This window comes from Giraffa tippelskirchi, chromosome 5 (genome assembly GCF_054371585.1).
Source record: "Giraffa tippelskirchi isolate mGirTip1 chromosome 5, T2T-mGirTip1v1.2.pri, whole genome shotgun sequence".
Taxonomy (NCBI): Eukaryota; Metazoa; Chordata; class Mammalia; order Artiodactyla; family Giraffidae; genus Giraffa; species Giraffa tippelskirchi.
The window spans coordinates 81,455,941-81,528,029 of NC_137279.1; the positions used below are offsets into that span (position 1 = coordinate 81,455,941).

The following is a 72,089-nucleotide window of genomic DNA, read 5'->3' on the forward strand; positions in this document are numbered from 1 at the left end:
GTTTATTCTTGGTATGGTGTTATGAAATGTTCTAATTTCATATTTTACACATAGCTGTCCAGTGTTTCCAGTACCACTTATTGAAGAGCCTGTCATTTCTCATTGTGTATTCTTCCCTCCTTTGTCATAGATTAGGTGACCATAAGTGAATGGATTTATATATGGGCTTTCTATCCTTTTCTATTGACATATATTTCTGGTTTTGTGCCAGTAACATACTGGCTTGATTACTGTAGCTTTATAGTATTGTCTGAAATCAGAGAGCCTGATTCCTCTAGTTCTACTTTTCTTTCTCAAAATTGCTTTGGCTATTCAGGGTCTTTCATATTTCCATGCAAATAGTAAAATTTTTTGCTCTAGTTCTGTGAAAAATGCCATTGGTAATTTGATAGAGATTGTATTGATTTAATACAACCTCTGAATCTATAGATTGCTTTGGATAGTACAGTCATTTTCACAATATTGATTCTCCCAATCCAATAAGATGATATATTTCTCCATCTATTGTGTCATCTTTGATTTCTTTCACCAGTATCTTATATTTTTCTGAGTACAGGTATTATGCCTTCCTTAGGTAGTTTATTGTTTCTGATGCAATGGTAAATGGGATTGTTTCCTTAATTTCTCTTTCTGATCCTTTGTTGTTAGTGTATAGGAATATGAGAGATTTCTGTGCATTAATTTTGTATCCTGCAACTTTACCAAATTCATTAATTAGTTCTAATAGTTTTCTGGTGGAATCTTGAGGATTTTCCATGTATAGTATCATGTCATCTGCAAACAGTGACAGTTTTACTTCTTTTCCAATTTGGATTCCTTTTATTTATTTATTTATTTTTCTTCTCTTATTGTCATGGCTATAACTTCCAAAATTATATTGAATTACTTGTGAAAGTGGACACACTTGCCTTATTTCTGATCTTAGAGGAAATGCTTTCTGTTTTCAATCATTGAGAATAATGTTTGCCATGGATTTGTCATATATGGCCTTTATTACACTGAGGTAGGTTTCCTCTAGGAGCTTCCCTGGTGGCTCAGATGGTAAAGAATCTGCCTGCAATGAGGGAGACCCGAGTTCAATCCCTGGGTTAGGAAGATCCCCTGGAGAAGGGAATGGCAACCCACTCCACTATTCTTGCCAGGAGAATCCCACAGACAGAGAAGCCTGGTGGACTACTGTCCGTGGGTTCACAAAGAATTGAACATGACTTAATGACTAACACTTTCACTTTTCAAGTTTACTCCGTGCCCACTATCTGGAGGGCTTTTACCATAAACTGGCATTGCATTTTGTCAAAAGCTTTTCCTGCATCTACTGAGATGATAATATGGTTTTTATTCTTTGATCTGTGAATGTGGTGTATCGCATTAATTGACTTGCGCATTTTGAAGAACGCTTGCATCCCTGGGATAAATCCCACTTGATCATGGCAATGACCCTTTCAATGTGTTGTTGGGTTCTGTTTGCTACTAATTTACTGAGGATTTTTGAGTCTATGGTAATCAGTGATATTGGGCTGTAATTTTCTTTTCTTGTGGTATCTTTTTATAGCTTTGGTATCAGGGTGTTGGTGGCCTTGTAGAATGAGCTTGTGTGTGTTCCTCTCTATGTAATTTTTTGGAAGAGTTTGGGAAGAATGGGTGTTAGCTCTTCTCTTCATGTTTGATGGAATTTGCCTCTGAAGCCATCTGTTCCTAGACTTTTGTTCACTGGAAGATTTTAAATCAGTTTCAATTTCTTTATGTGTGATTTGTCTGTTCATATTTTCTGTATCTTCCTGGTTCAGTCTTGGAAGGTTGTACATTTGTAAGAGTTTGTCCATTTCTTCCAGGTTGTACATTTTATTGGCATACAGTTGCTCATAGCAGTCCCTTATGATATTTTGTATTTTTGTGGAGTCATAGCTTCTTTTACATTTCTAATTTTATTGATTTGAATCCTATCCTTTTTTTTTTTTTCTTAATGAGTCTGGCTAGTGGTTCATCAATTTTGTTTATGTTCTCAAAGAACCAGCTTTTAATTTCATTGGTCTTTGCTATTGTTTTCTTCATTTCTATTTCATTTATGTCTTGTTTGATTTTTATGAATTCTTTCATTGTACTAATTTTGGATTTTGCTTATTCTTCTTTCTCTAGTTGCTTTAGGTGTAAGGTTAGGTTGTTTACTTGAGGTTTTTCTTGTTTCTTGATGTAGGATTGTATTGCTACAAACTCTCTTCGAACTGCTTTTGCTGCACCTCACAGGTTTTGGCTCATTGTATTTTCATTGTTATTTGTGCCTAGGTATTTTTAAATTTTTCTTTTTGACTTCTTCAGTGATCTCTTTGTTATTTAGTAGCATATTGTTTAGCCTCCAATTGTTTGTGTGTTTATAGTTTTTTTCCTATGTAATTAATTTCTATTCTCTTAACATTGTGGTCAGAAAAAATGCTTGACATGATTTCAATGTTCTCAAATTCACTTGATTTGTGCCTTAGCATGTAATATATTCTGGAGAACGTTTCATGTGCACTTGAGAAGAAAGTGTACTATGCTGCTTTTGGATGGAATGCCTTAAAAATGTTAATTAAGTCTATCTGGTCTAATGTGTCAGTTGAATCTTGTGTTTCCTTATAATTTTCTGTCTAGATCATCTGTCCACAGGTGTAAGTGAGGTGTTTAAAGTCCCCCACTATAACTGTGTTACTGTCAATTTCCCCTTGTATGGCTATCAGAATTTGTGCTGTGTATTGAGGTGCTCCCATGTTGGGTACATAAAAGTTTGTAATTGTTATATCTTCATCTTTGATTTATCCCTTGTAATAATCTTTATTTTTAAGTCTATTTTGTTTGAAATAAGTACTGCTACTCCAGCTTTCTTTTGATTTCTATTTACATGGAATATATTTTCATCCCTTTACTTTCAGTCTGTGTAGACAGCTTATATACCAGTCTTGTTTTTGTATCCCTTCAGCCAGTCTGTATCTTTTAATACAGCTTATAATCCATTTACATTTAAGGTAATTATCAACATGTATGCTCCTATTACCACTGTCTTGTTTTGGGTTTGTTTTTGTAGGTCTTTTTCTTCTCTCATGTTTCCCACCTAGAGAAGTTACTTTAACATTTGTTGTAAACCTATTTTGGTAGTGCTGAATTTTCTTAGCTTTTGCTTGACTGTAAAGCTTTCGATTTCTCTGTCTAATCTGACTAACATCCTCACTGGATAGAGAAATCTTGGTTGTAGGTTTTCCCTTTCCATCACTTTCAATATATCCTGCCACTCACTTCTAGTCTGCAGATTTTCTGTTGAAAAATCAGCTGATGACCTTATGGTGAGTCCCTTGTATGCTATTTGTTATCTTTCCATTGCTGCTTTTAATATTTTTCTTAGTATTTAATTTTTATTAGTTTAATTAATATGTGTCTTAACATCTTTCTCTTAAGGTTCTTTCTTTATGGGACACTCTGTGCTTCCTGGACATGGGTGGCTATTTCCTTTCTCATGTTAGGGGGGTTTTTGTCTATAACCTCTTTAGATATTTCTCAGATGCTTTCTCTTTCTCTTCTTCTTTTGGAACCCCTATAATTAAAAATTTGGTGCATTTAATGTTGTCCCATAGGTGTCTGATACTGTCCTCATTTTTTTTTTATTCTTTCTTTATTCTGTTTTGTGGCAGTTATTTCCAACATTCTATATTCCAGGTCATTCATCAATTCTTCTCCCTCAGTTATTCTGTTATAAATTTCTTCTAGTGTATTCTTAGTTTCAGGTATTGTGCTGTCCATCACTGTTTGTGGTTTTGTTCTTCTAGGTCCTTGTTATACATTTCGTGTATTTTCTCTATCAGTGCCTCTATTCTATTTCTGAGATTTTGGATCGTTTTTACTATCATTACTCTGAATTCTTTTTTCAGATAGATTGCCTATTTCCTTTCTATTTATTTGGTCTTGTAGGTTTTTAATCTTGCTCCTTCATCTGTAATGCATTTCTCTGTTGTCTCATTTTTATTCATGGATAGGGCTGTGTTCCTGTCTTGGTGGTTGTTTGACCTGAAGCATCCAGCATTGGAACTTGCAGGCATTTGGGTGGAGCCAGGTCTTGGTGTTGAGGTGAGGACCCCCAGGAAATTTCACATCAATTAATATTCACTGGGGGCTGAAATTCTTGGTAGTTCAGTGGCTTGGACTCAGTGTTCCCACCACAGGGGTTCAGGCCTGACCCTAGTTAGGGAGCTAAGACCCAGCAAGCTGCATGGAGTAGTTAAAAAAACAAAACAAATCAGACAAACAAAGCCAAAGGTGAATAATAAAAACAAATCTGAAGAAACATAAACAAACACACAAACAGAAGAGAAACAAACAAATTAAACCCAACTCAATTAAAAGCAAATGCAATCAAACAAATAAACAACAACAACAAAAACAAACCAGTAAGGAAACAACAAAACAAAACAAAAACAACCAGGAAACCAAGAAACAAGAAGACATTCAAAAAAGAGAGTGGCCAAACCAAAAATTACTAGTAAAAAACAAACTAATCTAACCTAAACAGAAAACAAAAAATATAACAACAATAATTTAAAAAAACTAAAAGAAAATCTACAATAACAAAACATAAACACACAAAAATGACAAAAACAATGCAAAAACAAAATAAAAAAGATGATAAAACACAACAAAACAAAATATGAAACAAAAGCCTATAAAAATACCAAAAAAGAAAGAGAACAAAAAAGACAACAAATAAAAAAGAGCAAAATAATATCAAAGAATAAGAAATAAAATAAAATTAGAAAAATAAAAATGTATTCAAAAAATAAATATGAAAAAACACCAAGGAAACAACACAAAGCATCATCAAAAAAAAGAAATAAAATAAAATAAAAAATAAAGATCATAAAATAAATTAAAAAGAGAAAATTTCCCTCTTGCCTCAACTATCAGTGTCCTTGCTTCATGGTGAGCTATATCCAGCCTTTTACTTCCCCGGAGGCCCTCCAAGACCTCTAGGTAGGTCTCTGGACCTGATGTGTCAGCCCCAGCTTGCGTGTATTCTTTTCACCAGGGGCTGCTCCTGAAGCTGTCCCAGAGCACCTGAGTCTGCATAGGGCAGCTGGGGCATAGGCTTCCACAGGCATGTCCTCAGGAGCTAGCACTACTGGAGGAGGTTTTGGAGAAATGGGTGGTGTTTGGCTAGCCTGAACCAGTGTGGCCAGAGGAAGCTTTGTTAGGGGTGGCACACAGGCTGCCAGTACCTGTGCTACCCTTGGAAGATTTGGTAGAAGTAGGGCTCAGGCCTAGGTCCTGCTTGGATGGAAGAGCTTTGTCAGGGCAGCAGGTTGGCTGCTGGGACCCGTGTATCCCATGGAGGCTTTTGGGGGAGCAGTACTTGGGCCTACCAGAACTTGCATGGTTGGAGGGAAATCTGATGGGGAGATGCTCAGCCTCGGGACCACTCAGGCTACAGAGGCTTTGCCAGGGTTGGGGCTCAGGCCTGGGAATTTTGCAGGCTTGGCAGGGCCTGAGAGGGTAAGGGAGACCCTGGCTTGAGTGGTGAGCTAGCCTGCTCAGGCCTGCTCCCCTGCCATTGCCCAAGGAAGGCAGGTTGGCAGGTGGGGAAGGGCATTGCAATGGCAGCCCCACCCTTTGGACGCTACTCAACAATGGCACTGTAAGAGAAGAGCTAAAATCAGACTCCATGTTGGATTTTTTCCTTTGACTTTACCCTTTGCTTTTCATTTCTTTTACTACTACAATCATACATAATGGCCAGTCTTGGAACCCTGCCCCTCTGACTGAATGTTATACTAAAATGCCTTTGTTTAGCTCGTAGGGAGACAATCTGACCATGCTCATCTGTGAATGGCTGTAAGAAAGAAGAGATTAATACATCCCCTCCCTGAGCCTGGCCATTCCAGGAGGTATTTTGCAAGACTGATAGCCTGTTTTTTTCACTTTACTTCCTCACTACCTCTCCCTCTCTATTCTTCCTTTTTTACTTTACTTCTTCGCTGCCTTTCTCTCCCTCTCTTTGTTCTATAAAAGAAACTGGCATTAAGACACTAATAAGATGGTTATTCTGAGATAGTAGTCTGCCATCTTCTTGGTCTGCTAGCTTTCTGAATAAAGTCCTTGCCTCAACATCTTGTCTGTAGACTTGTTGGCCTATTGTGTGGTGAGCTGAGTGAGCTTGCATTTGGTAACAGCACCTTGCTTATATGGTGGCCTGGGATTCCTCCACTAAACTTCCCAGCTGTGGAGCCCTTCCTTCTGCTGCATCCGGCTGTGTCCTCACTGCTGACAGCTCCTTCCTGGTCGACTCTCCAAGCCCCACTCTCTGGTCCCTAGAGTCCACCTCACCAGGACACACATAGATCAGGCAGAGATGTGCGGGGCTACAGCACAGACTATTCCTATAGGTCTTACTCAGTCCTGCCTTCCACAGACCAGCTTCATTGCCTTCCAATCCCCTGATGCCCCAAAGTTCCCTCTCTGTCCCCACTTATCCCCTTGCCATGAGTGGGCCTTTCTGAGTGTGGGAGCCTCTCTTCTCCTTCAGCTCCCCCTCAGGGGTACCAGTCCCTTTCCACTTTCACTTTTCTGCCTGCTTTCCTTCTTTCTTATGTCCTACCTGCAGGAATTTTTCTTATGTCCTATCTGTGGGGATTTTTCTTGTCCTCTTAGATGTCTGAGGTCCTCTGCCAGTGTTCAGTAGGTGCTCTGTGAGAGCTGTTCTGATGTATTCTTGATATACTTGTGAGGAGATGTTAACTTCATATCCTCATATTCCACCATGTTTCAGATCTTTTTCACTGTCTTTCTATATTTAGAAGGTGTTAGTTTCCTATCTCCTCTGTAACAAATCACTGCAGATTTGATTACTTAACTAATACAGAATTTTACTTTGTTAGAAGTCTCACTGGACTAAAACCAATGTGTGGACTGGTCTGTACTCCTTCTCGAGTTTCTGAGAGAATCCTTTCCTTGCTTTTTCCAGCTTCTAGAGGTCACCTAAATTCCTTGACCTGTGGCCTACTTATGTCTTCAAAACTAGCCATTGCATCATGGGCCTCTACTGTCCCATCACCTCCCTCATTCCCTTATCAGGACTTTTGATTATACTGGGACCACCAGGGTGATCTAGGACCTCTATTCATCTCAAGAGCCTTATCTTAATCACACACGCACAGTCCCTTTTTTCCATGGGAGGTAATACATTCACAGGTTCCAAGGATGAGTGTTTTAAAAAGAGATCAGTAATTATGAGGTTAGTCCTAGTAGTGGTGTTCTGAGGTGGTTGTGTATGTACAGTAGGGCAAAACAACTGCATGCTATTTAAGCTACTGTGAAAAATATGGGAAGATATTAAATTTTGCTATCATTGTGATTTAGTTTTGGAAATTCCCTGGTGGTCAGTGGTTAATAATCCCCCTTACAGTGCAGGGGACATGGTTTGATCCCTGATTGGGAAACTAAGATCCCACATGCCATGGCAGCTAGAGAAGCCTGTGCACCACAATGAGGGGCTTGCGTGGTACAACGAAGATGCAGTGCAGCCAAAATTTTAAAAAAATCAGTTTGTATTTAAGAGACTTTAGTAAATATTTATACTGCTTTGTAATGCTTTTAGCATATGCTACTGATGTTCCTTCTTATGACTACAGCCACACAGCTGCTCAATATCCATGCCTCACCCCAGTTAATTTTCATACTCTTATTCCATGGTAGTTTGGATTTTAACAAGCAGACAGGAGAAGTACCTTTTAGCCAAAAAAACAGAGGCTGAGCCTTGTGAGGATTTCACACAGTCAGGAGGAGGAGAAAGTGTTTTGGAGCAGAGAACTCTTCTGGCACCCCCAAAATGACATCAGTGAGGAAGTCGCCTATGTAACACTTGGAGAGGGCTGCTCTGAAGGCTGAGCCAAAGGACCAGGTCAACCAACTAGTAGCTGTATTTGGTACTTAGGTATCAGTATAGCCTTTGTCTTAATATAATACATATAATTATATAATCCTTATATAATTGCTTATTAACTGAAAGTTGAGAGAAATTTGTTAAAACGTATGTAATAAATTGCACTTTTTTTCTTTAGTTGTTTCTTCAAAATAAAAAGATTGTTTGCAAATGTACTCAAAAAACATTTTTAGTTTCTGAGAAACTAAAGCCTAAAATACTTTTCCTTTTGATTTTTACTTCCTATGTGGTAAACATAAAAATTTCAGCTTTCATTATGAATAAGAATGTGATATAATTTACTTGGAAGAAAGAAAAGAATAACATTGAAAATAAAATGATAAAGTAATATTTTATTTATAAATTCCTAAAAGGATAATTGAGCTTTGGGAAACCAATTTGGATATACTTGAGGTTTCAAAGCATTCTTAAGGCTTATATAGAATTCCCTTTAATGATAAGCTTTCCCTAGACATTCATATTACTTCTACAAGCAGAATGTATACCTATTTTTAAGAAATAAATCTATTTGTAAAGCATATCTAGATAATATTTTATATAACTGTTATGGTAATACTAAATAACATTATACATGTGTTACTGGCTTAAACATAATGATCCAAGATGAGTAGAAACTATTACATGCTTTTTCTCCTCAATGTTTACTCATTTATTTCCATTTACGATGATGAATATATCTGAAGTATGCTAAGCCAGCAGTTAGTAGTGCAAAGCTAGCGGGTGCCATATTTATCCAAGAGAGTGGTGAGGATGAATGACTGTCCTGATTAGTAGTCTGAGTCCTCAGGGGCTTGATCATCTGCTCTGTCTGGGTCAGGATGGCTCTCCAGGCCCCAGCCCACTTCCCTGGCCCCTGCAAGCGGTACTGGTATGGTGTGCATGGGCCAAACAAAACCTCCATGGCCAGGTTTGGATCTGAGAGAAACAAGAATAAAAGGTTGGGCTTCACACCCATTAGGGTGGCAGTCTCATCCATGTACTCAATGTGATTCACTTGGATGGTGTGGCGGGGTGTCTTTAAATACCTGAAACAAGTGGGAGGACAGAGCTTTGCAGCATCTGAAAGCTACAGTTTACTTCTATTCACCTTAGATGGGGAAAAAAACAGAACTAGAAAGCTAAGGGACAAACTCTGCTCCCTTCAGCCACTAAATGGCAAAGTGTTCACAGAACCCAAGTTTGCATGCTCTTGTCCATTCATTTTTGACTGTTCTAAGGAGATTGAACTGCAGATTGGTTTTAACAGTGATCCCTACCTTCTAAGAAATTCATTTTGTAAATGAAGGATTGTAATCCAGTTAAGTACTTCCCTGTGTGTTGTGTAGGTGGGATAGAAAACTTAACTTCTAGACCCTGTGTGCATGCAGTCAATTGGGGGGTGGATAGTCAATCATTCACTAAGAACTTGGCCACAGGTGCTTCGTGGCAGCAATGAGGTAGGGATGCAGTGGTTGTAGTCGTTTCAGAGATCAGCACTGTGGGGAAATGGCAGCTGTCTGTATGGCTCTGCCTTGATCCACATGCTTCAACATGATGAATATCCAAGGACTGCAAAACACTAAAGACCGTACTTATATTGTGGGTTTGATTTTCATTATGATAGTTTTATTGACTATGCCAAAGCCTTTGACTGTGTGGATCACAATAAACTGTGGAAAATTCTGAAAGAGATGGGAATACCAGACCACCTGACCTGCCTCTTGAGAAACCTGTATGCAGGTCAGGAGGCAACAGTTAGAACGGGACATGGAACAACAGACTGGTTCCAAATAGGAAAAGGAGTACGTCAAGGCTGTATATTGTCACCCTGCTTATTTAACTTCTATGCAGAGTACATCATGAGGAATGCTGGGCTGGAAGAAACACAAGCTGGAATCAAGATTGCTGGGAGAAATATCAATAACCTCAGATATGCGGATGACACCACCCTTATGGCAGAAAGTGAAGAAGAACTAAAGAGCCTCTTGATGAAGGTGAAAGAGGAGAGTGAAAAAGTTGGCTTAAAGCTCAACATTCAGAAAACTAAGATCATGGCATCTGGTCCCATCACTTCATGGGAAATAGATGGGGAAACAGTGGAAACAGTGTCAGACTTTATTTTTGGGGGCTCCAGAATCACTGCTGATGGTGACTGCAGCCATGACATTAAAAGACGCTTACTCCTTGGAAGGAAGGTTATGGCCAACCTAGATAGCATATTTAGAAGCAGAGACATTACTTTGCCAACAAAAGTCCGTCTAGTCAAGGCTATGGTTTTTCCATTGGTCATGTATGGATGTGAGAGTTGGACGGTGAATAAAGCTGAGCGCTGAAGAATTGATGCTTTTGAACTGTGGTGTTGGAGAAGACTCTTGAGAGTCCCTTGGACTGCAAGGAGATCCAATCAATCCATCCTAAAAGAGATCAATCCTGGGTGTTCATTGGAAGTTCTGATGTTGAAGCTGAAACTCCAATACTTTGGCCACCTCATGCAAAGGGTCGACTCATTGGAAAAGACCCTGATGCTGGGTAGGATTGGGGGCGGGAGGAGAAGGGGACGACAGAAGATGAGATGGTTGGATGGCATCACCGACTCGTTGGACATGGGTTTGGGTAGACTCCGGGAGTTGGTGATGGACAGGGAGGCCTGACGTGCTGCAATTCATGGGGTCGCAAAGAGTAGGACACGGCTGAGCGACTGAACTGAACTGAACTATAGCAATAAAGAGTCTTGAGGAAGGAATGACATTTTCTAATATGCATAAATGTGTTTTATAGAATATCTGTGGTCCTGTGCACACCTGTACAACAGGGGTCAGGGTATGGTGTATTTCCTGATGCAAGAAAACACAAAATGTCATCTTAGAGATGTGTGAGAGCTGACACCTCTTTCGCGTGATCTGAACCTTTGTTCCATGATGTGAGACTTTCACAACAACATGAAGTTTATAGCCTTCACATCTGAAAACAGGATTATTTTAGGTACTGTTACATATGAAGAAACTATAATGTTACCATTTTACATCGCTCTCCATTATAATATTGGAAATGCTTAGCAATGTGCCTGCCATAATATGTGTGAAATAGAGTTTTAATGAATTAACTAGAGACATTTCACTTCTTCTTACAAGTATTGATGAGAATGGTACTTGAATACTTCAACCAATGGTTTTCATTGTGTCACAACTTTTGTAAAACTGAATATAAATTGGAGTGGGTTACTGAGAATGAATTTTGAACACACATATATACATATTACAATTTTTAAAATCCTAAAATGATGTGGTGAGGTAATTAAGATATTAATTTGTATATTTTCTATCTGTATTACTCATCTCCACCGTTATATCAAAGTAGTTGAACCTTTTATAGCTCCTTGTGTCAGACATTTTTTGTTATATGGTCAAAGAAATAGCTTCCTTGTAATTTCTACTTCTAACTTGTTCGCTTAAATTCTAGGCTCAGGAAGAAGATGACATATCTTTGAAGGCAACAAGATGGGAGAGGGAGAGATTTCATGCAGTGTGTGATATAAAAGAGTGGTGTGAAACAGTTTGGGAGCCCGTGGCAAGATTTCAGAGGGAATAAGTGTGTTGAATTCCTGGGAGATTAGACTCTGAACTCATCTCAACTGGAGACCCCATCCTAAGCAAAGATCTCTTCATCCTAATCATGGCAGAAAAGTCAAAAGTTTCCAGATTTTAAGAGTGCACTTTAGATCTAGACAAGGATTCCAGTAAGGACTGTGATATGAAAATCAGAGAATATTCCCATGTTTGGGGGAATTACATAAATTTCTTGGATTCTGGTGAAACCATAGAAGAAACAACCAGTAAAGACTGAGTTAAAGAATGAAATTCAGATTTAATATGATTTAAAGAGAATAAATATGATTAATTGTTGCATAACTCAGTTAGAGGACTAAGAGTCATACCTGGTTTTATACTGCATAATTACTTAGGATATGGAGAAAAAACCCACGTAATTGAGATGAAGCATGGAGTTTGAGCCTGGAGTAGGGATTCCATGATCCCTATGCTGGTTCCAAACTAGTTGTTACTATTTACTTACTGTTTTTCCATTGCCCTTTCCCTCTGGGCAATATCTGCCAACATGTTCTCCACTGAGGGTAGTTGGTTTAGTCCTAGAAGAGACAATTCTGAGTCTGTCAGGATTACAAGTGTTGAAAGGGGATGACTAGTGGCAAGAAGAAACTGAAGATTAATTTTCCCTGAAATATTAGGAATTTATCCAATCTTTATTGACATACCTTTGACACTCATGTAGCCCAGCAAGACTGGAGTTCTGCAATAGGTAGGATGATGCCAAGTGGCTGGATAAAGCTGATGACAGCCAATGTTGACTTCTCCAAGTCATGAGGGAACATGAATTTATACAGGGATACTTTATTATTGGTGACATTGATCAAATTATGAAGGACAGGGAAGGAAAAACTGTATCTTGTAGCAAAGATGATAACATCAATATTCTCCTCTATGGTTCTGTGCACTCCTTCACATTGGGTTTCACTTGCACTCTTCCAGAAATTATATGGTTTGGCAGGTCATCACTGAGTTGGATGCTGACTTAAAAATCTGTATAAAAAAACAAAAATCCCAAGTAATCAAATATATAAAAAGAAAGAAATACATATGAGAAGGGATTGAAATCAGTTTGCATTTCCCCCCCAATCTGTGCTTATCCAATTTTTCCTCTAACAAAAGAGAGGGGTAATTTTGTACTAAGTGCTTTAGTAGTCACTTCAGTGCTACCTTTTTTGTATATATGTTTAATTTTGAAAATGTATGTAATCTTGCATTCAGTGCCATAATAATCTCTTACTGCTAAAAAATATTTTGAACTACTTAGAATTGAGGAAGAAAATGATATATTATTGTGGATCCCAGTTTGAAAAACACAGTCATTAATCATCATTAGCCTTCCTTCCACTTCACTTCCTATCAAATTACTATCATTTGTAGGCAAAACCAATATCCATGTTAGATTTATAATACATTTGCTATAAACACATTTCTTATAAAAAAGGCTCCTGACACAAGTACTCATTCAAATATTTGTTAATGACTAACCTGGTGTCTTAAATAATTTTACCTCCAGGCTTTGAATCCATGCTCAAGAGAGGAGCAAGGAGAAAGGCATAGATTTATATTGGCAGAGTATGAGTCTTTTTCTAAGCAAACATTGGTCCATTCAGTGGTCTTCCCTTTACTATTCTTGGAAAAAATGGGTCACATGACTAAACAATCATCTGTTGCAAGGAAGAAGGAGCAACTTGGTAAATAAACAGGAAGGTCAGATTCAGATGAATCTGAACTGAAAATGAAATAGAAGGAAAGGAGTGAACAAAGATACAGGTATAGAAAAGCCAAGTATATATATAGAAAAATGTGTGGAGTTAAGTTTGGCTTAAGCAACTTGAATGGGAAGAGTGGAGAATAAAAATTCAGGGCCACTGAGTTTGAACTTAATTTGAGGGTAAAGGGAGAGTTCTATAAGTATATAAATGAAATTAGACTCAGATCTTCAGGTACCAGATTAAAAATAAATTCTAAATTAATAAAAGACTTAGGAATAGAGAAAGAAAAAAGTAAGAATCATGCAGGTAAATCTTGGAGAGATCTTTTACAATCCTGGAGCAGAGGAAACCTTCTTAGCCAGCTTTAAAACTCAGAAATTACAACAGCAAAAATGGGCATATACAAGTATAGAAAATTTAATATTCTTGTACTTTTAAAAAGCATCAGCACAGGGAACTCTACACAATCCTCTGTGGTGATTTAAATGGGAGAAGAAATCCCCCAAAGAGGGGATCTATGTATATGTGTGAGCTTCCCTGGTGGCTCAGTGGTAAAGAATCCTGCAATGCAGGAAAGGTGAGTTCCATCACTGGGTCAAAGATCCCCTGGAGAAGGAAATGGCAACCCACTCCAGTATTCTTGCCTGGAAAATTTCATGAACAGAGGAGTCAGGTGGGCTTCAATCCATGGGGCTGCAAAAGTTGGACACAACTTACTGACTAAACAAGCACAACAATGTACATACATAGCTGATTCACTTTGCTGTACAGCAGAAGCTAATACAACATTGTAAAACAACTATATCCCAATAAAAAAGAAAAACCATCATGGGAAAGAGGATTAGAATAATAATAACAAATAATGAAAAATAGATTTATCTTTAAGATAAATATGGAAACATAACAATTAAGAGGAATGTTTGGCCTTTAGTTTTTATTATGATCCGATGGATTAATTTTCTAAAGTGCAGTTTCAGCTGTTTTACTCATCTGCGTTTTCCTTCCTCTTTCCTCGATTTTATTGAGACAGTTTGGCACATTTATTAGGATTTCACATTCTTGCTAAGGACCTTTTTTTATAAAAAAAAAACAAAACACCTTTATTTAGATTTTGGGGACTATATTACATAGTCCTGAATAGTTCATCTTTATCTTGTTGTTCAGTCGCTAATTCATGTATGACTCTTGGCGATCCCATGGACCACAGCATACCAGACTCCCCTGTCTTTCACTATCTCCTGAAGTTTGCTTAGATTCAGGTCCACTGAGTCAGTGATGCTATCTAGCCATCTCATCCTCTGCTGTCCCCTTCTCCTTTGGCCTTCAGTCTTTCCCAGTGACAGGATCTTTTCCAATGGGTAGGCTGTTCGCATGAGGAGGCCAAAGTATTGGAGCTTCAGCTTCAACATCAGTCCTTCCAATGATTGTTTTGGGTTGATTTCTTTTAGGATTGACTGGTTTGATCTCCTTGCAGTCCAAAGGACTCTTGAGAGTCTTTTTCAGCACCACAATTCAAAAGCATCAATTCTTCGGCACTCAGCCTTCTTTATGGTCCAACTCTCACATCTATATATGACTACTAGAAAAACCATATCTTTGACTATACAGACCTTTGTTGGTAAAGTGATATCTTTGCTTTTCAATATGCTATCTAGGTTTTTCATAGCTTTTCTTCCAAGAAGCAAGCATTTTTTAATTTCATGGCTTCAGTCACCATCTGTAGTGATTTTGGAGCCCAAGAAAATAAAATGTGTCACTGTTTCTACTTTTTTTCCATCTACTTGCCATGAAATGATGGGACTAGATGCCATGATCTTAGTTTTTTAATGCTGAGTTGTAAATCAGCTTTTTCACTCTCCTCTTTTACATTCATCAAGAGGCTTTTTTTTGTGGTGGTATCACAATGAATAATTCTCACAAATGCACAGGATTATGAGAGACAGTGCAGGGAGAGTTTGCAGAAGAGACACACTCTAGGAGAAAACACTGAGCACATATTTATTGGTAACTTATCTTGTAAACTTTAACTAAGAGTAGTAAAGCAAGGCAAAGACCAAAACTCTGGGATTAAGAAAGCTACCTCCTTGAGGTCTGGAGGAAACCACATGAGAGTTATAAGGAAAGGTCTTTGAAGATAATGGGGTTTGTTCTTCACGCAGGACAGCATGTTGCTAATGCTGATGTGTCAACCAGAACATCTAACTTAAGGGCAGGGGAAAGAGCAAGCAAGGAAGACAGAATATGAGCAAGATTAAATTCCAGGAGACATTTCTGAGAAAGAAGTAAAACATGGCACCCACACTTCTTACTTCCCCTTTACTTTCTGAAACTAGAGTGGTATCATCTGCCTATCAGGTTGTTGGTATTTTTTCTGGCAATCTTGATTCCAGCTTGTGATTCATCCAACCTGGCATTTCTTGTGACGTACACTGCATATAAGTTAAATAAGCAGGGTGATAATATACAACCTTGACGAACTCCTTTCCAAATTTTGAACCAGTTTGTTGTTCCATGTTCAGTTCTAACTGTTGCTTCTTGACCTTCTTATAGATTTCTCATGAGACAGGTAAGGTGGTCTGGTACTCCCATCTCTTTAAGAATTTTCTACAGTTTGTTGTGATACAAAGAGTCAAAGGCTTTATTATAGCCAATCAAGCAGAAGTAGATGTTTTTCAGGAATTTCCTTGCTTTCCCTATGATCCAACAATTGTTGGCAATTTGATCTCTGGTTCCTCTGCTTTTTCTAAATCCAACTTATAAATCTGGACGTTCTCAGTTAATGTACTGCTGAAGCCTAGCTTGAAGGATTTTGAGCATAACTTTGCTAGCATGGGGAATGAGCACAATTGCATGATAGTTTGAACATTTTTTGGCATTGCCCTTCTTTGGAATTGGAATGAAAACAGACCTTTTCCAGTCCTTTGGCCACTGCTAAGTTTTCCAAATTTGCTGACATATTGAGCGCAGCACTTTAATAGCATCATCTTTTAGAATTTTAAATAGCTTAGCTGGAATTAAATCACCTCCTCTAGCTTTGTTTATAGTAATACTTCCTAAGACCCACTTGACTTAACACTCCAGGATGTCTGGCTCTAGGTGACTAACCATACCATTGTGGTTATCTGAGTCATTAAGTCCTTTTTTGTACAGTTCTTCTGTGTATTCTTGCCACCTCTTCTTAATCTCTTCTGCTTCTGTTAGGTCCTTACCATTTTTGTTCTTTATTGTGGCTATCTTTGCATGAAATGTCCCTTTGATATCTTCAGTTTTCTTGAAGGGATCTCTAGTCTTTCCCATTCTATCTTTCCCCTCTATTTCTTTGCATTGTTCATTTATGAAGGCCTTCTTATTTCTCCTTGGTATTCTCTGGAACTCTGGATTCAGTTGGGTATACCTTTCCCTTTGTCCCTTGCCTGTCACTTCCCTTATTTCCTCAGACAATGCGTTTGCCTTCTTTCATTTTTTTTCTTTTGGGATGGTTTTGGTTACTGCCTCCTGTAAATGTTATGAACCTCCGTCGATAGTTCTTCAGGACTCTGTTTCCCAGATATAATTCCTTAAATCTCCTTGTCATCTCCACTGTATAATCACATGGGATTTGATTTAGGTCATACTTAGGCCTAGTGATTTTCCCTACTTTCTTCAATCTAAATCTGAACTTTGCAATGAGGAGCTCATGATTTGAGCAAGTCAGCTCTAGGACTTGTTTTTACTGACTGTATGAAGTTTCTCCATAATCAGCTGCAAAGAATATAATCAATCTAATTTTGGTATCGACCATCTGGTGATGTCCATGTGTAGAGTCATATCTTGTGTTGTTGGAAGATGGTGTTTGCTATGACCAGTGTGTTTTCTTGACAAAACTCCAGTAGCCATTGCCCTGCTTCATTTTGTACTCCAATGTCAAACTTGTCTGTTACTCCAGGTATCTCTTGACTTTCCACTTTTGCATCCAATCCCCTATGATGAAAAGGACATCTGTTTTTGGTGTTAGTTCTAGAAGCTATTGTAAGTCTTCATAGAACCAGTCAACTTCAGCTTCTTCAGTATTAGTGAGTGGGGCATAGCCTTGGATTACTGTGATGTTGAATGGTTTGCCTTGAAAACAAACAGATCATTTTGTCGTTTCTGAGATTGCACCCAAGTACCACATTTCAGACTTTTCTGTTGACTATGAGGGCTACTCCGTTTATTTTAAAGGATTCTTGCACTCAGTAGTAGATAAAATGGTCATCTGAATTAACTTTTTCCATCCCATCCATTTTAGTTCACTGATTACTAAGATGTCAATGTTCACTCTTGCCATCCTGATCTATTTGGATTTAATTGTAGATAGGTTGCTCACTATCTTTTCCCTCTTTTTGATTTTCTTCCACATTGAAGCATGTTCTCTCATTTATTTGTTGAGGATAATTTTCAAGGAATTTTCTTCCTTATTACAGATGATTCAGATCTTGTCAAGATTTAGGATTCTTAGGTTAAAGACATTTTTCCTCAGAATCTGTAGATTGTATTTCACTGTATTCTACATTCCAGGGTTGCAAACGTAGAATATCATGAAAATCTAATTATTTTTCTTTTGTAGATAACTCTTTCTGGTTGAAAGTATAATCATGCAATTCACCTGATACTGTATATGTGTGTGCTTTCAATAATCCTTCCTGGATTCAGTGGTCATTTTTAAAATATGAAAAATTTCCATTATTTATTTAAATTCTTGTCTCCTCTATCTCACTTCTCTTAAACTATCCAGTTCTATTTTTTGCCTTAATGTATTTGCTGTCATCTTTAGTTCAGAAATGATATTTTTAGGTGTTTTTTTTTATACTATTTTTTTTTTTTTTAGTTGGGGGCTAATTACTTTACAATATTGTAGTGGTTTTTGCCATACATTGACATGAATCAGCCATGGGTTTACATGTGTTCCCCATCCTGAACCCCCATCCCAACTCCCTCCCCATCACATCCCTCTGGGTCATCCCACTGCCCCAGCCCTGAGCATTTGTCTCATGCATCGAAACTGGAATGGTGTTCTGTTTCACATATGATAATATACATGTTTCAAAGCTATTGTCCCAGAACGTCCCACCCTCCCCTTCTCCCTCAGAGTCCATAAGACTGTTCTATACATCTGTGTCTCTTATTCTATCTCGCATATAGGGTTATCGTTACCATCTTTCAAATTCCATATATATGCATTAGTATACTGTATTGGTGTTTATCTTTATGGCTTACTTCACTCTGTATAATGGGCTCCAGGTTCATCCATCTCAATAGAACCGATTCAAATGTATTTTTTTAATGGCTGAGTAATATTCCATTATGTATATGTACCACAGCTTCCTTATCCATTCGTCTGCTGATGGACATCTAGGTTGCTTCCATGTCCTGGCTATTGTAAACAGTGCTGCGATGAAGATTGGGGTACCCGCGTCTCTTTCAATTCTGGTTTCCTCGGTGTGTATGCCCAGCAGTGGGATTGCTGGGTCGTATGGCAGTTCTATTTCCAGTTTTTTTAAGGAATCTCCACACTGTTCTCCATAGTGGCTGTACTAGTTTGCATTCCCACCAACAGTGTAAGAGGGGTCCCTTTTCTCCACACCCTCTCCAGCATTTATTGCTTGTAGATTTTGGATAGCAGCCATTCTGACTGGTGTGAAATGGTACCTCATTGTGGTTTTGATTTGCATTTCTCTAATGATGAGCGATGTTGAGCATCTTTTCATGTGTTTGTTAGCCATCTGTAGGTCTTCTTTGGAGAAATGTCTGTTTAGTTCTTTGGCCCATTTTACGATTGGGTCATTTATTTTTCTGGAATTCAGCTGCAGGAGTTGCTTGTATATTTTTGAGAGTAATTGTTTGTCTGTTGCTTCGTTTGCTATTATGTTCTCCCATTCTGAAGGCTGTCTTTTCACCTTGCTTATAGTTTCCTTTGTTGTGCAAAAGCTTTTAATTTTAATTAGGTCCCATTTGTTTATTTTTGCTTTTATTTCCAATATTCTGGGAGGTGGGTCATGGAGGATCCTGCTGTGATTTATGTCGGAGAGTGTTTTGCCTATGTTTTCCTCTAGGAGTTTTATAGTTTCTGGTCTTATGTTTAGATCTTTAATCCATTTTGAGTTTATTTTTGTGTATGGTGTTTGGAAGTGTTCTAGTTTCATTCTTTTACAAGTGGTTGACCAGTTTTCCCAGCACCACTTGTTAAAGAGATTGTCTTTTCTCCATTGTATATTCTTGCCTCCTTTGTCGAAGATAAGGTGTCCATATGTGCGTGGGTTTATCTCTGGGCTTTCTATTTTGTTCCATTGATCTATATTTCTATCTTTGTGCCAGTACCATACTGTCTTGATGACTGTGGCTTTGTAGTAGAGTCTGAAGTCAGGTACGTTGATTCCTCCAGTTCCATTCTTCTTTCTCAAGATTGCTTTGGCTATTCGAGGTTTTTTGTATTTCCATACAAATTGTGAAATGATTTGTTCTAGTTCTGTGAAAAATACCATTGGTACCTTGATAGGGATTGCATTGAATCTATAGATTGCTTTGGGTAGTATACTCATTTTCACTATATTAATTCTTCCAATCCATGAACACGGTATATTTCTCCATCTGTTTGTGTCCTCTTTGATTTCTTTCATCAGTGTTTTATAGGTTTCTATATATAAGTCTTTTGTTTCTTTAGGTAGATATATTCCTAAGTATTTTATTCTTTTTGTTGCAATGGTGAATGGTATTGTTTCCTTAATTTCTCTTTCTGTTTTCTCATTATTGGAGTATAGGAATGCAAGGGATTTCTGTGTGTTGATTTTATATCCTGCAACTTTACTATATTCACTGATTAGCTCTAGTAATTTTCTGGTAGAATCTTTAGGGTTTTCTATGTAGAGGATCATGTCATCTGCAAACAGTGAGAGTTTTAATTCTTCTTTTCCTATCTGTATTCCTTTTATTTCTTTTTCAGCTCTAATTGCTGTAGCCAAAACTTCCAAAACTATGTTAAATAGTAGTGGTGAGAGTGGGCACCCTTGTCTTGTTCCTGACTTTAGGGGAAATGCTTTCAATTTTTCACCATTGAGGATAATGTTTGCTGTGGGTTTGTCATATATAGCTTTTATTATGTTGAGGTATGTTCCTTCTATTCCTGCTTTCTGGAGAGTTTTTACCATAAATGGATGTTGAATTTTGTCAAAGGCTTTTTCTGCATCTATTGAGATAATCATATGGTTTTTATCTTTCAATTTGTTAATGTGGTGTGTTACGTTGATTGATTTGCGGATGTTAAGGAAACCTTGCATTCCTGGGATAAAGCCCACTTGGTCATGATGTATGAGCTTTTTAATATGATGTTGGATTCTGTTTGCTAGAATTTTATTAAGGATTTTTGCATCTATGTTCATCAGTGATATTGGCCTGTAGTTTTCTTTTTTTGTGACATCTTTGTCTGGTTTTGGAATTAGGGTGATGGTGGCCTCATAGAATGAGTTTGGCAGTTTACCTTCCTCTGCAATTTTCTGGAGGAGTTTGAGTAGGATAGGTGTTAGCTCTTCTCTAAATTTTTGGTAGCATTCATCTGTGAAGCCCTCTGGTCCTGGGCTTTTGTTTGCTGGAAGATTTCTGATTACAGTTTCGATTTCCGTGTTTGTGATGGGTCTGTTAAGGTCTTCTGTTTTTTCCTGGTTCAGTTTTGGAAAGGTATACTTTTCTAAGAATTTGTCCATTTCTTCCAAGTTGTGCATTTTATTGGCATATAGTTGTGGTAGTAGTCTCTTATGATCCTTTGTATTTCTGTGTAGGCTGTTGTGATCTCTCCATTTACATTTCTAATTTTGTTGATCTGATTCTTCTCCCTTTGTTTCTTGATGAGTCTGGCTAATGGTTTGTCAATTTTGTTTATCTTCTTGAAAAACCAGCTTTTAGTTTTGTTGATTTTTGCTATGGTCTCTTTTGTCTCTTTTGCATTTATTTCTGCCCTAATTTTTTAACATTTCTTTCCTTCTACTAACCCTGGGGTTCTTCGTTTCTTCCTTCTCTAGTTGCTTTAGGTGTACAGTTAGTTTATTTATTTGATTTTTTTTCTTTTTCTTGAGGTATGCCTGTATTGCTATGAACCTTCCCCTTAGCATTGCTTTTTCAGTGTTCCATAGGTTTTAGATTGTTGTGTTTTCATTTTCATTCGTTTCTGTGCATATTTTGATTTCTTTTTTGATTACTTCTATGATTTGTTGGTTATTCAGAAGCGTGTTGTTTAGCCTCCATATGTTGGAATTTTTAATAGTTTTTTTCCTGTAACTGAGGTCTAATCTTACTGCATTGTGGTCAGAGAAGATGGCTGGGAGATTTCAATATTTTTGAATTTACCAAGGCTAAATTAATGGCCCAGGATGTGATCTATCCTGGAGAAAGTTTCGTGTGCACTTGAGAAAAAGGTGAAATTGATTTTTTTGGGGTGGGAAGTCCTGTAAATATCAATTAAATCTAACTTGTCTATTGTATCCTTTAAAGTTTGTGTTTCCTTGTTAATTTTCTGTTTAGTCGATCTATCCTTATGTGTGAGTGGAGTATTAAAGTCTCCCACTATTATTGTGTTATTGTTAATTTCCCCTTTCATACTTGTTAGTATTTGCCTTATATATTGTGGTGCTCCTATGTTGGGTGCATATATATTTATAGCTTTCAGTCTGTATGTGTCCCTTGTTTTGAGGTGGGTCTCTTGTAGACAGCATATATAGGGGTCTTGTTTTTGTATCCATTCAGCCAGCCTTTGTCTTTTGGTTGGGGCATTCAACCCATTTACATTTAAGGTAATTATTGATAAGTATGGTCCCGTTGCCGTTTACTTTGTTGTTTTGAGTTCGTGTTGAAACATCCTTTCTGTGTTTCCTGTTTAGAGAAGATCCTTTAGCATTTGTTGGAGAGCTAGTTTGGTGGTGCTGAATTCCCTCAGCTCTTGCTTGTCTGTAAAGCTTTTGAATTCTCCTTCATATCTGAATGAGATCCTTGCTGGGTACAGTAATCTGGGTTGTAGATTATTCTCTTTCATTACTTTAAGTATGTCCTGCCATTCCCTTCTAGCCTGAAGGGTTTCTATTGAAAGATCAGCTGTTATCCTTATGGGGATCCCCTTGTGTGTTATTTGTTGTTTTTCCCTTGTTGCTTTTAATATTTGTTCTTTGTGTTTGATCTTTGTTAATTTGATTCATATGTGTCTTGGGGTGTTTCGCCTTGGGTTTATCCTGTTTGGGACTCTCTGGGTTTCTTGGACTTCTGTGACTATTTCCTTTCTCATTTTAGGGAAATTTTCAACTATTATCTCCTCGAGTATTTTTCCATAGCCTTTCCTTTTATCTTCTTCTTCTGGGACTCTTATGATTCGAATGTTGGGGCGTTTCATATTGTCCCAGAGGTCCCTGAGGTTTTCCTCACTTCTTTTGATTTTTTTTTCTTTTTTCCTCTCTGCTTTGTTTATTTCCACCATTCTATCTTCTACCTCACTTATCCTATCTTCTGCCTCCGTTATTCTACTGTTGGTTCCCTCCAAAGTGTCTTTTATCTCCTTCATTTCATTATTCATTATATATTGACTCCTTTTTATTTCTCCTAGGTCCTTGATAAACATTTCTTGCATCTTCTCAATCCTTGTCTCCAGGCTATTTATCTGTAACTCCATTTTGTTTTCAAGATTTTGGATCATTTTTATTATCATTATTCTAAATTCTTTTTCAGATAGATTCCCTATCTCCTCCTCTTTGGTTTGGTTTGGTGGGAATTTCTCATTTTATTTTACTTGCTGAGTATTTCTCTGCCTTTTCATCTTATTTAGATTGCTGTGTTTGGTGTGGCCTTTCTGTTTTCTGGTAGATTGAAGTTTCTCTTTATTGTGGAGGTTCCTCACTGTGGGTGGGGTTGGACAGGTGGCTTGTCAAGGTTTCCTCGTTGGGGGAGCTTGTGTCGGTGTTCTGGTGCATGGAGCTGGGTCTCTTCTCTCTAGAGTGCAATGGAGGGTCCAGTAGTGAGTTTTGAGATGTCTGTGGATTTCGTATGCCTCTGAGCAGCCTCTATATTGATGCTCAGGTCTATGTTCCTGCGTTGCTGGAGAATTTGCGTGGTATGTCTTGCTCTGGAACTTATTGGCTCTTGGGTGGAGCTTGGTTTCAGTGTATATGTGGAGGCTTTTGGATGATCTCTTATTAATTAATGTTTCCTCTGGCTTTCAGTCTTATTCTTGCAATAGACTCAAGACTTCTCCATCCATAGAGCATCAATAATAAAACTTTTAGGTTAATGGTGAAAAGATTCTCCACAGTGAGGGATACCCAGAGAGGTTCCCTGAGTTACATGGAGAGGCGAAGGGGGGGTGGTTGAGGTGACCAGGAGGAGAAGAGAGGGACTCAAATGTGGAGAGAGAAGTCTAGCCAGTAAGCACTTCCCTCTGTGCTCTCCACAGTCTGGAGCCCTCAGAGCGGTTCACAGAGATACATAGAGTGGGGGAGAAAGGTAATAGAGGTGAGCATGAGTAGAAAGGGGGGAATCAAGAGGGGAGAGAGAGATCTGGGCAGTATTCTGTTCCCGAAATGTTCTCCGGTACCTAGAACACCCTCCGAGATTCACTGAACTGGGTTGAGAAGAGAAGTAGGAGGGTGGGAGATAGAGGTTCCTTGGGGGAGAAGAAAGAGCGTCAATAGGGGGAGAGAGTAATCAAGCCAGTAATCCCACTCCTGAGTAAAAATGGGTCCTAAAGATTGGGTTCTTAAATGTACAAAATTGATATCAAATATGTAAAGCAAAGATTAAAAATCTAGAGTAGAGGTTAGACTCTTAGAAAAATACAATATAAAAAGAAGAAAAAAAGAAAAAAGAAAACAAAATCACAAAAAGTATATGATATAGGTATGCAGTTTGCTTTAAAAATAGGTTTTTTTTTTTGCAAAGTAATAGTGGGTTATAAAAATGAAAATTAAAGGTGTAATTGAGGACCTAAAGAAAAAAGTAAAAAAAAATTTTTTTTAATTAAAAAGAAAAAAAATAGATAATAGTAAAAATATATCCAGGACTTTCTCTGGAGCTGTTGTGAGCAGTGTGGGGGCTGTTCAGTTTCAGATAGATCCTTGTTCCTGCTTATACTTTTCAAGATCTATAGGCTCCTTTCAATGCAGTTGGTGATAACTACAGGGATTTTAATCTGTTGGCCTGTCGCTTCCAAAGTGCTTCCCTCTGTTTATTTTGCTTCTGTTTGGAGGTCTCTTCAGTGTCTAATTTCCACCCTGCCACAAAGGGGTGGAGGTGGTCTCTTTAGGGTTGCTTGTTCAGTCGTGGTGTGGGGAGGGAGGAACACTGCAAGCCAATATCACTGGCGTGTGTGTGGAGAGCTTGCAGTGTATCGGCCACACTGGGTTCGGCCCCGCTCACAGCGTGTGTGCTTTTCCAGTCTACCCTGCTCAGGCTTCACGTTACTCGGCCGGAGAGTGGCGCCCGGGGAGTGGGCCCTGAGATGTGTGCACTTCCCAGGTCTAAGCTGCTCAGGTTCAGGTTCCCGGGTACTCCACAGCTCCAAAGGCACAGACTCGGTTGGGCCCGCGATTTGTGCCGATCCCGGTTGGAGCAGCTCAGGCAGCCAGGAGTTTGGCGAGCGCACTCTCCCCTGTTGGGGCGGTGCGGCTTATCACCTCCCTGGTCCCCGCCTCGGTTTACGGGCGCGCCTGGCTCCGGTGTGCTTTGTGTGAGTTCTGGGGAGCTGGTTTCTGGCTGCGACCCTCCTGGCGGCTGTCGACCCTCCGGGATCTCAGGCAGTCTTTGCTTAGAAACTGGAAGCCTGTTTGCAGTTTGGTAGGGGGTGCCCTCTCTGGGGCCCAGTTTGCCCCTTTCCGGCTCTGGCTGGTCCCGCCTGCCTGCTGTGTCCGGCAGGGGATGGGGCGGTCCACAGCCGGCTAGCTCTCCTTTGGTATTGCTCAGTCCTTTGTTCTGTGAGCAGGCCGGCAGTGCCTTAGATTTGGGCTTTTCACAGGATTGTTCTCTCTCTCTGGCTGTCCCACAGTTTAGGTTGCTATCTCACGTTAGCTCCCTCAGATTGCCCTCAGGGCATTCGGCCTGGTCCTTACCCTAAGCAGTGCCGCCCGCTCCTCTCCATTCAGCCCCCACTTGCTGGTGGCAGATGCGAGCGTCTGGGGTTCTTTGCTGGGAGTTGCCTTTAGGCACATAATCTGTGGGTTTTATTTATTTTTTCTCCCAGTTATGTTGCCCTCCGAGATTCGAAATCTTCCCTCAAACCCGCCCGTGAGAGGGTTTCCTGATGTTTGGAAACTTCTCTTTCATGACTCCCTCCCCGGGTCGGGTCTCCGTCCCTAACTCTTTTGTCTCTCTTTTCATCTTTTATATTTTCTCCTACCTCCTTTCGAAGATAATGCGCTGTTTTTCTGGATGCCTGATGTCCTCTGCCAGCATCCAGAAGTTGTTTTGTGAAGTTTGCTCAGCGTTCAGATGTTCTTTTGATAAATTTGTGGGGGAGAGAGTGGTCTCCCCGTCCTATTCCTCTGCCATCTTAGCCCCACTCCTTGCAAATTTTTATTTATTGTAAGCTATAGGAAACTGTAGTAAATAAAAAAATAGAAATTATTGTCTTTACTTTTGTTTTTCAAGGGACTAAATTGTCCTGTTAACATAAATGTCGGACAGAGCAACTATACAATTTTATAGTTATATAAACAAATATATAATTTTTTAGCAAAAAAATTTATGTTTTGTCATTTTGCTCGTAACTTATTTGGCCTATGTTTAATACTTTTTTTACCAAGTAGATTCTTATGACATACCTGGGAAGGACTGAAGTGGTAAGTTGGGGTCTGTGTGATGTCCACTGCAGATCAAAATCCCATCAAAGATCAAAGGCTCCTGTTTTCCATTAGCCTCCACAATAACATTCCATTGTCTACTGAAGGAAAAATCTTGGTGTTTCCTCACACTTTGCACTTTGTTCTGAGAACAAGGGCACAAATCATAACAATCACTTTCATCAGGTTTAATCCCTCCTTCACAAACCCCATAATCTGAACAACACAACTCATCTGAGGCATTTATACTCATTTAGTTCCCACTTCTGGGTACTCCCATCATGAGTTTGCTGTGGGTGCATGCTTTGATCTGAATGTTATACCTCTCAAAATCCATTTGTTGAAATCCTAACCCCTAAAGGTGTTGGCATTAGTAGATGAAGGTTTTGGGAGGTGATCAGGTTATGAGTGTGAAGCCTTCATGAATGGAATTTGTGTTCTTATAAAAGAGATCCTACAGAGCTCCCTAGCCCCTTCCCCCACCCATGTGAGGACAGAGACAGAAGGCACAGGCTATGAACCAGGAAAAGAGCCGCCACCCAACCATACTGGAATCTTGATCTTAGACTTCCAGTCTTCAGAACTGTGAGAAATAAATGTCTGTTGTTTATAAACTACCCTATCTTTGGTATTTTGTAGCTGGAATGGACTGAGGCAGTGGGTTTTCTAGCTTTATGAAAATTTCATTAAAACCTAATTTTCCATAGAAATAGTTGAGACTTAACTATGAAAAAACATGGAAGGGACTGAAGCTGCAGAAATAATATCCCTTTTCCAGGAAGAATTCCAGATGAAAGAAAATAGTATCCCTTGTGGTTTTTATACTACAGCACAGATCTGTCCAGTTTCCCTGGGATTGATTTTAGAGTTTTAGATAGAAATTAATGCTCTACCATGATTATAGTGATGAATTTTTATGTGTTGAGGGTGGTAATTACAAATATATTGTGGTAACTACATGGACCTGAAAATATCTTCTTTATGTTGTTTACATGATCCTGGTTCAATATAATTTGGCTCAATTGCTACTGACATTATGAAAGTCCTTAAACATTTTGAATTTAAAGCTGAGGGAGGACTCTTACCACACCACATCAAAGTATTATTAGAATGGGCAAAACTCTCCAACCTCACATTCAAGTGTAATCTTCAAAACATTACTTCATTATAAGTGTTGGTTTTCTAGGGTGGAAGCTCACTAATGACTTTTTCCCCTCTAATCATACTAGAGGATGTCAAGTATAAATTTTGTGTGTGTACAAATGAGCATGTCTGTACCCACACACGCACAATGCAATATTTCACTTATATTGTACCTTAAAACGAATGTGTTTCAGGAGGCCAAAGTGTTTAACATACTTCCTGAAGTAGCCCATGAGTTCGGAGTTGTGCATATAATTAGGAAAATGATCAGGTATGGGGAAGTCACTGAAGAACATTGTCTCTTTGGAAGTGTTGATGGTCACAGATTTGTAGATACTAGGCATTTCTCTGAGATATTTTTCTACAGCAAAAACAAAAACCATCCTTCTCTTAATAAAATAAACTTTTCAAAACATCAAAATTAAAATCAAATATTTTAAAGAAGGAAATAATTGATATAATAAAGTTGTAATTTGCCTTTTATTTTCTCAATGAATATTTTCTTTCTCATACTCCTATATTTGCTAGAAAAAAATCATAGTGAATGAAAAATAAGGCCTACAACTGAATTCTCAATAGAAATAATGGAAATCAAAAGCAATGGGATAATATATTTAAAATGCTAAAACAAAAATATTTTTACCTAGATTTTGTACCTATAACCAGTGAAAATATATTTCAAAAATAAAAATGAAATTAATACGTATTGAGACAAACAAAAGCTGAGGGTCTTTGTTGCCAGCAATCCAACATCAACATAAATATGAAAGAAGCTATCAAACCTGAATGGGAATGAACCAGAATGGAGGTGTGCAAATACAGGAAGGATGACAAACACTGGAAATAATAAATATGTGGTAACATAAAGTCTATTTACTATTAAAGAACAACAACAGCAGAAATAATGTTTTGTTGGGTTTATAGCATTTTTCACAAGTAAAATATATACAAATACAAAAGATGGGAAGGGGAAATAGGAAAATCTTTGTTTTATTCTGAAAGTGAGTACAAATAAGTACATGAGTACAAGTACAAATCATAAAATAGAAAACAATGTCAGGATGCATATTGAAATTTTAATATATGAGAAAATATAAAAAGATATTTGAGTACTATCAAAAGAAATAAGGAATTAAAAAGACATAAAAAATATAAAACAAATGAAAAAGATGCTTAGATATTAAACTAAAACTCAACTATATTCATATTGCATTACATAGAAACATTCCAGTTAAAACACAAAACCAAAATAAGCACAAAAATCTTTCTTATGTTGTCTACAAAAGATAAAATTAGACTGAATGATTGGATTTATCATGCAAACACGGGCTTCCCTGATACCTCAGTTGATAAGGAATCTGCCTGCAATGCAAGAGACCCCGGTTTAATTCCTGGGTCGGGAAGATCTGCTGGAGAAGGAATAGGCTACCCACCCCAGTATTCTTGGGCTTCCCTTGTGGCTCAGCTGGTAAAGAATTCGCCTGCAGCGCGGGAGACCTGAGTTCGATCTCTGGGTTGGGAAGATCCCCTGGAGAGGGGAAAGGCTACCCACTCCAGTATTTCGGCCTAGAGAATTCCACAGACTGTATAGTCCATGGGGTCGCAAAGAGCTGGACACGACTGAGCGACTTTCACTTTCACTTCACTTTCACTATGAATCAAAAGACCAGAGTGGCTATATTAATATCAAACAAATTAGACATTATGGAAAGATTAGAGATAAGGAGGGAGAGATTATAATGATATAAAGATCAATTCTACAGGAGGTATAAAAACTTAAATGTGAATTTGCCTAGTAACACAGTTTCAAAATATATAGCGTAAAAGTTAATAAAATTAAAAGGAAAAATAGACAAATCCATATTTAACAGCTAAAGAATTCAACTCATCCCACTAAATCCCACTAAGTAGCTGATAGAACAATGGCAAAAAGTGATAAAGGCATACAACATTAAAGAACATAAACTTAATTGCCATACATAGATGAAAAAACTCAAGAACTTTAAGTTATACAATCTTTTGATATTCATATGATATACTTACCAATATAGGCTCTATGCTTGGCCATTAAAACAGTCTTATAAACAAATTTCAAAGGATTAAAATTAGTACACACTCTTCAACCATAGTGAAATTAAATTAGAAATCAATAAGAGAAAGAGAACCAAAAACTTATATCCTTCAATAGCATAAAAATTAAGTAGCACATATAAATCATCTTCATGTCAGAGAATATATCACAGGGACAGTTTTAACTGTCCACAATGAAAAAACTGAATCAAATCTGTGAATGAAACAAACCAGTCATGGCAGGAAAATTCATAGCTTTAAATAAACATATTAAACAAGAAAAAGTTACAAGTCGATATTCTAAGTTCCAAATCAAGGACTTAGAGAAACTGCAAAATAAACCCAAAAATATAGAAAAATAAAACACAGAAATGATCAGAAATCAATAAAATACAATGTGGATGCACAGTAAAGAAAAAGACATGCTATAAGTTTGCTCTTTTAGAATATTAATAAAATTAATAAACCCCTAGTAAGAATGACCAAGAAAAAAAAGATAAATTATAAACAATCAATCAGTTCAGTTCAGTTCAGTTGCTCAGTCATGTCTGACTCTTTGCACCATGGACTGCAGCACACCAGGCTTCCCTATCCATCACCAATAATCAATATCAGAAACAAAAGTCAAGCATCATTATGGAACCTACACATAATAAAAAATGACTATAAGAGGATTCCATAAACAATACCCCCAAGCTAATAATTTCCTTAAAAGCAATATTTATCAATCTGACATGAAGAGGAAAATTAGAAATTATATTTGTTAGACAGTTATAGAAGTATTATATATTTGGAAGTATTATATATTTAGATTATATTAGATATATATAATATATTGTGTATAAGTTTTATATATAATATATACTTAAATATTATATTTAATTAATATAAATATATTAATTATATATAAATATACTATATATTTATATAGTACATATAGAAGCATTATATATTTAGAACAGTTGAACTTGTCATTAAAAAACTTCCTACAAAGAAAGCTAAGGCCCAGATAGCTTCATTGTTGAATTCTCCCAAATATTTAAATAGTATACCAATTACATACAAATTCTTTAAGAACATAGAAGAAGGAACACCTTTATGTTTATTTCATAACTTTGAGGTTAAATAATCTTGATACCAATCTTGACTCAGACATTATCAGAAGGAAAAAATTATAACACAATATCTTTCATAAACATGAACAAAATGTTAGACAATTTTGCATTATGTTAACCAGTTAGCAATATCAGCAAAAATTTTGAATCTCATCCAGGAACAGACAAAACTAAAATTACCAAGTAGGGGCTTTTCTAGGAATGAAACTTTGCTTTATCATTTGAATATGAATTAATGCAAAGCACTGCATTAACAGAATAAACAGAAAAGCATATGATGATCTCAGGTAATGCAGAAGAATTATTTGATAAAGTCGATATATGTCCATAATTTTAAAAACATCTTCACAAGTTATGTATATGTGGAAATTTTCACAAACACCTTAGCTAATATAATGACTAATAAAATATTGAACAAATGATCTCTGAGGTAGGATAAAGAAAAGGATGTTTTCAACCAGCATTATTATGCAACATTGTTCTAGAGGCCCTAGCTAACACAATATGGCAAGAACAAAAAAATCCCCAAAGTCATAAATATTAGAAAGGAAGAAGTAAAGCTGCTTTTGTGCATAGAAGTTATGAATATGTACAAAGAAAATCCAAAAAAATCTACATTAAAGCATTAGTAAATTCATCAAGTTGTTGGACACAAATTAATTGTTCTTTATACCAGCAAAATTTGGAAAGTGAAACTTTTATGATACTACCCATCTGATGCAGAGTTCCAAAGAATAGCAAGGAGAAAAAAGAAAGCCTTCTTAAGTGAACAATGCAAAGAAATAGAGGAAAACAATAGAATGGGAAAGACTAGAGATCTCTTCAAGAAAATTAGAGATAACAAAGGAATATTTCATGCAGTGATAGGCACAGTATGGGACAGAAACAGCAAGGACCTAACAGAAGTAGAAGAGATTAAGAAAAGGTGGCAAGAATACATAGAAGAACTATAAAAAAAAGGTCTTTATAACCCAGATAATCACGATGATGTGATCACTCACCCTAGAGTCAGACATCCTAGATTGTGAAGTCAAGTAGACCTTAGGAAGCATTACTACGGACAAAGCTGGTGGAACTGATGGAATTCTAGCTGAGATTTTTCAAATCCTAAAATATGATGTTAAAGTGCTGTACTCAATATGATAGCAAATTTGGAAAACTCAGCACTGGGCACAGGACTGAAAAAGGTCAGTTTTCATTCCAGTTCCAAAGAAGGGCAATGCCAAAGAATATTCAAGTTATTTTAAAATTGCACTCATTTCCCATGCTAGCAAGATAATGTTCAAAATCCTTCAAGCTAGGCTTCAATAGTAAGTGACCAAGAACTTCTAGATGTACAATGGATTTAGAAAAGGCAGAGGAAACAAAGAGCAAATTGCCAACATCCACTGGATCACAGAAAAAGCAAGAGAATTCCAAAAGATCACCTACTTCTGTTTCATTGACTATGCTAAAGCCTTTGATTGTGTGGACCACAGCAAACTGGAAAATTCTTAAAGAGATGGGAGTACCAGACCACCTTAGCTGCCTCCTGAGAAACCTGTATGCAGGTCAAGAAGCAACAGTTAGAACCAGACACAGAACAACGGACTGGTTCAAAATTGGGAAAGGAGTACGTCAAGGCTGTATATTGTCACCCTGCTATTTAACTTATATGCAGAGTACATCATGTGAAATGCTGCACTGTATGAAGCACAAGCTGGAATCAAGATTGCCTGGAGAAATATCATTTCTCAGATATTCAGGTGATTCCATTTTAATGGCAGAAAGCAAAGAGGAACTAAAGAGCCTCTTGATGAATGTGAAAGAGGAGAGGAAAAAGCTGGCTTAAAATTCAGCATTCAAAAAACTAAGATCATGGTATCTGGTCCCATCACTTCAAGGCAAATAGATTGGGGAAAAATTGGAAACCCTGAGAGACCCTATTTTTTTGGGCTCCAAAATCACTGGGGATGGTGACTGCAGCCATGTAATTAAAAGACAATTGCTCCTTGGAAGGAAAGCTATGACAAACCTAGACAGCATATTAAAAAACAGAGACATCACTTTTACAACAAAGGTCAAATATGGTCAAAAAGGTCAAATGTGGTCAAAGCTAGTAGTCATGTATAGATAGGTGTGAGAGTTGGACCATAAAGAAGGATGAGCTCTGAAGAATTGGTGCTTTTGAACTGTGGTGCTGAAGAAGATTCTTGAGAGTCTCTTGGAATGCAAGGAGATCAAAACTGTCAATCCTAAAGGAAATCAACCCTGAATATTCATTGGAAGGACTGGTACTGAAATGAAGCTCCAATGGTTTGGCTACCAGATGCAAAGAGCCAACTCATTGGAAAAGACCCTGATGCTGGGAAAGATTGAAGGCGGGAGGAGAAGGGAATGACAGGGAATGAGATGGCTGAATGGCATCACCAATTCAATGGACATAATTTTGAGCAAATTCTGGGAGATAGTGAACCACAGATAAGCCTGGCATGCTGCTGTCCATGGGGTTGCAAAGAGTCGGATTTAACTGAGCAACTGAAGAACAACAATTAACAGCTACCATTTACTAAAGTAAAAGCATCAAATACATAGGAAAAATCTTGCAAAGGATATGAAAGATTTTTCACATTAAAAAGTCATAAATAAGTGGAGAAATAAACTACTTCATGAATAAGATGTCTTGGGTAATGCTTCCCAAATTTATCTATAGATTCAATACAATCCTAAATAATATTCCAGCAGATATTTTTGGACATTAATAAGGCAGTTTTAAAGTTTATGTGGAAATGTAAGTATCCTTGTAAAATTAAGACCGTCCTTATGAAGAAGAATAAGAACATCAAATATAGTAATACCTCAATACAAAATAGAAATTTAAAGTTTTAAAAAATAACAGTGGTACATGGATAGAAAAGTGAACCAGTGGAACAGAATTAAGATATAAATTCACATATAAAGTCACTTAATTTTCGAAAAGAGACACTATTTCAACTTAGAATAAAATATAAATAGTGCTTTTACTATTTATCTTTACGAGAAAAAAAAATTGACCCCCTATTTCTCAGCATATACAAAAAGTAATTCAAAGTGAACTGTAGATCTAAATATTAAAAGTAAAGCAATAAATATTCTGGGAGAAAATAATAGAATACTTTTAAGACCTTGGGATAAAAAAGCTATAAATACTTATATTAATATATGACACAAAATTATAAGCCATGGAAGAAAATCTTTAACTTACCCTACTTATACCTATTTTAAGTCAGGAAAAAATAATCTGTGACGTCCTTAACATCCTTAACCTTAATCCTCAACTAGTATCCTTTTCTAGTATTTCTCATGGTCATATGGAATCTCAGCTACCAAGAATAGAATCTCATAAATTTCATGACCAAGTCTGAAATTGACCCATATTTTAAGATTTCTTCAATAATAAATGTGGTGTACTGTTTCATTTGAGGAAACTACTATCCAAATTTTTACAGATGTTTTAAAAAGTTAATTGCTTAAAACCAAGATCCAAACTTACCTGAAAAATCCAGAGATCTCCAATATCATCATTTCTTTCAAAGCAAATGGGCTCCAAGTCTTCATCTAAGCAGCATTTAATGGTGCCCAATCCACTAATTCTAGCTCCAATTGCAGCAATATGCTTCTTGGCCATGGTGCCTCAAAACTCAGCTGGTTGCTAGAAATGGAAACCTCCGGCACTATCATCCATTCCAGTTAAAATAAAATTAATTTGCCACAGGACCTACAATTTACTGTCCTAAATTTTGGTTATTCTTATTAGCAATGAGAACACCAATATGTTGATCATCTGTTAGAGGCTATGATGGGTATAAAGGACACAAAATATCCAAAAATAATTTTTTCCCTCAAAAAGTTCTCCATATAGTTTCTCCAAAAGTTTCTCCACATTTGTGTATTTTACATTCCCATAAATACATAAATAGTAATTACCAGACTATGTGATACATGCAATAATACCTTCATACTATGGATTCTATAGGAAGGAAGTATAGGAAGGAACACTTGGCCTGCTGGAGGAAGTGACACATACTAAAATTTAAGGATGAATGAGTAGATATTCAGTAGGTGAGAGACCAGGAAGGGTGGTATGTGTGTATGTGTATGACATTTCAAACAGGAAAGACAACTTAATTGAAGGCAGAGTGAGAAAATATGGGCAATCACATGCAGTCTAGTAAAACTGAATTCAGAAAGATATGGACTGAAAATGAGTCCATTAGATTTGCCAAGGTAATTGTCTTAGGCGATCTTTGCCAGAGAAATTTCAATGGAGCAGTGGGATGGAAGCCATTTTCTAACAGTTTGAGGAGAAAATAAGACCAGATAATGTAGATACACTGACTGTTAATTATGCTTCAGAACAAAATAAAGTCAATATATTGATATTTTACTCTTTTTGAATGACCTAATACAAGCTCATGGAAATAATAGGAAGTTTTTTATTTTATTTTTTTAGTTTTCTGAATGTTGAAGTTTTTTTAAATATATTTTTTATTGAAGGATAATTGTTTTACAGAATTTTGCTGTCTGTAAAAAGACATTGTATTTTCAAAGTACATAATACAGTATTGTTGACTAACATCAAGTTGTGCGTTAGATCCCCAGAAGTTATTCATCTTCTAACTGCAAGTTTGCGGAGTTGCTAAGAGACTAGATCTTATATGTTCTCATTGTAAAAAAGAAATGACAATTATATGATGTGATAAAAGTAGCTAAGGAAACAGTTTTATTCATATTGTGATGCATAAATGTATGAAATCAACATGTTCTACACCATCAGTCAGTTCAGTCGCTCAGTCATGTCCTACTCTTTGCGACCCCATGAACTGCAGCATTCCAGGCCTCCCTGTCCTTCACCATCTCATGGAGTTTGCTCAAACTCATGTCCATTGAGTCAGTGATGCCATCCAACCATCTCATCCTCTGTCATCCCCTTGTCCTCCTGCCCTCAATCTTTCTTAGCATCAGGGCCTTTTCAGGGACTGCAAGGAGATCCAATCAGTCCATCCTAAAGATCAGTCCTGAGTGTTCATTGGAAGGACTGATGTTGAAGCCGAAACTCCAATACTTTGGCCACCTGATGCAAAGAACAGACTCATTCGAAAAGACTCTGTTGCTGGGAAAGATTGAAGGAAGGAGAAGAAGGAGATGACAGAGGATGAGATGGTTAGATGGCATCACTGACTCAATGGATGTGAGTTTGAATAGTCTTTGGCATTGCCTTTCTTTGGGATTGGAATGAAAACTGACCTTTTCCAGTCCTGTGGCCACTGCTGAGTTTTCCAAATTTGCTGGCATATTGAGTGCAGCACTTTCACAGCATCATCTTTCAGGATTTGAAATAGCTCAACTGGAATTCCATCACCTCCACTAGCTTTGTTCATAGTGATGCTTGCTAAGGCCCACTTGATCTCACACTCCAGGATGTGTGGCTCTAGGTGAGTGATCACACCATTGTGATTATCTGGGTCTTGAAGATCTTTTTTGTACAGTTCTTCTGTGTATTCTTGCCACCTCTTCTTAATAACTTCTGCTTCTGTTCAGTCCATATCATTTCTGTCCTTTATTGAGCCCATCTTTGCATGAAATGTTCCCTTGGTATCTCTAATTTTCTTTAAGAGATCTTTAGTCTTTCCCATTCTATTGTTTTCCTCTATTTTTTTGCACTGATCACTGAGGAAGGCTTTCTTATCTCTCCTTGCTATTCTTTGGAACTCTGCATTCAAATCGGTATATCTTTCCTTTTTTCCTTTGCTTTTTGCTTTTCTTCTTTTCACAGCTATTTGTAAGGCCTCCTCAGACCGCCATTTTGCTTTTTTGCATTTCTTCCATAAACTTATACAATGTTATATGTATCTTATATCAGAATAAAAAATTTAAAAATAAAACACGTGATAAAGATGGTCTGAGTGGAAAAAAAACTGTATTTTTGAAGTTATTATGAAAGTATAAATATTTAGTATCTATGAGCCTTAGATTACTTTTTCACTTATTCCTGTTTACCCATTTATTTATCTGCTCAACACTTACTCATCTCCGGCTATGGACCAGATATTGTGTCTATTGCTGAGGCCAGAAAGAAAATGATGTTGTCCTGACCTCAAGGTTTCAATCTAAATCTAAAGGAGGTGCAAATAAAATTAAATATGTAACTTTGTAACTGCTGAGGTTAAGATACATGCAAATTGTGCCTCAATCTTGCTGAACTGCTCATAGTGACTATTTAGACTCATGCTTTTTCTTGCTGAAAATGCCATTTTGTTGCAGATGCTATTTCCACTGCAGAAATATCCTCCCTTTCCAGCTCCTATGTATTAACACTTTTCATGAAATTCTCTAGCATAGTTAAGCCCATCCTAAAAAGGTAACCACATAACGACTTGTACAGATATATTTTATTGCATCTAGCACATCCTTTTGTTTATTATTCTGTCTTATTTTACTGAGTATTAAGCACTTAGCAAAATTTGAGACTCAGCTGATATCTAATAAATGCCTTAAAATAAAATTTGAGTGAACAAATTAATTTCTAAACTTTCCTACTTTTTGTACTTGCTAACATAGTTGGACAGTAAGAATATTATATCATACAACTCTAATCAGATAAAACATATTATGACTATTTCCATAAAGTAATATATGTTATAAGCAGGATAAAAGACCACCCTTTAGAAAGAAGAAAAATCAAGTTCAGTTTCAGCCTCTGGTTGAAAGTAGATCTTTTGCTTCCTCTGTCTTCTTTATAATAAAGTCATTCCACAGCAACTTAAAGACTTTTATAGCTTATTGAACTAGTTACTGTGTAATTCTTTCCCATGACTCCTCCAACTGTATTAACAAAAGTTGCCATGAGCTTTTTAGAGAAGGGACCATGTCTAATTTGATGAGATTTACAATTCACTCACAGGTATTGGTCTGCAGTACATTTTAATGCTAACTGGCATATTGAAAAGGTCAACCAAACTAAAGTATTTGCATTGACTGGGAAAAGTATAACAAATATTTTGGAAAATAAGTAATGTTGTTAATTATGCTTCACAAATTTAAACATTCTTATCACTTTAGATAATTTTATGCTAAGAAATTTTATGTATTTATGTTAAGAAATTTTTTGATGAAAATAATGTTCAGTTAATGCTTATGATATAACTTTTAAAAGAGGACAAAGCAAGCTGTAAATTACAAAAAGAAACATATCAAATTTCTATTAATTATTGCATTTGGGTGATGGAACAATGGTTGATGATGTTTTTAATCTTTATACATTTGTATATATTTTTGAATATATAAATGTCATCAACAAAATGATTTTTACTAAACTAAAAATGATTGTTACTAAACACTTAGGCACTGTGTTCTCAGTTATAATCCAAGAGGAATTATAGATTCATATCCTGTGTTCAAAGGGAATTTAGAGGTCGACTAATCCAATCTTGTACCAAATGTAGAAATCCTGTTTACAGTAACCTCACATGTGTTTATCAAGTCTTAACTACATATAGTGATGAGGCTGTTATTGATTTACAAGGAGTATATTCCATTTCCAGAAAGTACTAATCTTTAGAAAGTTCTTTCCTCTGTCATCGTAACATCCACGCCTCTATGTATAATAGTCCTCACTCAGTACTTCCTCTCTGTTTTCTATTATATATGAAGACTCTCTGAGAAAAGCTATCATATCCTATCTAAATTTTTATTTAAGAAAATTTCCACAATTTATTCAGCTATTTTCTTAACATAATGTGAGACACTACGTATTTTGGATTCCAAAAAAGTGTTTGTTGAGTTGACCAATACAACCTAGGAACTTGATCTTTTTATCAACTTAGTTATCATCTTCTGGATAAGGAGAGTTAAAATGTGCCATGAAAACTTCTGAGAATTTGACTTCAAAGATAATATGCTCGTCCTTTCCTGGTTCTAACGTACAGTATGTACTTACATTGGATACATCCATGGGGGTGAAGGGCAGGAGAGGAAGAAGGAGGATAGAGTGACAATGGAAGGTATAATGAGCCCATTATTTTCCAGTTGTGTCTCAACAATTGACATTGTCTATCAAATCCTCATTGGCTCTGTGTGTGTGTGTGTGTGTGTGTGTGTGTTAATCGCTCAGTCATATCTGACTCTTTGCGACCCCATAGACTGTAGTTCTTCGGGCTCCTTGGTCCATGGAATTCTCCAGGCAAGAATACTGGAGTGGGTTGCTATTCCCTTCTCCAGGGAAACGTCCCAAACCCGGGAGATCAAGCCTGGGTCTCCTGCATTGTAGTCAGATTTTTTTTTTTACCATCTGAGCCAGTACTGATGGTAATGTTTAAACGTGTGGTAGGGGTGTATGGAATTCTTCCAGTTGCTCTGGTTTTATTTACCTTGTTTATTTTTTATTTGACTCTCAGGCTTGGAAGATTTAGTGTTGGAGGCAGCTACTGGATTCAGGGACTCAAGTATTCCTAAAGTCACAGGGAAGGTGTCAGACTCATAGCAAGTATAATACATTTAAGCTGACACCCTGATAATGAATCCATTTACCCTGTATTTTTCTCCTTTTCCTGTCTAAACTCCCCAGATACTGAAGATTAGATACAAAGAAGGCTGGAGAGGCCCTCTCTAGGAAAGCAGACTCAGCCAAGAGGGAAAAAAAAAATCTAGATACTGACATTTGGGAGTCTCCCACTGATAAATCACTTTCCCTGGCAGACTACCATACAGTGAAAAACACCATTAAATGAATCCTCCCTATGCATGCACAAGTTCCAGTAAATTTTTCTCCTCAAACTTAAACAACCAAAGATATTTTAGGAAAGATTGTATCATGAAAAATAGAAACAAAAATAAAGTCAGAACATTGACAGTGAAAGGAGAAAAAAATAAAAAAAATTAAAGACATAACTAAAAGATGTATGGATAAAAGAAGATACAGATCCATGAGACAAGTCTGGATGGACTTAAGGAAAGAACATTAGAGAAGCAGAACTTTTGGAAATTAAAAATGGTAGCAGAAATGAAAAATCTCAGCAGGAGATCTGGAAGAGAAGAATGAGAAAAAAAAATCTTCTACAAAGTAGAATAAATAGATGAAGAGATGGAAATCTAAAGAGAAAAGGTGGGGGAAAATAGCTAGTAATCTAGAAAAGAAATTAAATACCCCAAAAATAGTACCTCTAGAAAGAGAATAATAAGAAATAAAATAAAGTGAATTATTTTTAAAGTGTAATATATTTTCTAAAACTGAAGGATTCAAACTTCTAAACTAAAAATTCTCTGCATGCCTATCACAAAGAATGAAAAAAGATCTCCTCCAAGGCACATCATTGTGAAATTTCAGATCACTGGAAATAAAGAGACTATCATAAAGTAAAGTATCTCAAGGAGAAAATAACCTGCCCTTAAGCCTAGAGAGAATACATGAAATCCTTAACACTTTCAATGAAAAATCATTTGAGTCTAGAATTCTATATCCAGCTGAAGTATTGATTAAACATGGAGGTAAAATTAAGACCTTTTAAGGTATGATAAAATTTACCATTAATGAACTCTGTCTCAGAAAGCTACTGGAGGTTAGGAAAACAGATGACTCAAATCAAGAGTGGGGCAAAGGACATTCTCAGATGGTGAAGAAGATAAATTCTGGAATGGTAACCAGTACAACCCTAGCAGGAGGTCAGCAGGCTCTAAGAGACATGTCTCCATGTAGGTAAAAAGAAGACAGGAATGTTTTTACATAGTGTCTTTAACAAAATTAAGAGGAGACTTTCAACTTTGCTGGAGAGTTTGGGCAAATGTAAAATAGAACAATTAACCATATAAAACAAAGATTTATAACAAGAAAATAAATGTAACCATAATGCTTTTACTCACTACCTGAATTTGTCCTACAACTTAGTTTACAGACTCATATGAAATCATTTTGGGTCTCTTTTTCTTCCACTGTTACTAAGGTGTAGTTAATAAATTAAAATTATGTATATTTAAGGTGAAAAACTTGATATATGTATTGATATACATATACCTTATGTGTATGTATATCACATGTACATGTATATGTATATGTAAATAATCACCATAATGCTAATTAGTCTATCACCTCAAATAGTAACCATTTTCTTTCTCCTTTCTTCCTTTTCTTTTTTCCCTTCCTTCTTTCTTTTCCTTCTCTCTTTCTTTCCTTTCTTTTCAGATACTTAATACCTATTTTCTTAGCAAATTTCATGTACATGTTAATAATACAGTACTGTTAACTATAGTCATATACATTAGATCTCCAGAGCTTATTCATCTTGTATAACTGAAACTTTGCACCTCTTAACCAACATCTCCACATTTCCTCCTCCTTGGAGCTCCTGTCATTCTGCTCTCTGCCTCTGTGTGTTTGTCTTTTTTAGATTCCACCTATAAGTGTGATCTTGCAGTATTTGCCTTTCTGTGTCTGATTTCTTTCATTTACTATAACGTCCTTCTGACTCCTCCATTTTACTTCAATTGACAGGATCTTTAACGACCAATTTTCTCGGTTGAAAAGTCATTCTGCCTCAGCAAATAAAGTCAAGATACAGCTCCACTGTGTGGACTATAGAAAAATTTAACCAAAGTCTTTGAAATTTCTGACACAACAAGAGTTGAAATGCTACTTGTTTAAAACAACTAGAAAGAAAATTGATTATCACTTTTATCCTTTCTTTTCATCTCCAAATTACTCTTCCCTTTTGGCTCTTGATAAACATACATTCTCAGAGTTTACCACATCAGTTCATTGATTCTCTTCTTTCTTTCCTCTGGTTTATAGTGGAAAACGGGTGGCTCGGCAGTAAAGGATCTGCCTGCAATGCAAGAGACACATGAGACAGGGTTTCAATCCCTGGGTCGGGAAGATTACCTGCAGGAGGGCATGGCAGTCCACATCAATATTCTTGCCTGGAGAATCCCATGGATAGAGGAGACTGGAGGGCTACAGTTTATAGGGTCCCAAAGAGTCAGACACGACAGAAGCAGCTTAGCATGCACATATAACAATATCATACAATAAGATGTCTTTTTATCAGTCAATACCCTGTGACATCCAACAGCAGAATGAAAAGCTTTTAATGGGAAAAAATATCTTAGCACATAAGTAACTAATAAAATTATAAATGTAAAAGCAAATAGGAAAAAATCCAAACACACGAAAGTTTTTTAAACATATTAAATTCTAACTTCATCAAGCAATAATGTAAAACAGCATTCCACTATTGCAAGAATCTAATTGAGTGCTTTCATTTAGTATATTTCTTCTCTGTGCTTCAAAAGTTGTAGGTGGTGGAGGATATCATAGATTTATTAAATTTACTGAAAATTTCTAATGGATTTTTTTTTGTCCCTCTGAAATCTTATTTTCTCAGTTTTCTCTCCTTCAAAAAGATCCATGGATCAAACTCTCTCTATGTCTTTGATGGGTCCCTTCTAGTGCTATTGCTTAGTTGCTTCAGTCTTGTACGACTCTGTTCAACCCTATGGATTACAGTCCCACCAGGCTCCTCTGCCCATGGAATTCTTTAGGCAAGAGTACTGGAATGTGTTGTCATGCCCTTCTCCAGAGGATCTTCCCAACCCAGGGATCGAATCTGGTCTCCTGCATTGCAGGCAGATTCTTTACCACTGAGCCACCAGGAAAGCCCTGATGGACCACATCCAAGCTTAAGTCATAAAAAAGAACAAGTTTTCTATTCCTACAGGCTTCCCTCTCTTCCATATACCATTGAAGACATCATTTATACCTGCTTTTCTCATCCTGATGATTAACTCTACTCTTTTGAATATGGTGGTGGTGGTTTAGTCACTAAGTTGTGTCCAACTCTTGCAACTCCATGAACTGTAGACCACCAGTCTCCTCTGTCCATAGCATTCTCCAGGCAAGAATACTGTAGCGGGCTGCCATTTCCTTCTCCATTTTGAATGTAGATAAGGAAGAAAAGAGATAACTATGTATTTATGACCAGTAAATGTTTTCCCAAATCACTCAAAAACTGTTGTTTGAATATATAAAATTTAGTGACACTCATTCATTCAGTTGTTCAGTTGTGTCCAACTCTTTGTGACCCCATGGACTGTAGCACACCAGGCTTCCCTGTCCTTCACTATCTCTAAGTTTGCTCAAACTCATGTCCATTGAGTCAATGATGCCATTCAACCATCTTATCCTCTCTTGTCCCCTTCTCCTCATGCCCTCAATCTTTCCCAGCATCAAGTCTTTTCCAGTGAGTTGGCTCTTCACATCATGTGGCCAAAGTGTTGGAGCTTCAGCTTCAGCAGCAATCCTTCCAATGAATATTCAGGGTTGACTTCCTTTAGGATTTACTGGTTTGATCTTGCATCCAAGGGATTCTCAAGAGTCTTCTCCAGCCCCATAGTTCTAAAGCATCAATTCTTGGGTGCTCAGCCTTCTTTATGGTTCAATGCTCATATCCATACATGAACTACTGGTAAAACCATAGCTTTGACTATATGAACCACTAACCTTAGTAAAAAGATTCAAATTTGACTCAATCCACTCAGTATGGCAGAGAAATACACTACTGTATTCCTAAAATATTAAGAGTGAATGCGCCCACTTTTCTTTCTTTTGGTTTAAGTCTATCTTTCTGTGATGGTTCACACACAAAGAACTCTCCTGTTTATCTTTCTTCTCTGCTTAGACTTAATAAGTTTAATATGGTTGCAGAAATTAGCATGCTGTCACTGTTTTCTAAACCCAATCTCATGGTTGACTTCACAGGGCGGAATTAAGCTAAATGTTGGCATTGGAAAAAAACCTACTAATGAAGTGTTTAACTTCATTAGGAATTTTCAAGGAAATATTCAGTAGTGCAGATTTTGTTGAGAACTGTGGTACACCTCTTTTACTATCCTGATTTCTTCTCTGTGCCCCAAGTTTACTATGACCATCACCACCACCACTTGGGGCCCCTCCAGATTTGGGAAAGTTTTCTCCAGTATCACCTGCTAAGCACTTCTCTGTGTTGTCTCTGTACCTGGGGCACATTTTATTTCTCTGCATTAAAGATATATTTCTCTATATTGTTCCATTTTCACATGCCCATCTCCTCTCCCAAGGAATGATACCCTTATGTATAGAGTCCATGTCATTCATCTATGTTATAAAGAGAGGGAACAAATTGTGATCGAAGAAAAGGATTGTAAACAGTGATATGATGGGATGGTTTCTGATGTCCAAAAGAAGTGGGTTGGAATTTAGTGCCTAGACTTTCTACTCAAATTTTCCAACACCCTTAGCATAACCTACTCCTTCATATCTACTTATGGGAAGTAAACTGCATTTAAGAAGTTAGCTAAAAATACATGAAAGCAACAGAGCATGTCCAAGTCTTTCCATTCAAGGGCTTGGGCATTTCATCATGGTCTCTATTACCAGATTATGCACCCAAAGTTCCACTTTGACTTCACTGCTTTTGGCTCCTGATCTGCTACCACAGCAATGTGCTGCCATACAGACTCAGTCCATCTGGAGCTACAACACTCTGCTCTGAAGGCTTAAAGATTTAACAACCTGTACAATTCCAGCTTTATTCTGTTAGGAAGGTGTTTTACTGTAACCCCATTTCTGCTCAACAAATTTTGTTGAGGATTCTCTGAAGTCCCTTAGAAGTGAAACTTCTATTCAAATAAGGCCTTTTGAATAACTCAAACATACAGAAAAATGTAGAAAATAGTATAAAAACAGATTTTCCCCACTGTGTGGAAAGGGGCACTGAGGTGTGGCAAATGGGCTATGGGTGTGCTGGGATTTTATGAACACTTCAGGCCTCAGTGTAGCAAGAGTGTCTTGGGGCTGCTGGCTCTCCCAGGCTAGTCTCATTAAAGCCAAAATCCTCATATATTTATTCATTGTGCTATAAACAGTTCATTATATTTGATAAATAAATGTATCAAATTAGTTGATGTTCCATAAATGAAAAATTGTTGTGAAATATTGATATAAGGTATTTGTATATATATCAGTTAGATTTAACATATATTTTCATTTTTGTATGGTTATTTTAGATTTTTTTTTGTGGAAATAAGACATCCCTAATACAGCTAAAACTCTATATTCTCCCCTTTATTCTTTCCCACTTTCCTTAAAAGTAACCACTATCCTGCAAGTCTTGTGCAACCTTCCTGTGCATGCATAAGACTAGAATTATACATGTATATTCACTTAGCAACCTACATTATAATGTGCTTCTAAATTTTGCCCAAGTAATCTCACACTGTATATAAGCATTATTTCATAATTTAGTTATGAATAGTTATTATTCTTATAATTCCTTCTATATTGATTTATTGTTACTCTGAATATTTTTGTATTTTATATTAGAGTTAAAAGTGATTTTGCACACTTTTTATGATATCAGAGTATTCTGTATTTGTCAAAATATTTACCATAACTAGTGAGTTTTATGCTTTCATTTGTTTCATTTTGTTAGTTTCCTCTCATTTCTACCAGAATAACTCCTCTCAGCATTCCTTATAGGGCAAGTATAGTGGTGATGTATAAACTCAGGTTTTGTTGGGGAAAGCCTATCTCTCTTTCACTTCTTAAATACAGCTTGCCAGGTGTAATATCCTTGATTGGCAGTTCTTTTCTTTCATCACTTTGAATCTATCACGCCACATCACTCTGACCTGTAAAATTTCGGCTAGAAAATCTGCTGATGGTCATAATGGTGTTTCCTTTCTACTTCAATTGTATTCCTCTTGATGCTTGTAAAATTCTTTCCTTGTCTTTAACTTTTGAAAGTTTAATTATAATGTATTTTAGTGTGGATCTTATTTGGAAATTTCTGAAATTCATAGAGCTGGATGTCTGCTTCTTTCCCTAAGTGAGGGACATTTTCAGCCATTATTTCTTTGAATGAGCTTTTTCTCTCTCTCTCTTCTCATTCTGGGATCCCTATAATGTGTATATTGATTGCTTTATGGTGTCCTTTAAGTTCCTTAAGCTATTTTCATTCTTTTTTCTTCTTGCTCCTCTGATTGGATGAATTTCACTACCCTGCCTTCAAGTTCACTGATCCTTTCTTCCACTTGATATAGTCTACTGTTGAACTCCTCTATTGAATTTTTTAGTGCAGATATTCTTCAACTCTCTGATTTCTGTTTGTTATATATATTTTCTGTTTCTTGAAGTTCTCAATTTGCTAATGCATTGATCTCCTGACCTTGATGAGTATCTTTATGACCATTATTCTGAACACTTTATTAGCTAAACCTCTTATTTCCATTGCATTAAGATCTATTTCTGGAGTTTTATCTTATTCTTTTGTTTGGGACACATTTCTTTGTTTCTTCATTTTCTCAACTCTCTGTGTTAGTTTTGTTTTTTTTTTTTTTTTGTATATGTGTATGTTCAGTCACACTTTTTTTTTTTTTTTTTTTATAAATTTATTTATTTTAGTTGGGGGCCAATCACTTCACAACATTGCAATAGTTTTTGCCATATATTGACATGAATCAGCCATGGGTTTACATGTGTTCCCCCTCCTGGACCCCCCACCCACCTCCCTCCCCATCCCATCCTTCTGGATCATCCCATTGCCCCGGCCCTGAGCCCTTGTCTCATGCATCGAACATGGAATGGTGTTCTGTTTCACATATGATAATATACATGTTTCAATGCTATTCTCCCAGAACGTCCCACCCTCACCTTCTCCCTCAGAGTCCATAAAATTGTTCCATGCATCTGTGTCTCTTATTCTGTCTCGCATATAGGGTTATCGTTACCATCTTTCAAATTCCATATATATGCATTAGTATACTGTATTGTTGTTTTTCTTTCTGGCTTACTTCACTCTGTATAATGGGCTCCAGTTTCATCCATCTCAGTAGAACCGATTCAAATGTATTTTTTTTAATGGCTGAGTAATATTCCATTGTGTATATGTACCACAGCTTCCTAGTTTTTTCACTTTACTCAAAACAGCCATCTCTCCTAGTTTTTACAGAGTGGTCTTGTGTAAGAGATGAACCTTATTATTCAGCATAGACTAAGCTCTTAGTTATGTCTCAAATCATTGTGATTCTTCAAACTGACTTCTTCATTCTTTGTAGCTCTCTGTAGTTTACAGTATGCTAAGACCTGTCATTGTCCCCAGAAGGTGTATAGAAATCTAGATGCAGGTTGATAGGAAGCCAGTTTCTCAGGCAACAGCTGGGAAAGTATGTAGTTAGACATGTTCCAGGGAGAAATCAGGAGATAGTCTTTTTTGCCTGTTCCCTCTTTGCCCCACAAATGCTGGGGCACCAGATGTGTATACAAACTCTTTCCAAGGAAATCCAGCAATTTGGAGTCAGCCTGATGGAGAAGTTAGAGGTGGCATTTATTGTCTCTGGGAAATCTCTGGGAAGGATTGCAGTCAACCTCTAAAATTGTGCTAAATTAAGGAGGTTACCCTCAGGCAGCATCTTTTAATGTATACAAATAGTCCAAACACTGAGAGATGGGTGTGTTTCCTCCTTTTCTTCAAAACTGAGCCCTAGAGGGATAGTCCTTGTGAACCCATAAGGAACTATTTCTTTGATTGCTATAGTCTTGTGGGTCTCATGGAAGCAAGCTCTGTTGGCCTTTGGAGCTAGGTGGTTTGCGATCCATCCTCTTATGTGAGAGTCTTGGAATCTGGGGTCTTGATAGGGGTCCAAATCCTTTCCCTCTCAGAGGGATGATGGGAATTGAGTATTCCTTCTTGGCTGTACGATGCTATGACAGGGTGGGGAGTATGTTTTTGCCTTTCCTAGCTATTTCAGAGTGGGTGTGTAACCATTTTCTCATTTGCCTGATGTGTAGGAGTTGCTCATCTAGTTTCTAGCTTTATTTCAGAAGAAATTTCTCCATGTTTAGCTCTAGATTGGATAAGTCTATGCTTGGAAGTGAGTTAAGAAGTCTCCTACATCACTGAAGTCTCCTACATCATCTTGGACTGAAATGATGCTAATTTCATTATTAATGTTTCACAAACTCTTTCATCTTGCATTTCATTGTGTTCTTCCATTAAATTTACTTTATTTTGAAGAATGTGTTTCAGAGTTCTTTAAGTAAGTCTCAGGGAATGGTAAATTCTCAATCTTTGGAGAAAAAACCTTAGCTTTATTTTGTCCTCCTGAATTATATAGTCTTGCTGGGTAAAGAATTTTTAATTTTAGAGTTCCCCCCCTCCAGAATTTTAAACTGTTTTCCTCTCCTTTTTCTTGCTGATAAAAACTAGTTAACATAATTATTGTTCCCTTGATGATATGATGATAATGCTTAGATAATGTTCTTTTTCTGTATGGATATACTTCAGGTTTTTTTCTTTGTCTTTAGCATTATGTTGCTTTATTACAATAGCTTTCAACTAAAAATTGTTTTAGCACTTAGTCTGCTTAAAAGTATTCAGTATGAGAGTTAATGTTAATAATGAACTGAAAAAAATCTCAGTTATTACATCTTAGAATTTTATCTCTCTTTCATTCTCCTGATTTCTTCTTTTTAGACATTCTCTTACTCGTATATTCAACTTTCTCATACTAATCCAGTGTGTCCTAATTTTTCTGTAATTATTCTATCGTTTTGCTTCTCATATTGCATGCTAAAAAATTCCCTGAATATATACCTTCTATTTCCCTAATTCCTCCATCAGCTGTATCTAGTCTATTTCTAGGATTATATATATATTCAGAAATTCTGTGTATATTTTCTGTTGCTTTTTCATAAAATACATTTATTCTTTGGTCTTAATAATTTTATATATTTTTTATGTCAACTCATTTATGTATTTTGTTCTGAGATTGCTTCATTTTCTTCCATATGAAATTGTCTTATCTCAAATGTCCTATCATGTCAAATATTTCAAGGACTAATTATTTTTGTGTGTCGATACTGTATTATAATGGACAATGTTTATTTATGTCAATTGAAATCTTTGATCTCACTGTGAGTGGAGATTACTTTTCTTCTGTGAATTCCATGCAACTAGATGTAACAGCAATTCTGCAATTATTTCTGCTGTGTACACTAGCTATATTATGGTCTATCAGTTTCTTGTTTTGGAAACTTAGACATCTTGTTCAGTTCATTTCAGTTCAGTCTCTCAGTCATGTCCGACTCTTTGCGACCCTATGAACCGCAGGACACCAGGCCTCACTGTCCATAACCAACTGCCGGAGTTTACCCAAACTCATGTCCATTGAGTTGGTGATGCCATCTAACAATCTCGTACTCTGTCATCTCCTTCTTCTCCCGCCTTCAATCTTTCCCAACATCAGGGTCTTTTCAAATGAGTCAGCTCTTCGCATCAGGTGGCCAAAATATTGGAGTTTCAGCTTCAACATCAGTCCTTCCAATGAACACCCAGGACTGATTTCCTTTAGGATGGACTGGTTGAATCTCCTTGCAGTCCAAGGGACTCTCAAGAGTCTTCTTCAACACCACAGTTCAAAAGCATCAATTCTTCTGCACTCAGCTTTCTTTATAGTCCAACTCTCACATCCGCACATGACTACTGGAAAAGCCATAGCCTTGACTAGACGGACCTTTGTTGGCAAAGGAATGTCTCTGCTTTTTAATATGCTGTCTAGGTTGGTCATAACTTTCCTTCCAAGGAGTAAGCATCTTTTAATTTCATGGCTGCAATCACCATCTGCAGTGATTTTGGAGCCCCCCAAAATAAAGTCAGCCACTGTTTCCACTGTTTCCCCATCTATCTACCATGAAGTGATGGGACTGGATGCCATGATCTTAGTTTTCTGAATGTTGAGCTTTAAGCCAACTTTTTCACTCTCCTCTTTCACTTTCATCAAGAGGCTCTTTAGTTCTTCTTTGCTTTCTGCATTAAGGGTAGTGTCATCTTGTACCTAGTGTAAATTTGTACACTACACTCATATATATCCCAGGCCTGAAGTTTCTATTTCTTGTGGGAATCTTTCCCAATCCAGATACCCATCCAAAAATAAATCTCCTTAATTGTTTTCCTGTGATAAAGGTAAAAGTTCTTGAAGATACCATTACACTCAGAGGGTACTTCTCTAAGCTCCATACTCTATGCGGAAGTCATACTTTGAATTTTGCATGTCATGTGTTCCTGATGTTTAGTTAGGGTATCAAATTCTAACCCATAACCCATAGGATCTCTTTAGCCCAAATTTTCTTCTGGCCATTTGATATCATCTTATGTATTTACTATTTTGTCTTTAAGTTCTCTTTTCATTTTGAGTTCAAGAATTTCCAATTGCTTATCTTGAATCCAATTTATATCATTATTGCTACATTTATCCATAATGGGAAAATGTGAATATTTTTCAGTGTTAGCTCTATCAGATTGTTAGAACTAGAGGTCTCTCAATACTGTTAACCTTAGAATTCAGAGACTTTTGATAATTTCTACAGAATCATCTTTTATTATGTATTACTAATGAGGATATGTGTGTGTATGTATATATATATATATATATATATATATATATATATATATATATATATATATCAGGTATATTCACATTCTACTCATAGGGGATTGGAATGCAAAGGTAGGAAGTCAAGAGATACCTGGAATAACTGGCAAGTTAGGCCTTGAAGTACAAAATGAAGCAAAGCAAAGGCTAACAGAATTTTTCTAAAAGAACACACTGGTCATAGCAAACACCCTCTTCCAAAAACACAAGAGATGATTCTACTATGGACATAACCAGAGGTCAATACCTAAATCAGATTGATTGTATTCTTTGCAGCCAAAGATGGAGAAGCTCTCTATAGTCAGCAAAAAAAGAAAAAGACTTTGAGCAGACTGTGGTTCAGATCATGAGCTCCTTATTGCAAAATTCAGACTGAAATTGAAGAAAGGAGGGAAAACCACTATTCCATTCAAATATTACCTAAATCAAATCCCTTATACAGTGGAAGTAACAAATAGATTCAAGGAATTAAATCTGATAAAGAGAGTGCCTGAAGAACTATGGATGGAGGTTCATAACATTGTGCAGGAGGCAGTGACCAAAATCATCCCCAAGAAAAAGAAATACAAGAAGGCAAAATGGTTGAGAAGGTCTTACAAATAGCTGAGAAAAGAAGAGATGTAAAAGGCAAAGGAGAAAGGGAAAGACATACCCAACTGAATGCAGAATGTCAAAGAATAGCAAGGAGGGTAAGGAAAGCCTTCTCAAGTGCACGATGCAAAGAAATAGAGGAAACAAATAGAATGGGAAAGACTAGAGATCTGTTCAAGAAGTTTGGAGATTTCAAAGGCACATTTCATGCAAAGATGGGCATGATAAAGAGCAAAATGGTAAGGACCTAAAAGAAGCAGAAGAGATTAAGAAGGGGAGGCAGGAACACACATGAGAACTGTTCAAAAAAAGGTCTTAATGACTCGGATAACCACAATGGTATGGTCACTCACCGAGAGCCATATATTCTGGAGAGAAGTCAAGTAGGCCATAGGAAGAATTACTATGAACAAGGCTAGTGGAGGTGGTGGAATTCCAGCTGAGCTATTTCACATCCTAAAAGATAATGCTGTTAAAGTGCTGCACTCAATATGCTAGCAAATTTGGAAAACTCAGCAGTGGCCACAGGACAGGAAAAGGTCCGTTTTCATTCCAATCCCAAAGAAAGGCAATGCCAAAGAATACTCAAACTACTATACAAGACTTCTCATTTCACATGATAGCAAGGAAATGCTCAAAATCCTTCAAGCTAGGCTTCAATAGAATGTGAACTGAGAATTTCCAGATGTTCAAGCTGGATTTAGAAAAGGAAGAAGCAGCAGAGATTAAATTGCCAACATCTGTTGGAACACAGAAAAAGCAGGAGAATTCCAGAATAACATTAGCTTCTCCTTCATTGACTATGCTAAAGCCTTTGATTGTGTAAATCACCATAAACTATGAAAAATTCTTAAGAGATGGCAATACCAGACCACCTTACCTGCCTCCTGCCGAATGGGAAGATCCACTGGAGAAGGCATAGGCTACCGACTTCAGTATTTTTTTGGCCTTCCTTTGTGGCTCAGCTGCTAAAGAATCTGCCTGCAATACAGGAGACCTGGGTTTAATTCATGGGCTGGGAAGATCCCTCGGAGAAGGGAAAGGGTGCCCCCTTCAGTATTCTGGACTGAAGAACTCGATGGACTGTACAGTCCATGGGGTTGCAAAGAGTTGGCGATGACTGAGTGACTTTCACTTTCATGCAGATGATGCCACCCTTATGGCAGAAGGCAAAGAGGAAATAAAGAGCTTCTTGATGAAGGTGAAAAAGAAACGCAAAAAAGCAAATGGCTGTCTGAGGAGGCCTCACAAATAGCAGTGAAAAGAAGAGAAGAGAAAAGCAAAGGAGAAAAGGAAGGATACACCCATTTGAATGCAGAGTTCCAAAGAATAGCAAGGAGAGATAAGAAAGCCTTCCTCAGTGATCAGTGCAAAGAAATAGAGGAAAACAATAGAATGGGAAAGACTAGAGATCTCTTCAAGAAAATTAGAGGTACCAAGGGAATATTTCATGCAAAGATGGGCACAATAAAGGACAGAAATTGTACAGACTTGACAGAAGCAGAAGATATTAAAAAAAAGTTGACAAGAATACTCAGAAGAACTGTACAAAAAAGATCTTCATGACCCAGATAATCACGATAGTATGATCACTCACCTAGAGCCAGACATCCTGGATGCGAAGTCAAGTGGGCCTTAGCAAGCATCACTACAAACAAAGCTAGTGGAGGTGACGGAATTCCAGTTGAGCTATTTCACTCCTAAAAGATGATGCTGTGAAAGTATTGAACCCAATATGCCAGCAAATTTAGAAAACTCAGCAGTGGCAACAGGACTGGAAAAAGTCAGTTTTCATTCCAATCTCAAAGAAAGGCAAAGCCAAAGAATGCTCAAATTGCTGCACAATTGCACTCATCTCACACGCTAGTAAAGTAATGCTCAAAATTCTCCAAGCCAGGCTTCAATGTACGTGAACTTCCAGATGTTCCAGCTGATTTAAAAAGCAGAGGAACCAGAGGTCAAGTTGCCAACATCCATTGGATCATTGAAAAAGCAAGAGAGTTCCAGAAAAAGTATCTATTTCTGCTTTATTGACTATGCCAAAGCATTTGACTGTGTGGATCATGCAAATTGTGGAAAATTCTTCAAGAGGTGGGAATACCAGACCACCTGACCTACCTCTTGAGAAATTTGTATGCAAGCCAGGGAGGAAAGTTAGAACTGGACATAAAACAACAGACTGGTTCCAAATAGGGAATGGAGTACATCAAGGCTGTATATTGTCACCCTGGTTATTTAACTTATGTGCAGAATATATCATGAGAAACGCTAGGCTGGATGAAGCACAAACTGGAATCAAGATTGCTCGGAGAAATATCAATAACCCCAGATATGCAGATGACACCACCCTTATGGCAGAAAGCAAAGAAGAACTAAAGAAACAGTGACAGACTTTACTTTGGGGGGCTCCAAAATCACTGTAGATGGTGATTGCAGCCATGAAATAAAAAGACACTTACTCCTTGGAAGAAAAGTTATGACCAACCTGGACAGCATATTAAAAAGCTGAGACGTTACTTTGCCAACAAAGGTCCGTCTAATCAAACCTGTGGTTTTTCCAGTAGTCATGTATGGATGTGAGATTTGGACTATAAAGAAAGCTGAGAACCAAAAAATTGATGCTTTTGAACTGTGGTGTTGGAAGAGACTGTTGACAGTCCCTTAGACTGCAAGATTGAACCAGTCCATCCTAAAGGAAATCAGTCATGAATATTCATTGGAAGGACTGATGCTGAAGCTGAAACTCCAATACTTTGGCCACCTGATGTGAAGAACTGACTCATTTGAAAAGACCCATGGCTGATTCATGTCAATGTATGGCAAAAACCACTACAGTATTGTAAAGTTATTGGTCTCCAATTAAAATAAATAAATTAATTAATTAAAAAAATAAGAAAGATCCTGATGCTGGAAATGATTGAAGGCAAGAGGAGAAGAGGATGACAAAAGATGAGATGGTTGGATGACATCACCGACTCAATGGACATGAATTTGAGTAAACTCCAGGAGTTGGTGATGGACAGGGAGGCCTGGTGTGCTGCAGTCCATGGGGTCGCAAAGATTCAGACACGACTGAGTAACGGAACTGAACTGAACTGATGAAAGTGAAAGAGAAGAATGGAAAAGCTTCTTAAAACTCAACATTCAAAAAACAAAGATGATGGCATCTGGTCCCATCACTTCATGGCAAATAGATGGGAAGCAATGGAGACAATGCCAGACTTTATTTTCTTGTGCTCCAAAATTACTGTGGATAGTTACTGCAGCCTTGAAATTAAAAGATGCTTGCTCCTCTGACAAAAAGCTATATGATCAACCTTGACAGAATAATTGTTTTGGCTCCATCCTTTCATTCTTTCTGGAATTATTTCTCCACTGATCTCCAGTAGCATATTGAACACCTGGGGAGTTCATCTTTCAGTGTCTTATCTTTTTGCCTTTTCATACTGTTCATGGGGTTCTCAAGGCAAGAATGCTGAAGTGGTTTGCCATTCCCTTCTCCAATGGACCACATTCTATCAGACCTCTCCACCATGACCCGTCCGTCTTGGGTGGCCCCATACAGAGTTTCTTAGTTTCACTGAGTTAGACAAGCTATGGTCTGTGAGATCAGATTGGCTAGTTGCCTGTGATTGTGGTTTCAGTCTGTCTCCCCTCTGATGCCTTCTCTTAGCGCCTACCGTCTTATTTGGGTTTCTCTTACCTTGGACGTGGGGGGGTGTCTCTTCACGGTTGCTCCAGCAAAGCACGGCCGCTGCTCCTTACCTTGGACCTGGAGTAGCTCCTCCCAGCCGCCACCCCTGACCTTGGGGTTCGGGTAGCTCCTCTTGGCCACTCCTGCGCTATCGCAGTCGTGTCAAGGCTGTATATTGTCACCCTGCTTATTTAACTTATATATGAAGAGTACTACATGAGAAACACTGGGCTGGATGAAACACAAGCTGGAATCAAGATTGCTGGGAGAAGTATCAATAACCTCAGATATGCAGATGACACCACCCTTATGGCAGAAAACAAAGAAGAACGAAAGAGCCTCTTGATAAAAGCGAAAGAGGAGAGTGAAAAAGTTGGCTTAAAGCTCAACATTCAGAAAACTAAGATCATGGCATCCAGGCCCATCACTTCATGGCAAATAGACGGGGAAACAGTGGAAACAGTGGCTGACTTTATTTTGGGGGGCTCCAAAATCACTGCTGATGGTGATTGCAGCCTTGAAATTAAAAGATGCTTACTCCTTGGAAGGAAAGTTATGACCAACCTAGACAGCATATTAAAAAGCAGAGACATTCCTTTGCCAACAAAGGTCCGTCTAGTCAAGGCTATGGTTTTTCCAGTAGTCATGTACAGATATGAGAGCTGGAGTATAAAGAAAACTGAATGCCAAAGAATTGATGCTTTTGAACTGTGGTGTTGAAGAAGACTCTTGAGAGTCCCTTGGACTGCAAGGAGATTCAACCAGTCCATCCTAAAGGAAATCAGTCCTGGGTGTTCATTGGAAGGACTGATGTTGAAGCTGAAACTCCAATACTTTGGCCACCTGATGCAAAGAGCTGACTCACTTGAAAAAACCCTGATGTTGGGAAAGATTGAAGGCAGGAGGATAAGGGGATGACAGAGGATGAGATGGTTGGATTGCATCATTGACTCAGTGGACATGAGTTTGAGCATACTCCAGGGAATAGTGAAGGACATGGTAGCTTGTTGTTTTGCAGTCCATGGGTTCACAAAGAGTTGGATAGGACTGAGCAACTGAAAAACAATTTTCATATTAAATATAAATATAATAAAATATATACATATATGCATTAATACCTGAATATACCTGATTTTATTAAAATTTAAATCTCCTGAAACAATGTATATATGTGGTAGTTGTGTTGTGTACCTATTTCATTAATTATCTCTGAGTTCCTTCTTATCTGTTGTGTATAAGACCAGACTGATTTATTGGAGATTACATATCATCCAGACCCTGGGTAAAATGAGAAAATTCTTCTTTATAAAAGCTCAGAAATCTCTTTTTGTTAGAGAATCATAGAATTTTGTGTCTGTACATCAGCTCTTACTGGACATCTTACCATCTTCAATACATCCTTGAGTAGAGAACACCTATTCTTTCCCTAAAGGTTGTTAGGAACGGGGATTGTTTCACTTCCCAAACTAGCCTGTTCATTTTCAGACAGAAATGATTATTACAACAATCTTTATTTGAGCTGAAGTATGTTTCTCTGTAGTGTCTGTTTGCTAATTCTAGTTTTGTTTTTTGAGGTGACATAAAACCAGTGCGTGTTTTTTATATGACAATTCTCAATTGTCTGAGAAAAACATTATCAGTTGTTTTCTTAGTGAAATAATTTTTCTTTTTTAATGGCTCCTCATATCTCATTATTTTAAAGTTCATTACCATCTTGGTTATTTTCTTCTTGATCTGTTTCAGTTTTTTAAGGCTCTTCATAAGATGCTGTTTTCAATGTGCAGTAATCCATATAATAGATGAAAGTGTAGTGCAGAACCATGGATATATTCCTACATTTCTTTTCCTAAAAGAGATTCTATTGAAGGTTGGAGCTGTCATGAGAATTATTAATATACAATACCATGAGTCAGTCAGGATTGATTTTAGGTTTTTAAAACTAATTTATTAATCTTCATAATTATCATATATGACACAACTAAAGACATTAATAAATTATAACTTTCAGGGAAGCAATTTGGAAAATTGAGGTAGTAAGACATAAAACAGAACAGATTTCTTTCTTATCTTAATTATCCATACTTTGCATACCAGTGTGTATTATTAGTGTCTCACACTCTATTTTGTGTTAACCCAAATATTTGTACAAATGAGTCTTTAAAAATAAAAGGTCCCAGCAGAAGTTAAATTCACAGTGAGCTTTTCTGAGTCTCAAAGGAAAAGCACCTCTACAACAGTCAGTTTTTCCTGCTGACATACTAGTGACCAAATTTATAAAAGCTAGCTTATACTTTTCAGCTTTATGAAAGAATTCTCCTTTGGATTCCAAATATTGCCTTTAGTTTCAAGCAAGTATTTAGTCCAAAAAAGGCAAAATATATTTAGTAATAAGTGTTATTTATATTGTAGGGGTTATGTTCAATAGGTAGGGCATAGAAATTAGTGGTTCTAGACTGTCAAGATTCAAATTCTATTGGGTGCAATAAAACAATTTTAGATGAAAAAACATCTGTTTGGAACAATACTGAGGTACAGAGGAAAGACACAATCCCTTGGCATTGTGCTGAGGCAGGATATTGACTCCAGTAAGGTGGGATGAAATTTAGACAAGCTTCTATCTCTTACAGGGAACTGAGCATAAAGTCAGGGCATCATCATTGCATTCAGCTAAGTAGTCAGTTTTTGCTGTTTTGTTGTTGCTGTTTGTTTGTTTTGTTTTTGGACACCCAACCTGGCATGTGGGATCTTAGTTCCATGACCAGGGACAAATATGTGGCCCCTGCATTGGAAGTGTGAGGTCTTACACTCTGGACCACGATGGAAATCCCAGTGGTCAGTTTTGAGATTTACATTGATAGGGTTAGGCAGATATTGACTTAAGCTTGGGGTAGAAGCATGAATGAGGTAGCACACTTTATCTTCAAGGATCTTGCTATTAATGGCAAATACAGGTTTACAAACAATTAATATGCCATGATAAGTGTATATTAAGGTGCCCTTAAGTGACAGAAGGATAATGGAGAGCAGTGGCTTTGGTAGTTGGGGGAAAATAAAATGATGCATTCATTTTTAAGACATGGTGAGTTTGGAATGTGTATCCAGCGAGCAGCGGGATGTACGTATCTAAAGCATTCTAGGAAATGATTGGAATTAGCAGATGTTTCAGGAGAGCAGGATGCAGAGGTGCAAAACAATTCATGAGATACCTTATTTTGGCAGTCTATGGGTATAAATGGGACTGGAATACATGCAGATGGCAGAAGTCCAACTCAATCAAAGATGTACAAACAACACATTCTATACATCACCCATTGATGGCACTTGGGCTTAACGCCCTTCATGTTGTCAAGGTTGACTGAGGACCTCGGAAGGACTTCAGAAGAAAGCCTTAAATGACTACCACTAATCAGGGAATGGAGACAAGAGGCAGAAGAGTGCAGGTTTCAGTAATTTTGTGTTGTTGTTCAGTCTCCAAGTTGTATCTAACTTTTTGCGACCCCATGGACTGTAGCACGCCAAGCATTTCTGTCTTCCAATATCTCTCACAGCTTGCTCCAATTCATGTCCAAATCAGCCGGTGATGCTATCTTTCTCATAATCTGCCACCCCCTTATCTATATGCCTTCAATCTTCCCCAACATCAGGGTAGTTTGAAATGAGTTAGCTCTTTGCATCAGGTGGCTAAAGTAGTAGAGCTTCAGCAAGAGTCCTTCCAATGAATAATCAGGGTTGATTTTCTTTAGGATTGACTGTTTTGATCTCCTTACAGTTCAAGGAACTCTCAAGAGTCTTCTCTAGCACTGCCATGTGAAACATCAATTCCTTGGCACTAAACCTTCTTTATGGTCTAACTCTTATATCCGTACATGACTATATGGAACTTTGTCTGCAAAGTGATCCCTCTGCTTTTTAACACGCTGTCTAGGTCATAGCTTTCCTTACAAGGAGCAAGCGTCTTTTCGTTTCATGACTGTAGTCACTGTCTGCAATAATTTTAGAGCCCAGGAAAATAAAGTTTGTTTCTATTTCCACTTTTCCCCTATTTTCCATGAAGTGATGGGACCAGATGCCATGATCTAAGTTTTTTGAAAGTTGAGTTTCAAGCCAGCTTTTTCACTCTCCTCTTTCAACCTCATCAAGAGGGTCTTAATTCCTCTTCATTTTCTGCCATTAGAGTGGTATCATCTGCATATCAGATTGTTGATATTTCTCCTGGAAATCTTGATTCCAGCTTGTGATTTATCCAGCCAGCATTTTGCATGATATATTCTGCATATAACTTAAACAAGCAGGGTGACAATATACAGCCTTGTCATACTCCTTTCCCAATTTTGAACTAGTCAATTATCCCATTTCCGGCACTAACTGTTGCATCTTGACTTGCATACAGGTTTCTCAGGAGGAAAGTAAGGTGGTCCAGTATTCCCATCTCTTGAAGAATTTTCCACAATTTGTTGTGATCCACACAGTCAAAGGCTTTAGTATAGTCAATGAAGCAGAATTAGATATTTCTCCAGAACTCCTACTTTCTCCGTGCTCCAACGAATGTTGGCAATTTGATCTCTGATTCCTCTGCCTCTTTTAAACCCAGCTTGTGCATTTGAAAGTTCTTGGTTCAGGTACTGCTGAGCCTAGCTAAAAGGATTTTGAGCATTACCATGCTAGTATGTGAAATGAGCCAATTGTATGGTAGTTTGAACATTCTTTGGGATTGAAATGAAAACTGACATTTTCTAGCCTTGTGGCCATTGTTGAGTTTTCCAAATTTGCTGGCATATTTAGTGCAGGATTTTAGCAGCAGCATCTTTTAGGATTTGAAATAGCTCAGCTGGAATCCCATCACCCCCACTAGCTTTGTTTGTAGTAATAATTCTGAAGACCTGCTTGACATCACTTGCCAGGTGTCCACCTATAGGTGAGTGACCACATTATCATGGTTATCTGAATCATTAAGATCTCTCTTCTAGTTCTTCTGTGTATTCTTGCTACCTTTTCTTAATTTCTTCTGCCTTTGCTAAGTTCTTACTCATCTCTGTCCTTTATTGTGCACACTTTGCATGAAATGTTCCCTTGGTATCTCCAGTTTTTTTGAACAGATCTCTAGTCTTTACCATTCTATTGTTTTTCCTCTACCTCCTTGCATTGTTCATTTAAAAAGGCTGTCTTATACTATTCTCTGGTACTCTTCATTCAGTTGGGACTGTCTTTCCCTTTCTCCCTTGCCTTTCACTTTTACCCTTTTCTCAGCTATTTGTAAAGTTTACTCAGACAACCACTTTGCCTTCTTGCATTTCTTTTTATTTGGGATGGTTTGGTTGCCACCTCCTTCACAATATTATGAAATTCTGTCCATAGTCCTTCAGACACTCTGTCTACCAGATCTAATCCCTTGAAGCTATTTGTCACCTCCACTGCATAATCATATAGGATTTGATTTAGGTCATACCTGAATGACATAGTGGTTTTCCTTACTTTCTTCAATCTAAGCCTGAATTTTGTAATATGGAGTTCATGATCTGATTCACAGTCAGCTCTAGGTCTCCTTTTTGCTGACTCTATAAAGCTTCAATATCTACAGCTGCAAAAATCATAATCAATCAGCTTTTAATATTCACCATCTGGTGATGTCCAAGTGCAGAGTAGTCTCTTCAGTTGTTGGAAAAGGGTGTTTGCAATGACCAGTGTGTTCTCTTGACAAAGCACTGTTAGTTAGACTTTGACCTGCTTCATTTTGTACTCCAAGGCCAAACTTGCCTGTATTCTGGGTATCTCTTGATTTCCTACTTTTGCATTCCAATCCCCTATGATAAAAAGGATATCTTTTTTGGTGTTAGTTCTAGAAGGTATTGTAGTTCTTCCTAGAACTCATCAATTTCAGCTTCTTCATCATCAGTGATTTGGGCATAGAGTTGGATTACTGTGAAGCTGAATGATTTGTCTTGGAAATAAATTGAAAATATTCTGTTGTTTTTGAGATTGCACCCAAGTATTGCATTTTAGACTCTTTTGTTAACTGTGAGAGCTACTCCATTTCTTCTAAGTAATACTTGCCCACAGTAATAGATTTAATGGGCAAATGAATAAAATTCTCCCATTTCCATCCATTTTAGTTCACAGATTCCTAAGGTATTGGTGTTTACTCTTGCCATCTCCTGCTTGACCATGTCCAATTTTCCTTGATTCGTGAACCTAACATTCCAGATTTTTTTGCAATATAGTTCCTTTACAGTGAAAAGTTGTTGCTGAATCACGAAAAAATGCCAGGATTCTTGGTCTCCAGAGGAGAAGAATTCAATCTGGGCCCAGAGACGAGGCTTGATTGCTCAGAGCTTTTGTGTAATAAAGTTTTCTTCAAGTATAAAGGAGATAGACAAAGCTTCTGACATAGACATCAGAAAGGGGCAGAAAGAGTACCCCCCTGCTAGTTTTTAGTTGGATGTTATATAGTAACTCAGTTCAGGTCAGTCGCTCAGTCGTGTCCAACTGTTTGCGACCCCATGAATCGTAGCACACCAGGCCTCCCTGTCCATCACCAACTCCCGGAGTTTACCCAAACCCATGTCCATCGAGTCAGTGATGCCATCCAACCATCTCATCCTCTGTCATCCCCTTCTCCTCCTGCCCTCAATCCTTCCCAGCATCAGGGTCTTTTCCAATGAGTCAACTCTTCGCATGAGGTGGCCAAAGTATTGGATTTTCAGCTTCAACATCAGTCCTTCCAATGAACAACCAGGACTGATCTCCTTTAGGATGGACTGGTTGGATCTTCTGGCAGTCCAAGGGACTCTCAAGAGTCTTCTCCAATACCACAGTTCAAAAGCAATTCTTTGGCATTCACCTATCTTCACATCTGTACATGACCACTGGAAAAAACCATAGCCTTGACTAGATGGACATTTGTCAGAAAAGTAATGCTTCGGCTTTTTAATATGCTATCTAGTTTGGTCATAACCTTCCTTCCAAGGAGTAAGCGTCTTTTAATTTCATGGTTGCAATCACCATCAGCAGTGATTTTGGAGCCCCAAAAAATAAAGTCTGACACTGTTTCCACTGTTTCCCCATCTATTTGCCAGGAAGTGATGGGACCAGATGCCACAATCTTAGTTTTCTGAACGTTGAGCTTTAAGCCAACTTTTTCACTCTCCTCTTTCGCTTTCATCAAGAGGCTCTTTAGTTCTTCTTTACATTCTGCCATAAGGGTGGTGTTATCTGCATATCTGAGGTTATTCATATTTCTCCCAGCAATCTTGATTCCAGCTTGTGTTTCTTCCAGCCCAGTGTTTCTCATGATGCACTCTGCATATAAGTTAAATAAGCAGGGTGACAATATACAGCCTTGACGTACTCCTTTTCCTATTTGGAACCAGTCTGTTATTCCATGTCCAGTTCTAACTGTTGCTTCCTGACCTGCATACAGGTTTCTCAAGAGACAGGTCAGATGGTCTGGTATTCCCATCTCTTTCTGAATTTTCCACAGTTTATTGTGATCCACACAGTCAAAGGCTTTGGCATAGTCAATAAAGCAGAAATAGATGTTTTTCTGGAACTCTCTTGTTTTTTCGATGATCCAGCAGATGTTGGCAATTTGATCTCTGGTTCCTCTGCCTTTTCTAAAACCAGCTTGAACATCTGGAAGTTCACGATTCACGTATTGCTGAAGCCTGGCTTGGAGAATTTTTTTAAAAAATAAATTTATTTATTTTAGTTGGGGGCTAATTACAATATTGTAGTGGTTTTTGCCATACATTGACATGAATCAGCCATGGGTTTACATGTGTTCCCCATCCTGAACCCCCCCTCCCACCTCCATCCCCATCACATCCCTCTGGGTCATCCTATTGCCCCAGCCCTGAGCTTTTGTCTCATGCATAAAACCTGGAATGGTGTTCTGTTTCACATATGATAATATACATGTTTCAATGCTATTGTCCCAGAAAGTCCCACCCTCACCTTCTCCCTCAGAGTCCATAAGACTGTTCCATGCATCTGTGTCTCTTATTCTGTCTCGCATATAGGGTTATCGTTACCATCTTTCAAATTCCATATATAAGCATTAGTATACTGTATTGGTGTTTTTCTTTCTGGCTTACTTCACTCTGTATAATGGGCTGCAGTTTCATCCATCTCAATAGAACCGATTCAAATGTATTTTTTTTAATGGCTGAGTAATATTCCATTGTGTATATGTACCACAGCTTCCTTATCCATTCGTCTGCTGATGGACATCTAGGTTGCTTCCATATCCTGGCTATTGTAAACAGTGCTGCGATGAACATTGGGGTACACGCGTCTCTTTCAATTCTGGTTTCCTCAGTGTGTATGCCCAGCAGTGGGATTGCTGGGTCATATGGCAGTTCTATTCCCAATTTGGCTTGGAGAATTTTGAGCATTACTTTACTAGCGTGTGAGATGAGTGCAATTGTGCGGTAGTTTGAGCATTCTTTGGCATTTCCTTTCTTTGGGATTGGAATGAAAACTGACCTTTTCCAGTCTTGTGGCCACTCTGTTAATGAAAGAAAAGAATGTCTTAAAACTCAGAGAATGGCACCAAGCCGCTCATCCATAAAATGTATTTTGGGATAATCTTGGCATCAGACGAGTCATCCCGGGCTGTAAAACGATTGACTTGAATCTTCTAGAAAGGCAGATTACCATACAAATAGTTTCGTTTACATAGATTAGGGCAACAATGTCTGAGTATAACATAATGGTTTGTCAAGTCGGTTCTGAGCCATTAGGCGGAACCGACTAGAAGACAGAGTCTGGGGTAAATGCATAGTATATTAACATAGCTTAAGACAAACATTTCCGTAAGAAGAAAGCATTGGTTAACGCAAGGTTTGAGAATAGTTTTCAGGTGGAACCAGGTGTCATTATGGCAACACAGTATTTTAAGAGAAACCTCTTTCTAAATTTGTATAGAGAAGGGAATATATATATATATATCACTAGTTTGTTTCCTCCTGCCACTTAAGAGAGAGATGAAAATGTCTGACACTTGCAGCCTATTTCCTCCATTTGGAGACCCCTGGTCTTCCTGCCTGTTACCCTCTCATTAGCATTGGATATTATTTTACCACTGGACACATCTACAGCTGAGCATCATTTCCACTTTGATCCAGCCACTTCATTCTTTCTCTAGCTATTAGTAATTGCCCTTCACTCTTCCCCAGTATAACGGGCACCTTCCAACCTGAAATGCTCATCTTTCAGGGTCTTATCTTTTCGCCTTTTGACATTGTCCATGGTCCAAGAATACTGGAGTGACTGGTTGTTCCCTTCTCCAGTGGACCACATTTTGTCAGAAGTCTTCGCTTTGACCCATCTATCTTGTCTTGGGTGGCCCTGCATGGTATCGTTCATAGCTTCATTGATTTACACAAGCACCTTTTCCACAACAAGGCTATGATTCATGAAGGTGGTTTAAGTAATTAGGGTAGTTCAAAATGGAGAATTGTCTCCAGCTTTGTGTAGAATGTTGTTTTACATATGCTCAATCAGCAAATCATATGTCAGTTTAGTAATCTTCCAAGAGAGGTCAGTGAGTGCATCCAACCAGCCACTAGTGAGTAAGAAGAAAATATTAGAATGTACTGTATTTTTTCTAAATGTAATAACTACACTAATACTTTCTGTATTTAACATATGTGTTGATACTGATGTATAATTTTGTCAAAAGGTGGAGTACATACCATCTATGGTGACCCTGATGGGTGCAGAGGAGCTGGCAATTGTTCTCACACTTGGCCTTTTGTAATCAGTGTCTTGAGGCCTGTGGCAGTTTACATGAGCTCTGTTAATTTATAAATTACATCATTCCATTGGAACCAAACTAACCTCCACAAGAGAATATATGGCTTAAAAAAGATTACTGCCACATAAATTGTAAAATTCTGTTCTAATTTTGTGAAGAATGCCATTGGAATTTGATAGGAATTGCATTTCTACGGAAACACAAAAGAATCCGGAATAGCCAAGGTAATCTTCAGAAAGAAAAATGAAGCAGGAGGAATCAGGCTCCGTGACTTCAAAGTATACTACAAAGATACAGTATTCAAAACAGTATGGTACTGGCACAAAAAACAGAAATATAGACCAATGGTACAGGATAGAAAGTCGAAATATAAACCCATTCACCTATGGTTACTTTATGACAAAGTAGGCAATGGTGTACAATGAAGAAAAGACAGCCTCTCCAGGACAGTTACATGTAAAGGAATGAAATTAGAACAGTACTTAACACTGTAACAAAAATAAACTCAAAATGGATTAAACACCTAGATGTAAGACCAGCCATTATAAAACTCTTAGAGAAAAGCACATAAAAAACACTCTTTGACATAAATCACAGTACTATTTTTTTTTACTCACATCCTAAAATAATGAAAATAATGACAAAAATCAACAATTTGGATCTAATGAAAATTAAAAGCTTTTGCACAGCAAAGGAAACCATTAAGAAGATGAAAAGACAACACTCAGAATGGGAGAAAATATTTGTAAATGAAGCAAGAAACAAAGGATTAATCTCCAAAATGTACAAATAGCTCATAGAGCTCAATATAAAAAAAACAAACAATACAACTAAAAAATGGGCAGAAGACCTAAATAGGCATCTCTCCAAGTAAGACATACAGATTGCCAAGAGGCACATGAAAAGATGCTCAGCATCACTAATTATTAGAGCAATGCAAATCAAAGCTACAATGAGGTATCATCTCATACTGGCCAGAATGACCGTTATCAAAACTTCTACAAACAATAAATGCTGGAGGTAGTGTGGAGAAAAGGGAACCCTCTTACACTGTCAGTGGAAACGTAGATTGGTACAGTCACCATGGAGAACAGTATGAAAGTTCCTTAAAAAAACTGAATGTAGAATTTCCATATGACCCAGCAATCCCACTATGCTATGCTATGCTATGCTAAGTCGCTTCAGTCGTGTCCGACTCTGTGCGACCCCATAGACGGCAGCTCACCAGGCTCTGCCGTCCCTAGGATTCTCCAGGCAAGAATACTGGAGTGGGTTATCATTTCTTTCTCCAGTGCATGAAAGGGAAAAGTGAAAGTGAAATGGCTCGGTCGTGTCCGACTCTTAGCGACCCCATGGACTGTAGCCTACCAGGCTCCTCCGTCCATGGGATTTTCCAGGCAAGAGTACTGGAGTGGGGTACCATTGCCTTATCCGACTACTGGGGCAAAGATACTGAGAGAATCATAACTCATAAAGACACATGTACTCCAATTTCATTTCAGCACTGTTTACAATAGCCAGGGCATGGAAGTGATGTGGTTGAACCTAGAACCTGTCATACAAAGTGAAGTAAGTCAGAAAGAAAGAAACAAACTTTGTATATTAATGCATATATTATCATTGTTATATTATTCTTGTTATATTATATAATATATAATAATTATTATAATTATAATAATATAATATATATAACATAATATAACAATAATAAAATTAGAGATACCAAAAACACATTTCATGCAAAGAAAGGCTCGATAAAGGACAGGAGTGGTATGGACCTAACAGAAGCAGAAGATATTAAAAAGAGGTGGCAAGAATACACAGAAGAACTGTACAAAAAAGATCTTCATGACCCAGATAATCACGATGGTGTGATCACTCACCTAGAGCCAGACACCCTGGAATGTGAAGTCAAGCGGGCCTTGGAAAGCATCATTACTAACAAAGCTAGTGGAGGTGATGGAATTCCAGTTGAGCTATTTCAAATCCTAAAAGATGATGCTGTGAAAGTGCTGCACTCGATATGCCAGCAAATCTGGAAAACTCAGCAGTGGCCACAGGACTGGAAAAGGTCAGTTTTCGTTCCAATCCCAAAGAAAGGCAATGACAAAGAATGCTCAAACTACTGCACAATTGCACTCATCTCACATGCTAGTAAAGTAATGCTCAAAATTCTCCAAGCCAGGCTTCAGCAATACGTGAATACTGAACTTCCAAATGTTCAAGCTGGTTTTAGAAAAGGCAGAGGAACCAGAGATCAAATTGCCAATATCCGCTGGATCATCGAAAAAGCAAGAGAGTTCCAGAAAAACATCTATTTCTGCTTTATTGACTATGCCAAAGCCTTTGACTGTGTGGATCACAATAAACTGTGGAAAATTCAGAAAAAGATGGGAATACCAGACCATCTGACCTGTCTCTTGAGAAACCTGTATGCAGGTCAGGAAGCAACAGTTAGAACTGGACATGGAACGACAGACTGGTTCCAAATAGGAAATGGAGTACATCAAGGCTGTATATTGTCACCCTGCTTATTTAACTTATATGCAGAGTACACCATGAGAAACACTGGGGTGGAAGAAACACAAGCTGGAATCAAGATTGGTGGGAGAAATATGAATAACCTCGGATATGCAGATGACACCACCCTTATGGCAGAAAGTGAAGAAGAACTAAAGAGCCTCTTGATGAAAGCGAAAGAGGAGAGTGAAAAAGTTGGCTTAAAGCTCAACGTTCAGAAAACTAAGATTGTGGCATCTGGTCCCATCACTTCCTGGCAAATAGATGGGGAAACAGTGGAAACAGTGTCAGAATTTTTTGGGGGGGGCTCCAAAATCACTGCTGATGGTGATTGCAACCATGAAATTAAAAGACACTTACTCCTTGGAAGGAAGGTTATGGCCAACCTAGATAGCATATTTAAAAGCAGAGACATTACTTTGCCAGCAAAAGTCGGTCTAGTCAAGACTGTGGTTTTTCCAGTGGTCATGTATGGATGTGACAGTTGGACGGTGAAGAAAGCTGAGTGCCGAAGAATTGATGCTTTTGAACTGTGGTGTTGGAGAAGACTCTTGAGAGTCCCTTGGACTGCAAGGAGATCCAACCAGTCCATCCTAAAGGAGATCAGTCCTGAGTGTTCATTGGAAGGACTGATGTTGAAGCTGAAAATCCAATACTTTGGCCACCTCATGCGAAGGGTTGACTCATTGGAAAAGACCCTGATGCTGGGAAGGATTGAGGGCAGGAGGAGAAGGCGACAACAGAGGATGAGATTGTTGGATGGCGTCACTGACTCGATGGATATGGGTTTGGGTAAACTCCGGGAGTTGGTGATGGACAGGGAGGCCTGGTGTGCTGTAATTCATGGATTTGCAAATAGTTGGACACGACTGAGCGACTGAACTGAACTGAACTGACTGACTACTGTTAGCAAGAATCCCTTAGAAGAAATCGAGTAGACTTCTTAGTCAACAAAAGACATATATCTCCTCCCTCTTGAGCCACCTCCACCCCGAAATGCAGTACTTGGGTACAATATCAAAAACAACAGAGTGATCTCAGTCCATTTCCAAGGGAAACCATTCAACATCGCTGTAATCCAAATCTATACCCCATCCACTAATGCTGAAGAAGCTGAACAGTTCTATGAAGACCTACAAGATTTTCTAGAACACCAAAAAAACATATTTTATCAGTGGGGATTGGAATGTGAAAGTAGGAAGTCAGGAGATACCCTGTATAGTAGGCATGTTTGGCCTTGGAGTAGAAAATGAAACAAAGCAAAGACTAACAGAGTTTTGCTGAGAGAGCACTCTGATCATACCAAACACACTCTTCCAACAACGCAAGAGATGACTTTACACATGGACATCACCAGATCGTCAATATCAAAATCAGATTGATTATATTTCTTTCAGTCAAATATGGAGAAGATTTATACAGTCAGTAAAACAAGACCTGGAGGTGACAGTGGCTCAGATAATGAGCTCTTTATTGCAAAATTCAGGCTTAAGGTGAATAAAATAGGGAAAACCACTAGGCCATTCAGGTATGACCTAAATCTAATCCCTTATGATTGTATACTGGAGGTGACGAATAGATTCAAAGGATTAGATCTGGTAAACAGAGTGCTTGAAGAACTAGGGATGGAAACTGTAACATTGTCCGGGAGTCAATGATCAAAACTATACCAAAGAAAAGGACATGGAAGAAGGCTAAATGGTTGTCTGAGGAACACTTATAAATAACTGAGAAAAGAAGAGAAGAGAAAGGCAAAGGAGAAAAGGAAAAATATAACCATCTGAATGCAGAGTTCCAGATAACGGTAAGGAGAGATACGAAAGCCTTCTTAAGTGAACAATGCAAAGAAATAGAGGAAACCAATAGAATAGGAAAGACTAGAGATCACTTCAAAAAAAAAAATTGGAGATACCAAGGGAACATTTCATGGGAAGATGGGTACAATAAAGGACAGAAATAGCAAGGACCTATCAGAAGCAGAAGAGATTAGGAAGAGGTGGCAAGAATACACAGAAGAACTATATAATAAAGGTTTATAACCCAGACGATCATGATGGTGTGATCACTTACCTAGAGCTGAACATCCTGGAGTGTGCCATCAAGTGAGCCTTAGGAAGCATTACAATGAACAAAACTAGTGGAGGTGATGGAATTCCAGCTGATCTATTTCAGATCCTGAAAGATGCTGCTGCTAAAGTGCTGCACTCAATATGGAAAAATCAGCAGTCTCCACAGGACTGGAAAAGTCAGTTTTCATTCCAATCTCAAAGAAAGGCAATGTCAAAGAATATTCAAACTATCATATAATGGCCTTCATTTCACATGCTAGGAAGGTAATGCTCAACATCCTTCAAGTTAGGCTTCAATAGTACATGAATTGAGAACATCCAGATGCACAAGCTGGATTTTGAAGAGGTAGAGGAACCAGAGATCAAATTGCCAACATTTGTTGGATCTTGGAGAAAGCAAGGTAATTTCAGAAAAACATCTACTTATACTTCATTGACTATGCTAAAGCATTTGACTGTGTGAATCATAACAAACTGTGGAAAGTAAAGAGATGGGACTATCAGACCTTACCTGTTTCCTGAGAAACCTGTATGTGTGTCAAGAATCAACAGTTAGAACCAGACATGGGATGATGACAGGTTCAAAACTGGGAAAGGAGTATGTCAAGGCTGTATATTATTACCCTGCTTATTTAAATTATATACAGAGTACATCATGTGAAATGTCAGGCTAGATGAATCCCAAGTTGGAATCAAGACTGCTGGGAGAAATATCAACAACCTCCAGTATACAGGTGATATCACTCTAGTGGCAGAAAGCAAAGAACTAAAGAGCGGCTTGATGAAAGTGAAAGAGGAGAGGAAAAGCAGGCTTAAACCTCAACATTTAAAAAACTAAGTTCATGGCATCTGACACTTCATGGCAAAAAGATGGGGAAAATGTAGAAACAGTGGCAGATTTTACTTTCTTGGGCTCCAAAATCACTGTAGGTGGCGACTGTAGCCACAAAATTAAAAGACTCTTGGTACTTGGAGGAAAAACTATGACAAACCTAAACAGGGACATCACTTTGCCAACCAAGATCCATATAGTCAAAGCTATGGTTTTTCTAGTAGTCGTGTATGGATGAGAGTTGTACCATAAAGAAGGCTGAGCACTGAGGAATTGGTGCTTTCAAAATGTGGCACTGGAGAAAACTCTTGAGAGTCCATTAGACAGCAAGGAAATCAAGCCAGTCAATCCTAAAAGAAATCAACCTTGAATATTCATTGGAAGGTCTGATGCTGAAGCTCCAATACTTTGGCCACCTGATGCAAAGAGCTGACTCTCTGGAAAAGACCCTGATGCCAAGAGAGATTGAAGGTAAATGGAGAAGAAAGTGACAGAGAATGAGATTGTTGGATGGTATCACCAACTCAATGGACCTAAGTTTGAAGAAACTGCAGGAAATAGTGATGGACAGAGAAACATGGCATGCTGCAGTTCATGCGGTCACACAGATTTGAACATGACTTAGTGACTGAACAGCAGCAAATAATTTATCACCAAACCTGGGTCAACTAAAAGCTACACAGGTTGCTACTAATAATTACAACCTATGACATATGTAGACCTCTCTCAGTCAAGCCCGAACATATGACCACTTTGTGAGCTCATGATTTTAAAAAAGAGATTATTGCCAAGAAACCTTGATTGAGATAATATTAATAATATTGTTGATGTAATACTAATCAATTAACAAGAAAGTCTGAGCTGACATGTCTCCTATTCCAAGTATGAACTTTTCATCTGTCCCGTTAGAAGTAAAACATGATCATGATACTGTCAGATTTGTCAAATTCTTTTGTTTGGTCAGTGTAGAAAGGCACTCAAGTACCATATGTCAGAATCCCTTACCTTTAATTGATTTCTCCTAAAATCCATCAGTGACTCTCCTTTTTCATTTACAATATGATTTGATTTGTGAAATGTGATTCATAACAGAGATTGTCAAACTATGACCCTTAGACCAAATCTAGCCCACAAGAATAGTCTCTACATCTTAAATAATTGGCAAAAAGAATACTTCATGAGATGTGAAAATTATATGAGATTCAAGTTTCAATATCTATGGATAATGTTCTATTGGAACTCAACCATCCTCATTATTATTATTATTTTAAATGTTATCTATGCCTGGTTTTGCACTATAGCAGCAGAGCTGATTAGTTGCAACAGAGGCCAAATGACTTGCAATGCCTAAAATATTTATTATCTTATCTTTGGAAAAAAAATGTTTGACAACTCTTGGGTTATATACAGATTGTAAAACTCATATGATATATAAAGTAAATATCTTAATATAAAATTTTAAAACATTCATTGCAGGATTATTACTCAAATGTGGTCTCACGAGTAAGTGGAAGACATGTTCTAGTTGCCTAGAATATATCAGTGAAGAAAATGAGGTGCCAGCCCTTATGGAACTTACTTTCTGGCAAGGGGAAACTGTCAAAAATCAATCGATATAATAAATAAGTAAATTATAGAACATGTTGGAGGTGGTAAGTGCTATGGAAAAAGAAAAGGTAAAGAGGATGGAGAATACACCTGGTAGAATATGGATAGGTGTACTTTGTTCTTCAATTTGTTTCCCTAACTTTAGTAATTTATTATCATTTTTCTTCCAAACCTTTTTTGCAAATACAGGACCAATCATATGCTTTAAGTATTTTCTGTTTTAAGACACTTGACAGAAAACAAAATTCTTTAACTATAGGACTTATGTGTTCCTCTGTGTTACTGGGAAAGAAAAATAAAAAATCTAGATAAAATGTTGTAAACCTTGGGACACTTCCGGAAACAGAAACTCAATTGTAAAGATGATTGAGGAGACTCCTTGGCAGATAATGCATATAATTTTCTAAGCTGAACCTTGGGTACAGATCAGTAGTTTTCCAACATATTAAAATGGAAATAAGTAATGTTTTTAACAACATCCTGTTGTAGCATCATATCAATAATAGTAGCTCACCTAACAGCCAGCTATTCTTCTGGATCTCACCATTTTTTAAACATTTTATTTATTTTTTAATTGAATGATAACTGCTTTGCACAATTTTGTCATTTTCTATCAAACCTCAACATGAATCAGCCATAGATATACATATATCCCCTCCCTTTTGAACCTCCTTCCCATCTTCCTCCCCATCCCGCCCCTCTAGGTTGATACAGAGGCCCTGTTTGAGTTTCCTGAGCCATACAGCAAACTCCCATTGGCTATCTGTTTTACATATGATAATGTAAGTTTCCATGTTACTCTTTCCATACATCTCACCCTCTCCTCCCCTCTCCCCATGTCCATAAGTCTATTCTCTATATCTGTTTCTCCATTGCTGCCCTGTAAATAAAATCTTCAGTATCATTTTTCTAGATTCCTTATATATGTGTTAGAATATGATATTTATCTTTCTCTTTCTGACTTACTTCACTTTGTATAATAGGCTCTAGGTTCATCCATCTCATTAGAAGTGACTCAAATGTGTTCCTTTTCATGGCTGGGTAATATTCCACTGTGTATATGTACTACAACTTCTTTATCCATTCATCTGTCAATGGACATCTAGGTTGCTTCCACGTTCTAGCTATTGTAATTAGTGCTGC

The 72,089-nt window shown here is 37.6% G+C and overlaps 1 protein-coding gene and 1 pseudogene across 1 annotated transcript; both read right to left on the reverse strand.

The window, feature by feature from the left end:
• Positions 1-8,606: 8,606 nt before the first annotated feature.
• Positions 8,607-18,039, reverse strand: LOC145507497 (flavin-containing monooxygenase 5-like; annotated as a pseudogene).
• A 6,165-nt stretch (positions 18,040-24,204) lies between these two features.
• Positions 24,205-34,048, reverse strand: LOC145507687 (flavin-containing monooxygenase 5-like). The gene is made up of 4 exons (XM_081494916.1): positions 33,898-34,048; positions 27,391-27,563; positions 26,057-26,219; positions 24,205-24,224 (listed from the first exon to the last, which is right to left on the reverse strand). The coding sequence occupies exons 1-4, from the start codon at positions 34,046-34,048 to the stop codon at positions 24,205-24,207; spliced, it is 507 nt and encodes a 168-aa protein (XP_081351042.1).
• Positions 34,049-72,089: the final 38,041 nt, after the last annotated feature.

Bases quoted from the DNA above. Each gene is read 5' to 3' on its own strand.
- LOC145507687 (XM_081494916.1), bottom strand. From the start codon at position 34,048: ATGGCCAAGAAGCATATTGCTGCAATTGGAGCTAGAATTAGTGGATTG. The intron at 26,220-27,390 runs GTACAATATAAG...CCTTGTTCTCAG, and splicing joins TGAAACACATTCGTTTTAAG to AACAAAGTGCAAAGTGTGAG. The intron at 24,225-26,056 runs GTATGTCATAAG...TTTTTTCTTTAG, and splicing joins ACCACTTCAGTCCTTCCCAG to GTCCTCAATTACACCTTTAA.